Below are 72,089 nucleotides of genomic sequence, written 5' to 3' on the forward strand. Positions count from 1 at the left end.
ACTGTAATTTAAGGTAGCTCATTAAACCTTAGCTCAAGGAGTGCAGCAGGATTGCTTAATGAGTCATCATGGAAGTCACTTTACCAATTGGATTAGCCAAGCACAGTAGGAAAGAACATGTATCTAAATTAATTCTGTGAGAGGTTTATTTGCACAATGTCCAATGTTGATTAGTATTGTTGAAATCTTGGCATTTCCTCCCTTACCATTCTAGCCTACCTACCCACATTGTCAATTAGTGTGGTAGAGAAAGGAGTTTCCTCTTCCTAATTAAATCTTTTGTTGGGTTTGCCTCCTGTCTATAGAAGGCATATTTTATCCCTATGAAATTGTGTTATTCTTTTTGGCAGGGTTTACCGCTATATTTAATGGCAATGAAATTATGTAATCGGCTTTTCAGTGGCAAAATAAGGGAGGCCAAGAGGAAGGAAATAAATGAACTCACCCAAAGCAAGGTTAGAACACCGCCCTCACAGGTAAACACAACGGTGTCTCAAGTCTAACAAACTTATGTAAACTTGAACTTTGGAAAGATTGTTCTATGTCTGAAAAAGACGGGTTCTTCTATTTTAAAGGTCCATGTGCTTCACAGACTACCCTCCTCTGTAGGAATGGTTATATAGCCCAAGTCTGAAAACAACAGGAGCACTAAAGTTGCCTATCAACAGCACTCAGACAGCAAACAAAATAGAAAAACATGTCATCTGATCACACATCCCTAATGTGGTACTTTTCAGTTACAGGAATTAGTTCCAAATTGGTTTTACATACATTCAAATTATGCCAATAGACATTTCTATACCAGTGGGATACTGATACATTCCTTTTCTTTGGCCATGTGTAAATAGCCCCCTTAATTTAAGAGTCCAATATAGCAACTGCTGGCAAGACGGAACACCGTTTTATGACTTTCATATTAAGACTGATCTTAGGCCTGTGATGGAATTAAAGGAAGAAGGCCTAGAGCTTCTTATTGCAGAGGCCAAGCTCCGTGTACAGTTTTTCTTGGTATATTTGAGTGGAAGACTCTCAATGAGAATAAATACCACAATCAATGTACAGAGAGAGCTTACTAATTAGAGATAATGTACTTTAATTCAAATTGGGCAAAATACTGAAATCTGGTAAAAGTTTTAAAAGTTGAAATGATTTATCAAGCGTGGGTACTTAGCATATTTTGTTGCCTTGCTGTGATTTTGGCAACTGTGAGGTATGACATTGTTAGGACCAAACAGTAAAATATCAAGTGTTGAGCAAGGCTACACATCAAATGGCAGATATAGCCTAATTCTAAATGTCCCTTTAGTTAATATAGTGCCACATATCTGGTTCCCACAAGTCCCAGACCTGCTGATTGGGTGTATCTTGATATTGTACATGTCACTACTTAATGCAGAATATGTGTTGTGGTCTATGCACACATAAGCCTCACACTTACGACATACCCATCCCTTTCAGAAAATGTATTGATCACATAGGCAAAATACTTTTGCACACAAATCTTGGAAATATTGGGAAAGAGACCACATGTGGATTCCAAGCTCTCAGAAGGTTACTTAATTTGTGACAAGCAACATCAACTGAAATTCTCTTTTTCTGCACAACCATTAAAGGTGCAACCCTATTTTCCTATAAGAACTGGACTGCAGTAACCTACTGGTAGTCTGATTTCATTGTACTGCAAAGGATATTTATTGTACATCCTAAATGGTTTGCATTTGAGGATGAATAAGGACGTTAATACTATTTACTCAGATGACTCTGTGAACCCATCCGGAGCAGTTACATTAATTTGCAGCTTGTTCAGGCTACAGGGTTTGTATCTGGGGATGAATCACAATGTCCTTTCGTATGTCTGTCCTATTTTTAAAATCCCAGGACTGAATATATTTACTTGGAAATGAATCCCACTGGATACAAACAGGATTTACAACTGGGCAAGTATGTTTAGGAATCCATCCTTCTAAATATGGAGGTTATTTAACAATCCATTCACCATAATCTTCATACAGTATCTAACTGACTCTGCTCTATGGGTATGCTGAAAGAGTTGAGAAAGTTTTTGTTTATGCTGTGAAATACACTCCAGACAGTTGCAGTGGAAATATGCAGTTTTGTCTCTTACTGGACATCCGTTGCACAAGAACAGCAATACCTTTATCAGGTTGTACAGTTCATAATAACAAAAGCTCATCGTTGCTGTAGAAATACCCTGGCATTTAAACATTGTCAGGAAGAGCACTTGAACATCCAGTTCAATTATACTTTCTGTTTATGTTCCACAACCTACTAATACAAATGTTCCTAATAACTGTGAACAGCTTGGAGGTAGCTATTTCAGAAGCACCAACACAATGGGACCTGTCATAGCCTATCTTTTAGTCCCAACCTGCAAATGCTTAACCCTGTGTTTCTCAAATTATAATAGTTCTGTTATATACCCCCTTTTCCATGTGCTAATAAATTAAAATGGGGGTACATTTCCACCAAATAATTTAGCAATTTCTGAGTTGGTTGAAGACAACCAGCATCAACATGATCTGTACTTTCAAGGTTTGAAAAATATCTATGCCATGATAAAAAATACTTTTAAAGTGATACAACTTTTTAAAGTCTTACCAATTTAGAATGTGTTACTTTGCCTTATGTGTGGGGCTTTGGTAGTTGGTTCTACAAAAAGGATGGTGAGGACTGGCTCACATTGTTAGGGTTAGGGAGTGCACCATTTGAATGATGGTGATTTGAACCCTGGGCATCCTGCATCTTACTAAGAAATTGCCAACTGTTTCTTTGGAGCTCTTGTATTGGACAGAAAGATGTATATTTAAACCAGCTGCAATTCTGTAAACATTAAATGTGTACAAAAAGGAAATGGAGTTTGGAACAAGATATCACTCACTAAACCAATCTATCTATGCACATAATAAATGTGAAAATCTGTATGTGTATATGTGGCACGGGTGTCGGCTCACACAGGCAGCCTCTGGCATCCACAAATTGGCTATAGTTCACAGTGCTGAGAACCACCAAGTCACTCCCTCCCAGGACATTGCAGGTTACAGTGAGCACATCCCACTGTTCCTTTATCTCTCTATTTGTCTGGCCCTGCCCACTGCTTCTCCCTTAACCCTTTCCTACCCTTTCCAATGGCACACAACAAACAGAGGAATTGATCACCAACTGAATATACTAGAGAGAGAGAGATTTGAGGAGAATTCACCATGATTTATAGGAGTTGTAGGTACTGGGATGTATAGTTCACCTACAGTCTAAGAGCACTCTGAACCCCACCAATGATGGATCTGGAACTAACTTGGCACACAGACCCAACATGGCCACATTTGCATACTGGCAAGTTTGGGGGTGATTGACCTTGACATCCAGGAATCATAGTTCAGAGAACACTGAACCCATCTGGTGATGGATCAGGACCAAACTTGGCACACAAATTCAATATGGCCAACTGGGAACACTGGTGGACTTAGGGGGTGATTGACCTTTATCTCTGGGAGTTACAATTCACCTGTATTTCATAAGCCCTCTGAACCCCACCAATGATGGATCTGGACCAAACTTGGCACACAGACCCAATGCTGCCAACTTGGGGTGATTGCCATTGGCATCAGAGAGTTATAGTTCACCCATATTCAGAGAACACTGAACCCAACAAGTGATGAATCTGGACCAAACTTGGCACACAGATCCAACACGGCCAACTTTGTATACTGGTGGGATTTGCGGCTAATTGAATTTAGCATCCGGGAGTTGTAGTTCACCCATATCCAGAGAACACTGAACCCAGCCAACGTCAGATCTGGACCAAACTAGGCACACAGACTCAACATGGTCAACTGTGAATACTGGCACAGTTTCGGAGTGATTTCCCTAGGAATCTGGGAATTGTAGTTGACCCTTATCCAGAGAACACTGAACCCAGCAGATGATGGATCTGGACCAAACCTGGCGCACAGACCCAACATGGCCAAATGTGAATATTGGGGGAGTTTGGGGAGGATTGACCCAAGATTTTTAGGAATTGTAGATCACACATATCCTTATGCATTCCCTAATGGGAGCATTCATAAAAAACAAAAGCAAAGACAGTTTTTTCTAAGACACAGCGTAACATATGACCAAACTGATATGACCTAACACCCGAAAACAAACAAGGCCCTTCTCCAATAACCCGGGCATTGCCGGGTACCCAAGCTAGTATAATAATATAGTAAGCCCTGTTCAGGCCACAGAGACACTACCCTTTCCTGAGCTTGAATGCAGAGGATGCTTGGCTTCACCCCTTCTACCATTACTTACTTCATGGAAAAGAATCCATCTGGAGAATGTCCTTAAAAATAGGGACCCTTTAGTAATACTTACATGGGGGTATTCTGAAAACATTCCGAGTAATGCCTGAACAGACCTATAACCTAAATTGTATTTGCATTGCATAATTACATACATTTTAATTCTAAGAAATCTCATTTTTCACAAATGAGAGAGGTATTTAAATTTCTCTGCTAGATAAATTTAAATGCCTTAACTTACATTTCCAAGTGTGCCCTGTATACTGGTCTACATTCCTGAATTTAACTGATTTAATCCTCAGTCGTCCTCTTTTCAGAAACATTGATAGTTGTTATATACCTCACTCCACTTCAATTCCAGGTTGCTTTAGGGATAGAGGTTTGACGTCAGAGTGGTATGAATTAGATTTAACTCTGTAGTGCAAATACACTACAGTTGTAGATGGATGTGATCAGGTTTAAAATAATTTAATTTCTTGATTTCCCATTATGTTTCCAAGCTCTAAATAGGTAACTCCCACTTGATAAATAATTGAAGCTGCTTTCTGTTCCCAGACTTAACTCCCATTATCTGGCCTCAGTTGACTTGTGGATTAGATGGGAATTAGCTTAATAATATGATGTGGCATTGATAGTTTGCCTTGTAGTCAGACAAGTACGTTAGTCATCCAATATCACACAGGTTTATGGAAGGCAACAAAGTCAAGTGTCAATATTTGCTACAAATGATTGTGTTCCAGAACACAAGGGGCAGTTTCACAGCTACAGTTGACTAATATCAAATGCAATGATCTTGCAGTCTTTTACCAATTCCGAAAAAGAAGAAAATTGTCAAGGTTAGCTTATGAATATTATTTTCATTAAAGACAAGACATATGTTACTGTCTTCCACTTAATGCATATATATATGCCTTCAGAGTGCTAGTCAATTTAAAGCAACTCTTTGAATTCTGCTGATCACTAGTACATGTTTGTAAGAATCTTCATATTGAAGAATGATCAGATGATAATGGCTGGGAAAAAATAATTTGTCCCCCTATGCAATTGCCTACAAGTAGGGGAAATTCTTAAGTACCTACTGACAGTACTGAGCTCCTCACCTTAAGTTCTTGGTTCCCTGGATTTTATGAGGCACTTTCTACACTGTCATATAATTCAGATTATCAAGCAGACAATCGACATTATCTGCTTTAAACTAGATTATATGAGTCTACACAGTTATATAATCCTCTTCGAAGCAGATAATCTGGTTTTTATATGGCAGTGTAGAAGCCTTGAATGCTGGCTGCTATGTAGAACAAGAAGTGCTAGCAATCATTATGGTAGCTACTAGAGTTGGGCTTCATAAGCGGAGTCTCGGTACTCTGAAGTTTCCTCAGATGTTTTTATTTCCGAGAGGATTTCCAGTGCAAAGATATGTGTCGGAAATACACTTCCAATTTTGAACCATTTACTTCCATTGCTCGGAAGTAATTGGAACTGTTCTGACAAGCATGGGTGGGCTGATTTGATTGAGATCAGTGCTGTCCTCATGTGGTCAAGACCATTCAAGACATGAATCTTATTCTTGCTGCAGGCTAACGCAACACAGGGCTTTGTTGTTGGGGGGGGGGGGTAGTGGTCACCTGTCTTTCATTTTGATCTGGCTCACCAGCATGAGCTTATTTCAGTCAGTCAAGACTGCATCAAGGTGATTTTAGCTGTCTTTGTGATGCCACAGCCACTCAGGACGTGAATCTTGTTCTTGCTGAAGACTAAATTAAAACTGCCATGTCAGGCATTATAATAATTTTCATAAGAGATCTGAGAGTTTAATGATTCTGGAATGAATCTTTTGGTTTGGTGAAAGGTAAACCCAAACCCATGAAATCAGCAATCAGCATGAAAACTCTAAAGCAGAGAATTTTGTGTTCCTCACCAAACTAAAAACCCCAGGATTCTATAGGAGAGAGTCATCATAGCGAAAGTGGTCTCAAATTTTTATCACTGTGTATAATGTAAACATGCTCTTTAACACCTATATGCACACATGCATAGTGTAAAGAAAGATCACACCCAGATTAGGAATTCACTTGACACAAAGCAGGACCAAAGACTTACCCTATGTCTTCAATATTCAAATGATGAAAAGCAGAACCTGTGGCTTTACAACATCAGAGTGTGGTCAACTGGCAAATTTTAATGTGGAAGAAGACACAAATTAGGGGATGCAGCAATTTGCTGTTGCCTGAGCTTATTGGGAAAGGCATGGTTCCACTCCCCTCCACCTCTCCTCTTTGCAGAGTTGTGTGCAAAATATTTTTGCACTTTGAACTCAGTTTACAGCAACTGAAGTAAACTTGGGACAAAAGAGAAAAGTGAGAAGGAGATGGATAAAAACAGAATATTTTAAAAGCAGCTGAAAACTGGGGGGGGGGGGGGTATTTTTTAATTAGGATAATCCTTGCAAAATCAAGGAAGTTGTTTTTTCCCTTACAAGAATGCTTGCTCAATCCAAGACTATTTGGTAGAGAGCTCAATTCACATTGAATTGAAGCCACGGGCATGGGGTATTCTACATGTGCTCCATTTCAATCAGTGCATATGTGAAGGTAGCTTGTTTCCATTTTAAACATAACCAAAACACATGACATTAGTAAGTGTTGAAGTAGACAGTAGAACCTGCCTGGTCAGATACCTGATCAAACAATGAAGATGAACTATAACAAAGTTAATGGCCCTCACAGTAGGAAGAGACCAAAACAGTTTAACATAGTATGCTCATATTGAACCACCAGTCTGTCGGTTTGCTTTGATTAATTCCTCTTTAAGCATACATCCGGTGATCATGATGAAATAGTAGATTACTTGAGTTGGCTCATTTTTCCCTGGATGTCAGGCAAATGTGCACATTAGTTACACAATTGATTCTTGCTCATTCTGGTTTATGTTCACCAGCGTGGCTTAAATGGCACTTCTTCCCTGCTCTTAAGGTCAGGTGATTTGATTTGATATCAACAAGAGCAGAAATTGCTTTGATCCAGAACCTGTTTACATTAGATGTTTTTCATGTTGGAATGCAATCTGAGACATCTGTAGTGCACATCTATCCGATTAAATTGAAAAGCAGCATAGCTCTTTTAGGTGACCCACACAAGTGTACAATCTGTTGGACCAGAATCCTGAATGGCTTATTTAGCAGTTAGATACCTTGCCTTCAGTATCTTAACAGAATTAAGAGCCCAAGGAGTCAAGTGATTATCCATCTTCTCATTGAAGAAGAATTAACAGAATGGGTTTGAGGTGTTCCCTAGTAGTAATTAGAATGTAGATTTAAGATGATGAATACAGTGTTCCCTCACTTATCACGGGGGTTACGTTCCAGGACCACCCGCAATAAGTTAAAATCCGTGAAGTAGGGACACTATATTTATTTTGATATTTATACACTATTTTAGTAGTTATTCACTAATTTAAGTCTTTACCAACCAATTGTGTGTTGATAAATAGCCTCCTTCTCCTCCCATTGCCGCTTGGGCTCCTTTTCTCTCCCTTCAGGCTGTAAATTGTAAATTTTTATGATTTATGATATTATTTTAGAGTTTATTGAAAAACCGCGAAACAGTGAATCCGTGAAAAGTGAACCGCGAAGTAGTGAGGAAATACTGTAATCCATTTGCACACCGTTTCCTTGAGTCTAGTCGAGGAGGAGATCCATACCCATGCAGACTCAGCTAGCAGTAACAGCAAATGGGAAAAGTACCAGCTTATACATATAGTATGATCCCTTCATCCAATGGGGATATGTTCTAAGACACCTTGTGGATACCTGAATCCATGGATAACAGTGAACCTTGTCTTATTGCTATATTGAGATCAAAACCATATCAGAGAATCACACAGGAGTACCTAGAGAAGCCGACAAACGCTTTGGGGGGTTGAAATGTGGGTAAGTGAAACTGTGGATAAGGGGATTATAGTGGACTTCATTTTGCATCTGTATTTGTTAGTGATGTGTGCCTACAAGTCATTTCCTACTTATGTCCACCCTAAGTTAAATCTAGCAGAGGGGGTTTCCTGGCCAAATTTGTTCAGAGAAAGGTTTACCATTGGCATCGCCTGAAGCTGGGAAAATGTGACTTGCCCAAGATCACTCAGTGGGTTTCCATGGCTGATCAGGGATTCAAGGACTTGTCCTTCAGAATCTTAGTCCAACACTCAAACCACTAATCCACAACGGCCCTACTTTTTGTACTGTATATGTATTAAGTAACTGGAATTGGTTTGAAAAGTAAAACATGAGATATTTTGTGGTTTCATTTTTATAATCAAAGTCAAAAAGGAGAAGCATTCTTGCTTATTCATTTTGTGTTCTCAGGTCAGCATACATGCTAGGAAAAACAATGGTTCAACCCTAGCATGAAACACATTCATACCATATGAAGCATGTTTCTGCCACCATGCTGTTAAAATGGTTCGTGCAATTCATCCACCCACAAACTAGACAGCTCACCTCCTGCTTGTCATGAATAGGCTCTGGTGACTGAGTCACTAGTGTTCCCTTTTGGCAAATCTTTTTAAAGCTCTTGCTAAAGCTTCTGATGAACATGCTTTTTTTTCTCTTGTAATAATTACAGACTTAGCATTCCTCCAGGGAAGTTCCAAAAACCCCATCAAAATCATCACATATTGCTCACATAATGAAAACAGTAGATTTTTCCATGCCATAAATAACCAGTGAGAGCTATTCTTTTCTTTTCCAAAAGGTTCTCCCTCTCAGTTTTAACTAAGGTGCAGATGGAAATAAAATTTCTATTTTGAAGTGCTCTGGTTATCCTGATAGGAGCCCCGATGGCAAAGTGCGTTAAAGCGCTGAGCTGCTGAACTTGCAGACCGAAAGGTCCCAGGTTCAAATCCTGGGAGCAGCTTGAGCGCCCGCTGTTAGCTCCAGCTCCTGCCAACCTAGCAGTTCAAAAACATGCAAATGTGAGTAGATCAATAGGTACCGCTCCGGTGGGAAGGTAACGGCGCTCAATGCAGTCATGAACTTGGAGGTGTCTACAGACAACGCCGGCTCTTCGGCTTAGAAATGGAGATGAGCACCAACCCCCAGAGTCAGACATGACTGGACTTAACGTCAGGGGAAGCCTTTACCTTTACCTTACCTGGTTATCCTGACACAGTGAAGTCCTGGCATTAAATAATGTTTGACTGAAGTACCCAATTGATTTGTGAGTAATTGAAAAAGTACTTCTGTGTCTTAGTGGTCCCATTCTTTGTGTCATAGAATGAGCATGATACCTCAGGAGGCAGCCAATCCCTTCAGCTCATGGAAAAGTGACCACGAACAACTTGGTAATGTAGGTTCATCACTGACATTTCCAGGTTCAGCAACCCCAGATCAAATATAAGGGTTTTAATCCATATTGCCAGCCCACAACACAATGGACTCACTTTGGATAGCATAGGGAAGGGTTAATGTCCCTGTGGTGTTTGTTTTGCTGTCTTTGTCCCTGTTCAGAAGTTTTTGCCCCCCTTTTTTGTCCCTGTGATTATTGGATTTTGCTTGTTGTGGAAACAACAATTGGTAATAAAGCTTCAATTGGGACACATTTTCCCCATGATAATCTTTCCAGAAGTGAATTTCCCTTCCTAGAGATAGATTTCTCTCACTTCCAGGTTGTTCACCCCTGTTCTTAATTATGAATTGTTTTTTAAGTTGAATGTTTGTAACTCGGGGACTGCCAGTAGTTTCTTCATCGCTGGTCTTGCAAGTTCTAACCTTCCGATTTCTTGACTGCAGCTTCCATGCTGATTAATTATTGAGTTAAGGTATGGAAAATCTTTGACTATTTTGGAGTTCTCATCGCCCATTTTAAAATATTGTAAATCATCTGTGGTTATTATTTTTGCTTTCTTAATGGTACACTATAATCCTGTTTTGTCACTGACTTTTATCAGCAATCATTTCAAGGTTTTGGTTTTTCTGCTAGTAACTGTGACTCCTGCATATCTTATTCCTTATTCCAGTTTTCATGCCTCCTCCCTCCAAGGCTAATTCAGATTTCCATATATGTTCTGTGAATATTTTGAACCTTGTCAAACTCCTTACCAATTGGAAGCCACTCTATTCATATTAGAGTAGAGTCCCACTTATTCAAACTAAACGGGCCGGCAGAAGCTTGGATAAGCAAATATTTTGGATAATAAGGAGGGATTAAGGAAAAGCCTATTAAACATCAAATTAAGTTATGATTTTACAAATTAAGCACCAAAACATCATATTATACAACAAATTTGACAGAAAAAGTAGTTCAATACGCAGTAATGTTATGTTGTAATTACTGTATTTACAAATTTAGCACCAAAATATCACGATATATAGAAACATTGACTACAAAAATGGCTTGGATTATCCAGAGGCTTGGATAAGTGAGGCTTGGATAAGTGAGACTCTACTGTATCTACTCTACTTACAGTGTTGCTTGTCTTGATGTTACGCGGCAGTATAACCTAATGTTGTGATGCACTGAAAATGCCCTGAAGAGAACATAATAATAAAATCTGTAAATAATCAAATCCTCAAAAGTAAAATCCACAAATGTGGAGGCCATCTCCATATGGAAAGGAGAGGATTTTCCATGTTCAGTTGAGATATTTTGTACTTTGCAAACTTGCAGTGTCTTCTAGGGCTGTGCAAAGCTTCAGACTTCCATTTCGTAATTCGGAGATTTGTATGATTTCTTAATACAAACCTTTAAATTACTAATCAGAATGGGATCCCTCTGAAGCATCACAAATGAAAACACATGCCTCTGAAACTTTCAGAGAGATCTATAAACATTTGTTTTACCTCTTAATAGGGTTTTAGTGGATTTAAATTTTTACCTTGTTTAACTTTATATTATGTGATTATGTCTGTTAGGATTATTTAGTTTTTTGTTGTTTAATTTATATTTGATATTAAGTTTATAGTAATGGCTGCTCTGGGATTGCTGAACCTGGAAATGTCAGTGATTTTCTGTGATGTAATTTGTTATATGTTTCTTTGTTGGCATTGTATGTTTGCCATATGTGTTGGAAACCATCCTGAGTCCCTCCGGGGAAATAGGGCAGTCTATAAATAAATTGTTGTTGTTGTTGTTGTTGTTGTTTCAAAGGTTTTTCAATGTAACATACTCTGTCATCCGTAATTGTCTGGGGTGGGAGCTGATGTGATTGAAGAGGGCATCTGCATGCTGTTTTTTTCCCTTGTCAGCCAATCAGAAGAAAAAAGGCAATCACAGCTGTCTGCAAAGCTGATCTCCTCCCCTCAGCTTCTTTCTCTGTGTTTTTATTATGTTTTTAGGAGAGAGATAAAGACATGTGTTTGGATGTCTATTCTGGTTCTGTGTGTCTCTTAAAACTTAAACTTACAATAGCTTTTTGATAATTCTGCTTGCTTCTGTCCCTTCTTATCCAGTCTATATCCTTCCTCTGTGGAAATTATCCAACTCCAAAACACAGCTCTGTTCTTCTAGCGTAAGCAGAATTCTGGGAAATGTAGTTTGGGAAAGTGAGGATCTCTGGAATAGAGTATTCAAAAGGGAAACTACATTTCCCAGAATTCTGCTTGCATTAAAAGAACGAGGCCATCCTCATTAAAGCCCCAGTGTAGTTTAATCACATGTGCCTAAATTGGAAAAATCCTTAAAAATCTGTGGATAGACTGATTGTTCTGAAACTAAGCAGGTTTACTGCCCTGCTCATGTTGTCTACTGTGCCACAATCTGAGGTGATACCTCTTGTAGTTTTTAATAAAAACTTTTTAGTGAAAACTTTTTTAGTAAAAACTTTTAACAAAAAACTTAAAATTTATGGAGGACCAAAATGTTTAGAAACTTGACAGGCTTAAAGTCATAAATGTTGCCTACAAGTATGCCAAGTTTCATCCTAATTACCATAAAAATGACAGAGAATCAAGCCTTGAAAATTTCCCCATTGCAGCTAATGGAGCAAATCTTAACAAAACAATCATGAAGCTTTGGAGATTCAGATTATGAATCAAAACAGAACCCTTCCAAACCTTTATGAAATGAAGCAGGAGGCATCCGAATCATCAACATGAATTACTAATCACATTTCAACCATTTTGCATACCTCTAGTGTCTTCAGATTTCTTGAAACCTTCCTCCTTTGCTAAATCACTATGTGCACATTTTCACTGATGTAAGAAAAAAAAGGGGGAAATAGATTTTTACACCATTTGGTTAATGCAGTGCTACAGCCCATGTCATTGCTTTCTTTTTAATTTCTCTGCATGTTTTTTGTTCTTGTTTATCATTTTGATGATTTTTATCATGCCTTTATTGTACCCTTTATTTGTCTGATAATACCATATGTAAGAGCTGCCCCGACTGGATCAGAATAACAGTTTATCTGGGCCAACATTCTGTTTTCAGCAGCAGCCAGCCTGTCAGAAGCCTTTGGGATACTCACAAGTGGAGCATGAAACCTCAATTTCATTACTGCCTTTAGTGCCATTGAATTGGCATTTATGCATTCATGTCCTTTTGGCCCTAAGGGCTCACTGGTTTGCGATTTTTGATTTATTTCTCAACCATATACATAGCTAAAACCTTATGCTACTGGTTAAGGCCTTAAGTAAGAGCAACAGCTACAACAGCTGGAGCACTAGGAATTTAATTTTCTGCAATGTAGAGCCAGTGTAATTCGGAGTTTGGTACAGGACTAGGCAACCTAGCACTATTTTGATGTTTGGGCTGTACAGTTCCTGTCTTATGCATCAGTCGGAAAGGTTCATATTCACTGGTGACTATGGGAGTTATAGTCAGGTGAACAGCAATCAACCTTAATATAATATTTCTTCATTTTTTTCAAGTGCTTTCAGAGAGAGAATATTTTCTTTAGCACAACCAAATAGAAGCTTTTGTAATATTATTTTCATAGCTGATAGCTCTGCACCTATATCACTTGTGGCTTCACAGCCCATAACAGTATGTACCTTGAAGCACTTTCTGAATGGTTGCTGTTATGTGTTTAACCATTTTATTGGAATTTTTTTTTTTGCAAAACTCTGTTCAATATGTACAAGTTATATTTAATAAACAACTGAAACTTATTGAAGAGTATTCCTAATCTCAAAGCAAATTATCATTGTATCCATTTATGATTTTTAGAAAATCTCAATTGCATTTAAGATTGCCAAGTCTCTGGCTCTTGGCTAAAGTCTCATAATTATTGCCTTTCTTCACTTTCCAGGTGGAGAGAAAAACATTCAGAGCAAACTGTGCTGGAAAAGGAGGAAGTCTGGTTTTATCATGTGCTTTGAAACCTGGGTAGCCACCTGTACCTTTTGCCAGCTAGCACCAGAGTTCTGTGTGTCACACCTGTGTAACAATGATGCATCAAAAAAACAAAACATACAAGAGAAAACCAGAGAAAAGATTATCAGCAATGGCTGCCATTCCTCCTAGGACTTCTACCCTGCACAATCTTAAATATAGCACACATACTTTGCTATTGCTACATGTGAGACTTCATGTAGCAATAGCATAGCATGTGTGCCATATTTATAACTGCACAGAAAATCACCATAATCCCCTCACAATGAACTAGAAGACATGAGAGGAACTTACAATAGAGTTGAATCAGAACTCCTGGGTTCCTTTTCCTGTTTCTTATTTATATTATTGGAGCTATCAGTGAGAACGATATGTCCCAAGCCGTCACTTTTGCAATACCTACTTAAATGGACAACACCTTCAAGCACCTATTGCGTACTCTGAACTACTGTAACTCAATTGTGTCCACTGGAGCCAAGGTTTTCCTTGACATTAAGTCCAGTCATGTTTGACTTTGGGGGGTTGGTGCTCATCTCCATTTCTAAGCCGAAGAGCCGGCATTGTCTGTAGACACTTCCAAGGTCATGTGGCTGGCATGACTGCATGGAACGGCGTTACCTTCCCGCCGGAGCGGTACCTATTGATCTACTCACATTAGCATGTTTTCGAACTACTGGGTTGGCAGGAGCTGGAGCTAACAGCAGCCACTCACTCCGCTCCCAGGGTTTGAACCTGGGACCTTTCGGTCTCCAGCTCAGTGCTTTAACGCACTTCGCCACCAGGGCTCCTTACTGGAGCCAAACCATTAAGCCAATCATAGCCCATTGGCAATTTCTACACCACATTCCTTCCCAATGGCACTGTCTCAGGAGCAGATCGAAAAAACGGACAGACACTTCAACTGCTCCAGTGACAGTTTATTAAATTTCCCATCACCGTGAAAAGCCAATAATAATAATAATAATAATAATAATAACAACTTTATTCTTATATCCCGCCCCATCTCCCCAAAGGGACTCGGGGCGGCTTACATGGGGCCTTGCCCAACACAACAATATAACAACAACAGCAAAACAATAAAAAAAAAATCCCAACAATAAAACATCAGCATCAATAAAACAGTCATAAAAATCAACATACAGAATAAAATGTTAAAAACAGGAGACGAATACACGGATCTGGGCCAAAGTGCAGAATATTTCAAAATTGGGGAGAGGTAGTTTCACAGCTAAAATAGTCAAGTGCTAATATAGTACTGACAAGGCATCACCGGTGGGGCTATTGTTGAGTAGGCAGATAAATCGAACCTACAATCAGCAATGACGTTCTAAAGAGTTCTGAGCCACTCAGGATGTGGATCCTAACTTGACTGTTTCAAGACAGCAGCAACTTTTGAACATATTGTATGAATCAGCTTATGATCACAAAGCTCTGGACATCTCACATGCTTTTATTTATATGTGAAATGGCATAGAGAGCCACCAGAATCCTTAGAGACTCCATAGACTAATGGTCAGGGAGTTGAATAGGACTCCTAACACACTACTTTCCTGTTGTGGCCAACTGTTCTAGCCTTCTCAGAAACACAAAAGAAAATCTAGGGTAGTTGTTCCTGGAAATTTTAATAAACCTGGCCTGGATCATAATAAGTATTACTGAACACCACCGAAGGGTCCAGCAGAAGCCTCCCACCATCCAACTCCTGATGTGGATCATCCAGCTTTTTCTTTGTTTCTTTCCCATCTAATTCAGAAGGTCAGCCTCTGGACTGCCATACCTGTGATGTAAGGTTTGGCGGTGGTAGATAAGTACCTCCATAATCTTTAAGATGCATTGGAAATATTGCTAACTCTAAAAAAACCTGTCTTTTTCATAATAAGTTATTTAGTGACGTTTAATGGTGAAGGATACAGTCTTTACACCCACTTTATTATTTCACTTCAACGGGCTTTTCTAAATTAGGACCAAGGCAAGGTTGCAAACAGTGGCAGTTAGTGGCTCCCACATCGGCATGGTGGCAAAGTTCCTCTAGATTTGAGTCTGAACTTCAAAGGAACTATCCAAAGTGCTCAATCTGTTTGAGAAATAAAGTTGTGCACCTAAGGCTCCATCTACACTGAACATTTAATGCCCTTTCAAGCTAGCTTCAACTCATGGCAGCCAGATGACAATTCCACCAAAGCACATGAAAAAAAAGCCATTGATGTGCATCAGTGTTTTGTGTAGTTATCATCCAGGACTCAAATTGTTTCCAGGATTTCCTACATAGTACTTTTACACAGCAAAAGTATTATCCTTAATACTGGTTAAAAACTGCATTTAATGGTCAATGTAGATAGGGCCTGAGAAAGCTTCTTTAAAATCTGGACTAAAATCCAGAGTGGATTCACAATCTCACTGACATGGAAACCATCAGGCTCCAGATGTCACAGATGGATGAGAGAGACATAATGGTGTAATAAAAAGAAGGGTTTAAGATACAGAAGAGGAACCAACAGATATTATTTCTTACTTGTACTTCTTGTACTTCTAAAGTGAGATAGCTGCATATAGCAAAGCAGTGTTAGCCGCAAAGTTTTAAAACTTACAAAAAAACTCAACACTTCAAGTTTCTTTGTCTAAATCCTGTTAGAAATATTGTTGTTGTTGTGTGCCTTCAAGTTATTTCCAACTTAAGGCAACTATCAGGAGATATTCTTGAAATGATTTGTTTAGAAGGAGTTTGCTTTTGACTTCCTCTAAGGCATTGGTTCTCACCCTGGGGTCCCCAGATGTTTTTGGCCTTCAACTCCCAGAAATCCTAACAGCTGGTAAAGTGGCTGGGATTTCTAGGAGTTGTAGGCCAAAACACCTGGGGACCCACAGGTTGAGAACCACTTCTGTAACGGCCTTTCCACACAACCATATAATCCAGGATATCAAGGCAGAATAATCCACAATATCTGCTTTAAACTGGAATAACTGAATCCACGCTGCCATATATCCCACTTCAAAGCAGATAATGTGGAATTTTGTTCAGCCTTGTGGAAGGGGTCTAAGGCTCAAAAAGTATGACTAACCCAAGATGACCCAGTGAGTTTCTTCCACAAATTAAAAACTGCACAGAATTGTTCTTATCAGCCCCCACATCCATTTCCCAATGATTTTTTTGTCAAGAAATATTTGTGAATAAGACTAGTGTTCTTGCAATTCCTAGACGTTTGTCTATTGCTGGATTGATAAGAAAAGTTTTTACTTATTACATTTGGTATTTGTTAAATTTTTAGTTGATTCAATATAATTCAGGTCAGGGCAGCAGAAAACTGGCTATGGGATTTTCTACCTCATGTGCCAAAAATAATGTGGCTTTGGATGCTGTGCTCCTTGATATGAGAGAAGAGGGGTGCCATTTGCTGCTCTTTTCCAACCTAAGTCTCTGATAAAGTACCAAGCACAGTTCAATTTGTTAGATAATATGGCCAGTAGTTTTCCAAGAATCAAATTGTACCTCTGCCAAATGCTGTCTTTTATTAACTAGCCTTTTCATTCTCTGGTATTGATAAAAACCAACCCATCCCTCTTATTTGCATGTGGTTTCTCTTTTCCTGTTGTCCTTTGAATAGCTGGTTCTAAGAGAATTTTTTATACTGGAAGCGGACTAGATAACCATGCAAATCATGAACATCACCAACATTGTTCAAACTTTGTTAAACAAAATAATAATTTTCTTGTCTATCTATGGGTTCCTGGTTACAAAACTCTGTGTATGTATGTTTTCCAAAGGGGAAACACATTTGAGCCACTTCACATTCTGCTGCTTAAAAAAAATAAGGATGTGCTTCCATGGACAGAGAAGGATGTTAATCAGAAACAGACTGGAACCACCTATTGACACAAACAAAAATCAGTTTGAAAGTGTAGAGCCAAACTATGCGTTTCTGGTTTTGTTTTGTTTTGTTTAAATTTGGCTCTTGCATGTGAAATTATGGACCTGATCTCTCATAGAGATGCAGCTCTCAACTAGCCATATAAATGTGTGAACTATCTCAATTTTAAAAGCATTTCTGGAAAGCACTGTTGTAGGTGGTTTGCAAGCTTGTTTCAGAGTGCTAGAAAGTTACTTTTCTGGACATCAGCATCCATCTTTCTGTACAGCCAGTTGTCATGCAGTAGGTATTCTGGGGGTTGTACTCCATAAAGCTCTTTATTTTCTGGGCTCTGGATCTGTATGTAGTGCTTGATCCATGACAGCTGATTCATCCAGCCAATTCATAACTGTTACTGCAGCCCTGCATGTTTGAGCCAGCGCCTAATATAAAGTTAAGGCACAAACCTTCTCAAAACCCATTCATAGAATCATTGAGAGTGACTTCAATGGTTTAGCCCAATGTTTTCACGACACCAGAAATCAACAGCTACAGCATCGCAGATGGCTGCCTACTGTATGCACAAACATTCTTTTGTACATCTGATGAATGGTTTTGTTATGAGTATTGTTATGTTTAGAGAACTAAACATAAGAAAACAGGCTTGCCCAAGTTCAAGCTTTCTTGTTTTGTATTTCCTCCCATTTTGGGACAACTGTTCCAGCCTTTCCAAACAACAAAAAACCTGGAGTGACTTGGTCCTAGATATTCAAATGAACCTGACTGGATCAAGAAATAGATCTAGTAGAAATACTAAAAGAAGCAATAATTGAATGTGCACAAGCAGTAATAGTATTAGGGTGGAAAGATAAATAAAAATGGACAGTAAATAAATGGTACCAATATATGGTGGAGCAAATGGAATTTGAAATTATGAATGTGAAATTAAATGTTTTAAAAACTAATGAAAATAGAACAAGAGAAATGGAAGAAAGATGGACAAGTGTAAAGACCTATATCATGAATCAATCCAGATATCAAGCCATAAGAAATAAGATACAAATATTATATAGTATATAGAATGGAAATGTATAAAGATAAAGATATAAAGATTGTCTCAAAAAGAAATGAATGTGTAAATGAAAACAATCCTTATGTTGGTGGTGGGAATTGTAAATGTTTTGTATGTGTACAGTATGTATTTTTTGTGTTTTAAAAAATAAAAATTTGTTTTAAAAAAAGAAATAGATCTACTGTAAATGTTACAGGTCTGAACCAGGAACACAGCTGTAAGCTAGAGCAATGGAAAGATATCTTCTTGCATGTACCTCAGTTACACAAGTAATTAAAAATCCAGAGAGTTATTAGGTTAGGTTTATTCATCCGTAATAAGAGAAAATTGAAAATGTGTGGTGTTTTCTAATACACAAGATGAGCTCCTGAGAATCAAATTATCCCATGCAGTACTTATCCCAAGGGACTTGGCACGTGACCATGTAAAGTTCAGGTACAGCCAGAGCCGGCCCTAGATATTTTTCAAGTGTAGGCAAACAGAATTTTGGTGCCCCCCCCCCACCCAAAAAAAACAATCACTGAAAAATAAAAGTGTTGGATAAGCGAAAATGTTGGATAATGAGGGATTAAGGAAAAGCTTATTAAACATCAAATTACATTAAGATTTTACAAATTAAGCACCAAAACATAATGTTTTACAACAAATCAACAGAAAAAGCAGTCTCGACTGCGCCCCCGTATGTTTGACACCTGAAGTGACCGCTTAATTCGCCTCATTGTTGGACTGGCTCTGGGTACAGCACAGTCTAAAGAGAGAAAAATAAGAGGGGAATACAGAGTGGAATACAGTACAGAGACAGAGGAGAAAAATACACAAAGAGCAATACAATAAATAAAGGAAAAAGAACAGCTAAGAGAGAAACAAGAGAAGGTGGAAATCAAGACAAGAAAACTTTGAAGAGACAGCAATGTAGGAAACAAGCTCTAGTAAGACTCACAGAAGAGGCCAGCAAGAACTATCAGTGGGAGTGGAAAAAAATTAACCCCATTGACAGTAGCATTTTGGTTGTAATTTGTTGTTGTTTATAGTAGTTGCTCTTGTTTAGAGAGCTAAGAAGGATCACCATGGTGAACCTTCCTACTTTGGAACTCTGTAAACAAAAGTTAGATGTGTATCTTTCAGGGATGCCAGGAGCTGTGTATTCCTTCATCGTAGAGGGTCAGACTAGATTGCCCTTGTCATCCTTTCCAAGATTCTATAATTCTATGATTTTAACATGATGGCTGAAGACTGGAGACCTCAGTACACTCCTTCTATACCTGGGACGTTGTCCTCTTCCACCGAGTGCACAACTTCAGGAGGGACGCACATGGAGTGGTGAGGGAGGGAGGGGACACCTGCCTAGCCAGCCAGATCTGCTCAACAGTGATTAAAATATGGCAGTCAATGACTAATACCATAAGCTAGTACAAGTCAAGATTTGAACTAGCAGGAAATTGGGATTGCAGTCTTTTAATTATAATATGGATGTTGTTCTCTCCTCTGTTTAATTGGACTTCCCTTCCCTGTGCCTCATGAGCACCCCAATTCCCTCCTTTCAGACCCCCCTTTCTTTTAATTCCACGAATTGTGTTGGATTTTGATATAATCCTGTATATTGTCTTGTCTAACATGACAGATATGAAGACAGGGCCATGCACAATACTACCATTATTTCATACTGTATTTTCTTCCCATGGTTACCATCATGCATGCACCAAAACATGGCTGAATAGTGAGAAACATGGTTGAATAGATACATAAATAGCAGTATATAAAAGAGAAATATTTATGGTTAAAAACTGTGCTGGCAGATGTCTTCCCAATAGCTCAGAAAGCTCCTGAGTCCCTCTGCTGTTTTGTGTGTGTTTATCATTACATGTAATCAAATGACTTTCACATGTGGTCCTAGTTTATATATTTGTACCTGGTTTTAGTCCAAATCCCTGCTGTGGTCTAAAGTGAGATGTCCTTGCCATTATGTAAACCCTCGAGAAACAAATTGAGGCTTAAAGGGGGCTAGAGGGGTGGGGGAGAAAAATGATGAGAACATTCAGACCACATTCCCCAATTGCAGATAAGGATGCATCCTGTAATGTTCTGATTTCTGTCTCCATATTTGGCCTTCTTGGACACAACATAAAATTTGTCAAAACAAGGAAAAATGTTCATATACTGCATACATCTCCATCTGCTTTTCTACCCCATGAGTTAGGTTGTGGGCAGGCCCGTAGCCAGGATCTTGATTCGGGGGGGGGGGGGGAGGGGGGGGCCTGGATTTTGGTTTGGGGGGGGGAGTCCGAATGAGAGAGGATCTACCTTAGCAAACCTTTTGTATCATTATCGCAATACCCCCATGCATATGGGATATATTGAGCATGGTGATCAGATCATGATAGGAATAAACATAACAGTTTAAATAATAAATGTAAGGCCTTCTCGCAGACCACCCTGAGAATTTGGGGGGGGGGGGCTGAAGCCCCTCAATCCTCCCCCCCCCCCGGCTACATGCCTGGTTGTGGGTAAAGAAACTTTGGCCTTCTGGGTATTTTAGACTTCAGATCTAAGAACCCCTAGCCAGAATGGTCAATACTAATGTATTATGAATATTATAGTTCAAAACATCTGGAAGGTCAAAGGACTCTTTCATCTATTTGAAGAGCTATTCACAAAAAGAATATTTTTACTGTGTGATCCTATGCATGTCTACTTAGGAGCAAGTCCCTCTGCTCTTCTTGGGGCATTACCTCTTGTAAGCATGTTTAGAATGCCACTTCATTCACTCTGGTTATGCTTGCCAGTTAGTTAATCAATTAACTAACTTCATCTAAATAAAGGATTTGATTATCAACCTATCATCACTATTAGTGCCTTTGTGTAGTAGATCAACTACTTCGGGAGTGGGTGGTTTCACTGAAGATGGGGATGAGTTTTGCCATGGAAACCTGTCTGCTGATTTGGATGTGACATGATGTCATTTCTGGTTTCTGGTTTGATGAATAATAGGGAAAGACTGGGTGACTTTCTGGTGATTTTTCACGTTTTTGATGTTTGGGAGATCCGGGAATATTGGGAAGAGGGATAAATCTTGTTAACTCAGACGTTTGCTAACTAGATGCTGCTAAGCTGTTGCAGAATATTGATGAACTTGTAAGTGTTGTAAATTTTAAAAAATAACTTGCCAGCATATTAGGTCTAGAGACAGATGAAGCTGTAAGCTGAAAGGAATTCAGGGATGTGAGGAGGTGGTGATGGAGAAGGAAGAGGAGGAGGTGGTGGAGGAGGTGGTGGTGGTGGTGGTGGTGGAGGAGGAGGAGGAGGCGGAATCATCCTCCTATGAGTCAACTGTTCAACATTGTGAGAAGGTATACTTGGGAGGGATTCATGAGAACAGCCATGAGTCACATGGACATTATGTGTGACAAGTGAAATGTGAATGCCTCCATGCTAAAGAACAGACCTAGAGAAGGTACTGTAGACCCTTGTGCCCTTATGCTCATGTATTTTGATGTTTTTTTTAAAAAAAATCCTGATATGATAACACATTAGAATTTATATTTCTTACAAAAACAGTAATCACTTGATGATGTTATATTTTTTCAAAAAATGTAGGGCAACCCAGACATCATCTCTTTCTTTGTCCTAGCAGTTCTAATGAATGTGGAAAACAGCCCCAACCTATTGGAAGAGCAAGGGAATCCCATGCTTATTTCTCCAGAAATAAATCCAACTAATTTAAAAATACTTATTATAAAGAAGGCTACAATGCAGGCTATTGCAACATACATTCCACCTCCCTCCTCCCGCCCCATCTTAAAAGTCTGCCTAATACAGATGTTGGGCTCATGCAGATGAGTCAATGGTTCTGGCAAATGTTGAGCTATTCTGTTTCTAAAGATTACACCTTATAAAATCCCATAACAATTCCCACTTCTGCATCCAGTTTTACATTTATCAGTGTTTTATCCACCCTTTCTGGCCAGCTTGAGATGTAGTATACTGTGGTGAGGGCAGGAACTTATTTCCTCTCAATCACCTCCTACATATAGTCAACATCTCTCTTTTAAAAAAAAATCTGTGTGTGTTTGTGCTTCAGGCTGCATTGGGGTACCTGCTATAAACTCTTTGGTTTCCCTCCCCGCTTCCAACCAGAGAAGATATTATCTCTTTATAGTTCTTCTATAAATAGCATGTTCTGAGCAACTTTGGTTGATGCTTAATATGTCGTATTGGCATCACTATCGCCCACCCATAACATTGCTTCATAAAAATCAATCCCATAATCTCAGGCTTTGACTGAAATTTCAGTGCTTGGACTGTGCATGATCTAGTAACCATAATTAAGACTTTAGGGAATGTGCATCGTATTAGGAAAATCTCCAAAATAGCAGAGTATTTAAAAATACAAAACAGAATACTTAACTGAGCAGTTAGCTCACAGCAAGCAGAAAGTGTAGTGTTGTGGCTATAAAAGAATTCTTCAGCTAAGGAGGAAAAGATGCAGAGTTCAGTCCTTTAAAATTTGAAAGGTTTATTAAAAAATATAAGAACTACATTTCTTGATAGAAAAGGATTATGTCTAAGCTTGAGCAGTGTGTGGTTAAATTCCAACACATTGAAGTATCCAGGTTGTGAAAGATTCCACAGTTCTGTGGGTATGACAGAGTGCTGAGATAGATCCTTGTTCATTTTAAATAAGACTACAGTGTGGGAGCACAGAACCCAGAAAGGTGTTTTTTTAAAAAAAAAAAAAAAAGATAAAATCTGTATTCACAAAATGGTAGAGATAGGAGGGATACTCATCAGTAATGGCATTGGGCCTAGAGCTTGGAGAAATTACACCCAGAATCCCCTAATCCACAGAGCCCTGAAATTGAGGTACTGTACACTCATCTCCTTAGGACACTTCACACAATTATAAATAAGCCAACAAGAGGGAAAAGATTTTTCCCTTGAGAATAAAAGGCTGCATCATTGAGCACTGGAAAAATACTACAAGATGCTCATAAGATTACCTTATGCCTCAGGCAACGATACTTAGAAATTCCAAAACAAACTGAATAATAATGTGTATTCCTGGCATTAGAAAAGTGTCAAGTGGAAAGATGGGAGAGGAATCTAAATTCAGTTGTTAGTCCCAGTTACAGTGGAACCATTGATTCAATTCCCAGATGATAAGTCAACATTTATATAAATATGATTCATTCTACTCTAGTTGCTGCAACCAACTTTATGTGGAATCAATTGCCAATAACTATGGTAAACAAGCAGTGAATAGATTGTTTCCAGACAGCAAGTTCAAATAGGATTAAAACAGATGCAAAGCTCTGCTTGCTTATAGAACAGGATGAGGAATCCCTTTCACACAAGCAGTCTTTAATAGCACAAAGAAATCTTGGTTTCCTTCTCACCTGGAAATAAAGATCCTAGACACAAATTATAGGTTAAACTGGGGCCTGTTTATTAAAACCATTTAAACCTCCTCAATTGTAGTGAGGTCTCATAAATATGGAATGCAGTAGAGTCCAGAATTTTTTCTATCCTTTGAACATGGATGAGCATCTGAGATCCAAAACCTTCATGTATGTCTACTGGCTGGTATTGGCCATTCATTCATTCTAACTAGGAAATTCCTCCCTGGACAAGCCTCCCCAAAGCCCCACAACCTGTAACGTCACTCTAGGCTGGAACCAAAAATTTTATTCTGCTTCCCACAAATGGGCCCCATGTTAATCCTAGTGCAAGTCAAATAAAACATTTCCATCAAAAAGTCCTAAAATGGATGCCTGCTGATATCTGCTTCCTGCCTTAATCACTTATAACTGAAGTCTGAATTAAAACCACCACCCCAGCCAATTCTCCCAGTGTCAATGAGACCCTCACTGCAGGACAGGTAGAAAATTCCCCATCACATTTCTCTGAATTTGGAGCGCAGGTGAGATGAGCTAAAAATACCTACCTGGAGCCAAAGTGATCAGCCAGAACCTTCAATGAAATTTAGCATGTGGGGTGAGTATGAAAGGACTGGCACTGGGAAAATATGGCTCTACAGTACTCCTCTAGGGACCTTATTACATTAGCCACTGGATTCGCCATGGCCCAGCATGAGGAATCTGTCACCTCGTGCCCCAGGCTTCCCTCTTACTCCATCCCATGGGTGGAATTGTCCACCACCCTGCTTCCCCATTGCTGCTAATGCAACACGGAAAACATCCTATGTTGCCTCCATGATGGCGTATGTCGGTTCCTTGTCACTTCTGCCACAGAGCCCCACCAGTAGTAGACATACATCATGGGATGGGAGCCGGCGGACTCTGTGGCAAAAGTGAAGAGGTACTGGCATATGCTGCCAAATTTGTCCCGTCTGATGAGGTCATAAATCATATACAGTATTTCCCACACAAATATTTGCTGGCTGTGATGCTAAGCATCACCAAGCACAGTGTCTACTCTCTTTCCAGAGGATTTGGCAAACCCATATTACCCCAGAGATCCAGAACCAGTCATGGATATGGAGGACCTTATCGCATTGGGAAATACTCCGTTTCTGAGACTGAGAACGATTTCAAATGAGTCCCATCAAATGGCATTTGCATAATCCCATGATTATTCCATTGGAATCTGTCTATAAAGCGTCATAGAACTAGATTATTTGCAGACGGAATTCTAATCATTTTTTGAAATATTATGGACTCTTCTGTTGCTGAAGTGCTGTTTTTGTGTGTGATAGGAAAATCTGTATGCATCCCATCAGCAACTATACTTTTTAAAAGGTTGCATAGAATGATATAGGGAGTGTTTTGAATGGATTGGGTGGTGTGTTGAGTCAAAGCACAGTATTTTCAAAACATCAGAATCGTAATAATCAGGTGTGATGAGGAGAGTATGCATCCCGTCTCAATACAGTATGCATCCAGTCCTAAAACAAATATGGGGTGTATACAGATATAAACTGATTATCTCCCAATGTGATAAGGTCCAAAGTTGTGAATGTGCCTTTATCAGTTGCACATACCAAAATGCTTTCACTTCATAGGTGCAGTAAACCTGGTGGATTCCAGGTGAATGGGACAATACATTAACTCCATGTTTAAAGTCAATTCCTTTAGAAGTATTCAAAATATTGGACCCATAGGAATGGTAAGATTCAGCACCTTGAATGGCTCTTTTAAAATTGAAACTACTATCCTGGAGTGGATTCATGGCTCCATTGACCTGGAAGCGACAAGATGCTATTTCATAGAATTTGGCAGAATCAAAGAATAGACTGCATTAGATTGGACCATTTAAAGAAGAAAGAGAGAGAAAAACAAGTGATTAAAAGATAACAGAGAGGCAGGGAGAAATCTGTATCTTGCCATTTCATCCACATGCTAACAGGATACATTCAAAAAGGGTAGCAGGAGGACAAATGAGTGACTGTTTTCAGATAAACATTATCATCCAATGCCACCAAATGCCAGTTTGTTTCAGGAAATCATCAGTGTGAGTCATACTCAGTGTATATGCTAGTAAAATGTCTTGATTAGAAACACTTTAAGAGTATATGGCAATTGCAGGGAGGGAATACATATTTTTTTTCCTTTGAATGTGTCATCCGCCTTAATGTTTTGCAGGGAAATGAAGTCAGAAGGCTCGACTGGTTTATGATACCTTGATAGAGGAAAAGTCAGGCAGAAATGAGCTCTACATCTTCCACTCTACAGCTTGTCAGATCCAGGTAGATGAGGAGCATACTTTCCTTCCCTTTTCACAAATAGAACCAGCTTCTCTTGTGTCATAGGTGAGAGAAAGCAATTCTAGTTGAAAGATTCGTGGGGAGAAAGACTCATTCTTAAGCCTTGTGTCAAGGTTGAAGGGAAACTATCATCCCCACCCACATTTCCATACATATTTTTTACTAATGTATGTACCAGCCATTGTTTCGGTACCAGAGTTACTGCTGCCCCCTACTTTCCCTTCTTTCTCTTACCCTCCTCTCATACCTTTTCCCCTATCCTCTCTTCCTTACTCCCTTCCTTTTCTTCCCTCCTTTTCTTTCTTCTCCCAACTTCCTTCCTTCCTCTTCCTCATAAGGTAGGTAAAGGTTTTCCCCTGATGTTAAGTCCAGTCGTGACCGACTCTGGGGGTTGGTGCTCATCTCCATTTCTAAGCCAAAGAGCCGGCTTTGTCCATAGACATCTCCAAGGTCATGTGGCCGGCATGACTGCATGGAGTGCCGTTACCTTCCTGTCGGAGCAGTACCTATTGATCTACTCACATTTGCATGTTTTCGAACTGCTAGGTTGGCAGGAGCTAGGGCTAACAGCGGGCGCTCATTCCACTCCCAGGATTTGAACCTGGGACCTTTTGGTCCGCAAGTTCAGCAGCTCAGCATTTTAACACACTGTGCCACCAGGGGCCCTTCATCTGGCAACACCCAAACCAGGGAGACCACAAAGGGCCCATCCAGTAACATCACAGAGCATGACAGAAAGACAGACTTTGATTTTTTTATAACTAGGACTTTATCACATTAGGAAACACTGTTTCTGAGAGTGTTTGAGAATGATTTCAAAGGAGTTCCATCACGTGACATTGGCCCCATCCCATCATTATTCCATCGGAATCTGTCTACAAAGCGTTGTAAAAATGAATTATTTGCAGACGGATTTCTAATCACGTTTTTTGAAATACTACAGACTCTTCTGTTGCTGAAGTGCTGTTTTTGTGTGTGATAGGAAAATCTGTATGCATCCCATCAGCAACTATACTTTTTAAAAGGTCATGGTGTAGGGGGTGTTTTGAATGAATTGGGAGGAGTCGGCCTTCCATGGTGTGATGAGTCAAAGCACAATATTTTCAAATCTTAAGAATCATAACAATCAGGTGTGATGAGGAGAGTATGCATCCCATCTCAATACAGTATGCTTCCAGTCCTAAAAACTATGGGATGCATACTGATATAAACGGATTATATCCCAATGTGATCCTCAGATGGGAACTAGGTGTCTTTGGACATCTAATGTCCCAGGCAAACATCTGTAAAGTATCTTGGATTATGTCAGTACCCCAGTCAAGTATTTGATAGTAGTGGATTATTAGTAGGCAATCTTTACAATTAGACATGAATTGACAGGTGTTATACAGTCTTACTCAACCTTATCTCACCAAGGTTTCACACAAAACTGATTCCTACCAAACATCTGATATCTTTCAAAAAAAACCCCAAAGTTAAAGTATATACACAAGTAAGGATGTTTAGGGAGAAGTCTGGGGAATTAAGCCACTCCATCATTTGGACTGCTACCCATCTGCGCTTCCTTGGTCTAACCACTTATTTTGAGCCAAACCAGTTGCTAGTTTGGATAAAAACTGGAATTGGAAGTCCACATTTATCATTAAATTGATTATGCAGAAGTCTGTGTCAAAAGATGCCCCTCTCCGGTCTTCTCTTTCCAAATTCATCCCTAGCCTAGTTCTAATATTAGAAGTATATTAAGTCAGCTTGCTAGTGGGCATAGCCTTCAGGCAGAAGAGAAAACTGCCTTATTTGATTCTGTTGCATGTATTGGTCAGTTCTACTAAATGGTTAATCAAATTTCTATTATCTAGTAATAAGAGGGAGGGGATTCTAGAATGTACCACTTCAGACACCAGAGGGGATTTACATGTCTGAATTCTGTCCATGAAAGGTGGACCGGGGGGGGGGGGGCTATATGTAACAGAAAGCTAACATTTCAGAGAGAAGTCTATGATATTATTTACTCTGACACCCTAATTTTATACATGCAAGAAACCAGTTAATTCTGCAAGAGTACCTCCCAAAGACTTATACAGTATGTTTCAGACAGACATATAGTCACAAGCTGCAGTGATGATCTTTATCACGTACTTCAACTGACTAAGTAAACTGGTCTTGGTCACATTGATTCCAATGTGGCTTCAGACATTTAGCACATTGGGAAAATAAGAAATAATTCTGGGATATGATGTGTAACAACAACTTTCACATACTAGAAAGCAATTCCAGTGAAATGATTTTATCCTGGGATCTGGCAAATGTTTAGATGTGGATTACCTAGGCAAAACCATGAAATCGCAAACAGGAAGCATTTTATCCCAGACAGATTAAGCATGTCCTTTGACTCATTCCTTGATGGTATTCAACACATTGTGATCCAACGTGTTTTTCCAGAGACAAAAACAGGACAATTGCAATACGTTTCTGAATGGGCTTGATTTACAAACAACAGCCACCTCGTATATTGGTTGGCTTAGCTGCCGATGGCGTAAAAAGGGAGAAGGATGTTTTCTTTGACTGTAACCCCAAGAATAATCTCATGCAGCTGTTTGCAATGGACTCCATGTCCTTTGGATTTTATGGCACTAATTGTTCAACCTTTCTGGCATATGAAGGTGTGTTTGTGAATTAGGAGAATCGACTATGCCACACAGGCTTATTTGAGGAACTCTCTGGATCTCTCAGCATACTGTCATGGGCTCCCTATGTCTCATGCAATGTAAATTTTCACAGGGCTGTGCTAGAATTTTATTGCCCTTTAGGACAAGAAAGAGAGAGAGAGAGAGAGAGAGAGAGAGAGAGAGAGAGAGAGAGAGAGAGAGCGAGCGAGCACAGGAGACATTATCTTTTTTGACACTGCTTTTGCAAATTTTAATGTATTGGCAGCAAACACATCTATGGCTTCCCTGTCAGTGGGCTGATGAATCCACTCCAGATTTTAGTCTGAACTTTAAATGAGTGATCCAAGGCACAGGGTCTATTTAAAGGACCTTGGATAGGTCCTTTAAATTTTGGATTCTTTTGAATTGACTTCACTATAGGCATGGAAACTACCAAATGCCACAGACCTTAGTCCTTGACAGACAGAATTTATTCTTAACAACTTCAGATTTCACACAAATACACACACACACCAGCAAGTAACATGTGTCTGTACATCTTCCATAGTACTTTCTTCTTGCCAGCATACCACCATTTCTATTATACACTCTTTCGAAGAAGATAACTGTGGCCAAGCAACATCAAAACATTGATCAAGTTGCCTAAAATTATTAATGAGGAAGAACACAACATAGGAAAGGCTATCATCCCATTCTTTCAACTATTTTTAAAATGTGCTAGTTTTTCTCTACTCCTTCTATTCACCCTCTTTGTCCTTAAGTGTTGCAAACTGAGTTGGAATTTAAAAGAAGAGAGGCAGTGGAACTCTCTGCCTCGGTGGTGGAGGCTCCTTCTTTGGAGGCTTTTAAGCAGAGGCTGGATGGCCATCTGTCAGGGGTGATTTGAATGAGATTTTCCTGCTTCTTGCTAGGGGTTGCACTGGATGGCCAGTGAGGTTTCTTCCAACTTCTATGAGAAGGCAACAAAAATGTTGCTTTATCCAGTAGGATGAGGCATAAGCAATCTGCTCCAGATTTTCCCAGCTTGTGTGGTTTTTCCTCATTAATAAGATTTGCCATCCTTACCACATTCTGCTGTGTCTCAGTTTTCATTTGAGAAATGCTGGGGGGTATGTTCTGCTTTTACCTAATTTGGTGGTTTGCATTTCTGGGAGGTATACTGCCTTCAGTAAAAGCAATGGCAGTTATGCAATTTGTTGCATAATTACAGTATGCTTTTATCAGAGGCACAGTATATCTCTAAATGCCAGTTGCTGGGAAACATGAACAGAGGGTGCTTCTCCACTCGCAACCTGCTTGCGTTATGCGTCTCTGAGGTCACTGTTTGGTCACTGGAGGAATAGAATGATAGATTGAAGGGAACTTTGGTTTGAGGCAATAGGCTTTCTCTGATGTCCTGATGTCCTGATGTTACACGGCCGTGTTTCATTTTTCATGGTTTTCTCCGAATCAGCGCCCTGCCTCACACAACTGGTTTCAGTTTTGTGTTTTTATTCTGCTTGTTCCAGCTTTATTTCATATTTTTACATTGTTTATGCTAGGCTGCCTTAGAAGAGCTCTGCTCCAAAAGGAATTATACAAATGTTGGAAATAAATAAATATCAACATTGGCAAGATGATACAAAGTGTTTATATGCACTTCATGATGAGCTATTTTTACTTGCTTGTATCCATCTCAATTGGAAACTGAAGTGGGTGGGGGAATACTTTTCTGCACTGATGCTGCTACAGGAATAAGGAACTCAAGAGCAGACCAAGGATGCCCACTATCATCTTGTATTTTGTATGAGCACCTAAGGAAGTTGCACAAATTTCTAAATAAATAAATAAATAAATAAATAAATAATAATAATAATTTGTGGCTCTGGCTCACAAATGGGACACTGAAGAAGGAGACAGAAGGCCTGATCCTTGCAACCCAGGAGCAAGCCATCAGAACAAATGCAATTAAGGCCAAGATCGAAAAATCAGCTGATGACCCAAAGTGCAGACTGTGCAAGGAAACCAACGAAACCATTGATCATATCCTCAGCTGCTGTAAGAAAATCGCACAGACTACAAACAGAGGCACAACTATGTGGCCCAAATGATTCATTGGAACTTATGCCTCAAGTACCACCTCCCAGCAGTAAAGAACTGGTGGGATCACAAACCTGCAAAAGTATTGGAGAATGAGCACGCAAAGATACTGTGGGACTTCTGAATCAACAAACAACAGGAAAAACTCAGCCGCTATCAGGACCTCAAGATTGAATTTCAAAGACTCTGGCAGAAACCAGTGCAGGTGATTGGCACATTGGGTGCCATGCCAAAAGATCTCAGCCGGCATTTGGAAACAATAGACATTGACAAAATCAAGATCTGCCAACTGCAAAAGGCCACCCTACTGGGATCTGCACGCATCATCCAAAAATACATCACACAGTCCTAGACACTTGGGAAGCATTCGACTTGTGATTTTGTGATACGAAATCCAGCATATCTATCTAGTTTGCTGTGTCATAATAAAATAATAATAATAATAATAATAATAACTTTATTTTTATACCCTGCTTCTATCTCCCCAAAGGGGACTCAGGGTGGCTTACATGGGGCCAAGCCCGAATAAAAACAATAGCAATATAAAACACAACAATAGACAAGAGACATGCACTATTATAAAAATATTTAAACATTACCCAATAAAAACAAATGACAAAAACTGATAAAATATGGATTAAAATGGAGAGGTTGTAAAAGTAGACTGGGTAAGGTGCACCATATAAATATTGTAAACACGAGGTGACTGATAAAGTGCTGCAAATTCTTGGAAGTGCAAATTGGGATGGGAGTAGACCCTGTGTCTATATCAAGTTGACATATGTAGAATATATGTAGAAGAGATGTGGCTGGAAATCCATTTCTATTTTTGAAGAATAAAAAAACAGAGTTTTAAATGTTAAACAGTGTGTGGGAGCCCTTCTACAGGCTTCCAAAAGCATACACTGTCAATGCCAACTTGGCAGCAACAATCCCAATCAATCCTCTGTCCCGGTTTTTCAACTGCTTTTCTCTCCTCCCCCTACTATCCCTCTTTGTCTTCAGCTTTCTTCCATTGCTGCAAAGTAATTTCCATCCAATTAACAAGAGGGAATAGAAGAGGAAGGGTGGGATCTCGCCCTTCCCAGTCATCTCAGTCAAAAGCAAACTGCTGCAGCCTCTCCTAGTTTGTGTGCTCTTCCTCCTTCAAAACTTTTGCCATCTTGACCACAATCTAATGTTGTTCAGCCACACATATCCTACATTTCACTAGTAAATTTTTAAGGAGCATACAAAATGGCCATTCGATCCGTATTTGAGCAACTCGTAAAATGCAAAGGGGTCAAAGCCCTCTCTCAGCTCTTCCTTAGATTCAAGCTCATTTAGACTAGCACCTTGTGTAACTTTCCTATTTTAGAATACGATTCCTATAATAAAGCCTTCAGTTTGTTTTTCCAAGCCATTGGTGTCTCTTATCCTTTATCGGGATTAAAAATCCCTGCACTCACTATCAAGGCTCTACACACTCAGTATTCTGTGATGAAGACAATACAGGCACATTTGCCTTGTTCATAACAGCAGAAGAAGTAGCTCAGCAACAGTTCAGATAAAATTAATCACTTTTAGGAAACTGCTGTGGGTGGAATTTTTTTAAAGCGGTTTTCAAATGGAATCAAAATAACACAGCCCAACCTAAAAAAAATGGTATCTTCATTTTTAGGCTTGTTCCTTGGACTATTTGGGGCACTGATTCAGAAAATTGCATTGGAGAGATCACATACGCTCTAGTTTCTGAGATATGGTTATCATAATTTTCTATATGCAAGCAGATAAAAACTGGTATATGGCATTTGCTCTGTATCTCAAAACCTAGAGCTGATAAGAAGAATCTGGTGCCATTTTTGAATTCAGCAGGTCAAATATACCCAGAAACAGGTCTAATATTTGAGGCATCAAGACAGCTGTGCTATCCTTGCCAAGTGAACCCAGATCTTAATCCTATTATTGAGCACACATTTGCACACAAACCTACGTATATTATTAAATCTTTAGTTCAATCTCTTTCTAGCTTTAGTTGTCCAGTTGTTTTGAACTCCAGCTTCCAGAAATTTCCAACCTGCAAATCCAGAGTTAAAGGATTCTGGAAGCTGGTGTCTAAAACCACAAGAGAGTCAATGGTAAAGATTAACTGCTTTGGTAAAACAGTGCTCAGTGATTACAGGATGCATATGAGTACAAAATAAGGTTCTCTGATTTTAAGCCAGGGCTTGGGTTATTTATTTCTTTGATTGATTTATGCTTCACTTTTTTGCCCAAAGAAGAGGGCTCAAATGGCTGACAGTTGTCAAAAGATGAACAAAAATTAACATTGTGATTAAAATATGAAATGAACCAATACATAAACAATTAAAATGTAATTGGGAGTAAATAGTGTTTACTCAAGTTTTTGAATATCCTTCATTTGCAGACTGCTTGACATGCCAAAAGGACTTCTTTTTTCTTTTCTTTTTTTTAGTAACTGGCAGCCAATGGGAGAACCAACACAGTTAACTATAGCAATGACTCTTTCTTCATTCAGAAGAGGAATTGATGTTGCTAATCACTCCAGAAGTGTTGACAGGTGTTTGGTGCATCTGCAGAACATTAGCACACACTAATGCATTTGTGCATGCACCCATTTAAAAATAGATTCAGAACCCTGGAAAACATATTTATAGCCTACAGCCCCAAAGCCTCAAGCCTAACTACACATCTAGATAGTTCTGTAAGATATCCAAAAGTCAAAGGACCAACATTAAAGAGTTTAATTCCCGCATATATTCCCAAATATATTCCTGCATATATTTGGTAAAAAACCAAGAGCTACTATCAGATTCAGATTCTGAAGTGCATCAAGTGTTTTAAATAATTTTCAGTTTAAAAATAGAATCCAGTTGGCTTCTGTCATCATTCATTTGTTAAGCCACTGAGTGCCATGTGATGTTTTGTTGAGGTTACAACTGAATAAGGGCTCTTCCAAAATGTTCAAGTGCCCCTGAAAGTTGTGTGACTTACTGCTGCATTTACCACTACTTTGGCTGGTCCTACACTGGCATATAATGCAGTTTGAATTGCATCATGTAACAGTACAGAATTATAGCACTGTGATTCCACTTTCACTGCCATAGCAACATTTCATGGCAAGCTGAAGCTTGTAGTTTGGTAAGGCCCTAGAACTCCTTGGGTGAGAATTCCTTTGTGGAGAAGTTTGATTTTGTGTTTGATTTTAACTGTTGGAGTATGTATTTGTGTTTAGTTGACACAGTAGCTGAAACAGAAGCCATCTTGTTTCAATCCACAGTAGTGCTGTTACCAAGGAGACGGAGCTGGCTAGCTCACCAGAGGGAGAGGTGGGCAGAGCCAAGAAAAGAAAAAAGTGGGAGTTTTAAAAGAAGCCAGGAGTGCGTGGCTGGAGTCAAGAAGGGCTGAAGAGACAGGCCTGGCCAAAAATCTTTAGTCAAGGCAGACTAAAGGGAGCCTAGTCAAGATCTCTAGTTGGGAAGGACTAGTGATCAGGAATTTGATCGATAGTAGATCAAATTAAAGGCTTTTATTGTAGTTGGGACATTGTTCACTAAGGAGCTCAGCTGAGGTTAGAGTTCACTACAATTTATATCATCAGTAGGAGAGTGAGAGTGGAATTACACCAGAGACTACTGGTGCGGTGGTTATAAGAGTTATTAAACCACTTGTTTATCTAAAGTTCCATACGTAAATCAATCAACCTGCAACCATAAGCTCTGTACGCAATAAACTTGTTGTTCTTTGTTAACAACTGACTCATTTCATCTCATCTGCATCTGTGGAGCCAAATTTCATCGGTGATAATTCAAAAGCCTCACGTTGGTGGCAGTTACCTTAATAAATCACCTAATTGGGGAAGAGTAATAGTCACAGTTACCTCAGAAAGGGAACAACAACACAGAAATCCCTAACTACAGAAACAGAGGCTGGGATCTTGAAATAAAGATCACCCCCTGCAATCCTTCCCCTCATATAAAGGTGATATATATATAATCTAGAGGGATTAAAAGATTCAAAAATCCCCTCAGCAGTGGAAACAGCATTTACAATTTGCTTTGACACCATTACAATTGGCTTGAGTCTTCCCAATTGGCTTTAGCACCAGCGCAATTGGTGCCAGCGTCGGGATTGAGTCTTCGTAATTAGATTAAACCATCCCAATTGAAGTAACGTCTGCGCATCCTTAAACTACCAATTATATATATATATATATATATATATATATATATATATATATATAAATTGCTGTTGTTATTGTAATTTGTATTCCACCTTTTCTGAAAATGGGGAACCATTGGCATACAATTAGAAAAAGCTTAAAGCATGAAAAGTGAACATTAAAATAAAATTAAACTATTCACAGTATCAAAACATTTCATACTTCCAACTAAAATAATAAAACCCAACAGAAAGGGAAAACACAATTAAAAACAGTTGAATGTTTTTGAACAGTTCAGTTTAAAGTAACACAGTATCTCCTAGCCCATTTTAACAAAAGAAATTGGAGTTTTAAAGCCTGTTGGAGTACAAAGAGTTTTGCCTGATAACAAAAGGACATGATGATTTCAGATGTGCACCAAATTTTCAGAGGAAAGGATCACTGTCTGCATACATATTATGAAGTATTTCTGCAAAGCTACACTGGTCTAAACTGCTTGGATGGCAAACTACCTGAGGACTATTTCAAAATTACTAGAGCTCTCCATTATAACATATGCTATAGCAATTTATAAAAGGAGCCCCGGTGGCAAAGTACGTTAAAGCACTGAGCTGGAGACCAAAAGGTCCCAGATTCAAACCCCGGGAGATCCCAGATTCAAACCTTTACCTTTACCTATAGCAATTTATATTACATGCTATATATAGAAAGACTAGCTGTGCCAGGCCACGCGTTGCTGTGGTGAAGTATGGTGGTATGGGAAATAAACTATTGAGGAATTAGTGGTAGTTAAGGTAAAGGGTAAAGGTTTTCCCCTGACATTAAGTCCATTATAAATGGGTTATATAGCTGTGTGGAAGGGCCTTGAGTCTACACTGCCATATAATCAAGTGCAAATTAGATAATCTGTGGAAGAGGCCTAAGAGAGGCCTAAGTCTGCCTGTCCCCTGGGCTGAGTTGGTTGCTAGGAGACCAAGTGGGCAGGGATTAGTCCTCTAACTGGCAGCAATTGGATAAAAACAATTATTCATTTCCCTCTAATTAGGACTTTATTTTTCTTTTCTTTTTGTTGTATCAACCTAGAGGCATGGATGATGGATTGTGTTGTCAAATTTCGAGGTTGGGGGGCCTGTAGTTTTGTTGTTTTGTTGGTCGCTGTGATGCCATCACTCATTTATATATATAGATTGATAAATGCAACCTTGTGTTGGTTTTTCATACTCTTACAGAGATGAAGAACGTGTGGTCATCTTGACATTGTTGGAATAAAATTCCCATTAACCCAGCCAGCATAGTGAATTATGAGAAATATTGGGGATTGGAATCTAATCACAACTGGAATACCACAAGTTTCTCATCCTTGCTTCAACATGGCAGAGAGAGAGAAAAAAAACCCAGGGTGGAACTAGTAGAAAGGTTACTGTAGGCTTCATTCCCATTTACTACTTTGTGAGTGTCTTCTACACCAGAGAGTTGAGCCCCCATCCCAGTTGCACCCTCAACTTTATCCCTACCTAGCATGAGCACTGGATTCCTTGTAAACTTGTGAGTCCTAATCCCACTTCTGCCAGAAACTAGCTGGACTAGTCATGTGGTCTTAAGGAGGTCACTGGGATAGGGACCCACAATGCAGCAATACATGACCTCTTTACACTTACCTTTTTTCAGCAGCAGTGATGGGAATTTACAGCTTCAGCCATGAAGCCCGATGGCTCCCATCACACCCCGGAGAACTACTTCCAGGGCGGCTTTGTGGCTGAAGTTGAAACTCCCATTGTCACTGCTAAAAAAAAAAATGGCAGTGGATAACAGCGGCATCTTTCCATAGGGTTAAACCACCAAAAAGAAGGCTTTCCCTATGTGATGAGGTGGGAGGAAACCATGATGGAGCAGGGCATAGGCTGACAGGTCCCTAAGCCCCCTGTGTGACTGCCATCGGGACTCAACAAGATACTTTTGTTCTGGCAGCATATCTGACCAGGTCCATATAGTCTCACCATCGCATTTCATATTATAGGTACATTAATAATATCTGTTCTTGATGACAATTGCCATTCTATGCTTTGAAGCATGGAGAGAACCCCATGTAATAAGGTAAGAGTCCCTGTGGTTGTTAAAGAGTCTTCATTGACTATGATATTGAGAAAAGTAGTTCACAGAACACATATACAACGGCCCTATAATTATCCATGATTCTCAGAGGGTTACTAATACTTCCTGGAAACTGATTATCTGGAAATTAAGCACTACGAAAGAAGAAACCAACTGGCATGGAGGGAGTTGAGGTGAAAGGAAAAATGTTGTTCCGTCTCTCCTATTCAAGGATGTTCCCGCTCCCTTCAGCTCCAATTTACTAAAATGTTTTGTCATTTTCAGATCGCAGTAATATCACCCATAAATCCTCTTAAGCCAATGCAAGCAGATGAGGACTGATGCTAAGACCCATTCCTTCAGGTGGCAGAACAACAAAGAAAGGCACTCAAAGGTCACTGCAAATGGAAATCCAGGAAGAACAACAAGGAACAGTTGAAGCTCAGAATGGATAATCATATAGACAGAGTGGAAAATGCTGATGAAATGCAAACATAAGTCATAGGCACACCCCTAAGTACAGTCCAAAATGCAAGCAGTTGTGTTTTTCCACCTCAACAAGCCTATTCTAGCATTTTTATTTCCATCAAAAGTAGGTATTTTGTTGGTCTTTATTGTACATTTAAGACCAAGGCCTGAAAATATTTACATATGCTTAGTAACAAATTGCATGCAATATTTTGTGACTAAAAAAAATCTGTCCCATATCACTACTTGTGTTACTTGATTGTGGTGCTACATGATGTCCTCCTCTTCCTCCTCTTCTCCTTCTTCCTGAAATGCCTACAACTCCAAACCTGAACTTTGGCTCCACTATGCAAATAGTCAGGAATAGACATCAACACAACATAGTATTACATATGTGTATGTCCTTTTAAGAGAACCACCATGGTGTTGAGGTTTGAATGTTAAACTAGGACTCCAAGAGGTAAAGAGTTCACAGCCATGAAAACTACTTGGTGTCACTGGGCAGTTCAAATACTCACAGCCTCAGTGAAAGGAAATGGCAAACCTCTCTGAAAAAATTTGGGCAAGAAAAAGAAAACATGATATATTTGCCTTTGACCTGCTATAAATTAGAAGTAACTTGAAGGCACACAACAAAAATGTTTTTTTTTCAAACAATTGCACAAGAAGGGTTGTTGTATGTCTTTCGAGCTGTGTGGCCATGTTCCAGAAGTATTCTCTCCTGACGTTTCGCCCACATCTATGGGAGGCATCCTCCGAGGTTGTGAGACACGGATAAACTAGGCAAGGAAGGTAAATATATATCTGTGGAGAGTCCAGAGTGTGACAAGAGTCCTTTGTCAGTGGAAGCCAGCATTAATGTTGCAATTAATCACCCTAATTAGCATTGGAAAGGTTTGTCTCTTGCCTGGGGGGCATCCTTTGTTCAGAGTCATTAGCTGTGCTTGGGGCTCCTCTGCCCTCAGAGTGTTGCTTCCCATCTACTGTTCTGATTTTTGAGTTTTTTAATACTGGCAGCCAGATTTTGTTCATTTTCATGGTTTCCTCCTTTCTGTTGAAGTTGTCCACATGCTTGTGGATTTCAATGGCTTCTCTGTGTAGTCTGACATGATAGTTGTTGGAGTGGTCAAGCATTTCTGTGTTCTCAAATAATATACTGTGTCCAGGTTGGTTCATCAAGTGCTCTGCTATGGCTGATTTCTCTAGATGAGTGAGTCTGCAGTGCCTTTCATGTTTGGGTGCTACGTTTGGTGGTCCCTATGTAGACTTGTCCACAGCTGCATGGTATCCGGTAGACTCCTGCAGAGGAGAGAGGATCCCTCTTGTCTTTCGCTGACCATAGCATTTGTTGGATTTTCTTTGTGGGTCTGTAGATAGTTTGTAGGTTGTGCTTCTTCATCAGTTTGCCTATGCTTCCTTGGCAACTGAGTGACCTAGCCATAAGGGAAGTCATATCATCACTGAAGGAGGGTACAAGGTGCCTGGACAGTCTATGGGAGAAGCCAGGAGCAAAAAGAAACCATCTATTTTCCCAATTGCTTGCCTTCTTACTGAAGATCTGGAAGGGAGGGAAGCAGCTGTTGTCTGTTCCCAGCTACAGATGTACAGCCAATTACTGCCCAGGTACATTTCCTTTGCAGGTACCCACCTATTAAACCATCAATAGAGCCCATGGATGCCCTTAGTAACTGACATGCGACCTCATCAGAAAGGGCTTAATTTGGCAGCATATGCCAGTTTAGCCGAGGTCATCCATGGAGCCCACCAGCTCCCATCAAACAATGCTGATGGGCTCCATGGGTGTAGGGTGGAACTGGCACATGCTGCTCCCATGACAACACAAGAGGCTTCTTGTGTTGCCATTAAAAGCAATGGGGGAAGCCCCACGGTCTACGAGACCCCCTTGAGATCAACTTTCACAAGAGCCGGGCAATGCGGGGCGATTCTGATGACGTGGAGGGATCCCGGTGGCTGTGTGACAAGGTTGCAGAGCTCATGAAGATAGCCATAACCATGTCAGAACTGTCCTAATGATTTATGGCTAAAACTTTACAATGGGCCCAGAAATGTACAGCTGCTGATAGTTTGCAGTATGACCGCTGTGCACCCAACACTTGGGAGGTTGAGTTGTGCATCAGTTGATGCCTCTGAACTGTCTACAAAGGGAGGCACATAGAGAGAGCATTACAGCAGTGTTGTCAGGATGTCATGAGTATTGTACATGGTTAATCAAAGTACAATATGTCCTTTTCAAATAGGTCCTGTGTTTGCTTGGTTAGTAAACAGTCATGTCACAGTGGCTTATTAGTTTATTTAAAGTAGTCTGTCAAATCTTTTTATGAGACTTGTTTAGCTTGTATTAATATTTCAAAAATTGTATTTTGTGTGGCTATTCCCAAACTTGTTTCAACTTCCATATATCTTACAAACAACCTGAAATAGAAGCAAAGGTGTATCATAATACCATATTTCTTTGATTCTGAGACACCATGGATTGTGAAAAAAACATGTTTCAAATGTGATTCTAAGATGCATCCTGTTTTTAGAGATATTTATAATGGGGGGAGGGAAGGGTGCATCATAGAATAGAAGAAATACGGTATTTTTAAGAGCTCTGAATATAGATTAAAGATTGTCTGTAATCTTTCATAAGCAGTTTAAGTCCTTTTTGACAAATTAAAAAGGCATTTCTAGTTAATCAAGAAAATGTGTTTTTAATGTAAGTTTATATGAAAATTGTAGAGGGCTAACCCTAACTTTGGAGGCATTCTACCACTCTCACCTAGTGAGAGATTTACCGTATCTAAAGACATGGGAATTATTGTCTTCTTCTTCAAGTCTATTTAGTAATGAGAAGTTTAAAACATTTAATGGACAAATGTGATTGAGTAAGATTTATTAAACAGAGTAGTAAGTCTAATATGTATTCTGTATGTTAGTAGAGCTGTTCTGTAGGATGATTTCAATTTTCTTAGACATCTGGACAGCAGTGCCACTATCTTCTTCTGGCCAATTCCATCATGTATAAGTGCACATGCTTCTGCCACTTTCTTGGCCTTTATGGAAAATATTTTTGCTAAGCTGTGGAACTGATTATTGGTGTAATTGAAACATAGTTATTGGGGTTCTGACCTTATAATAAATGTATTTTCCTCAGGAAACTTACTTGTTTTTGTGGGTTTGCAAGCCAACTCTTACCCTATTATAGTGTTTGGGACTGTGGGTTTGTTTTTTATTTGTTTGTGTTTTTTACAAGGTTTATTCTGAGTAGGTTTGCCCTTGCCTTAGGCTGAGAGCTTTGAATGCAGTTTTCCTGCTTCTTGGTAGTGGGTTGGACTGGATGGTCCATGAGGTCTCTTCCAACTCTATGATTCTATGAGCATACCAATATAAAACTGTGTACTTATTTAGAGGGTATATGGTCCAGCTTATTGGAAACAAGACCTTTGGTTAGTGCAGGATTAGATAGATGGTAGATACATCCAATGAAGGGAGATCTATAATGCCATATTTTATATTTATACATAAAAAAGCCAGGTGGAATAAAAAATGTCCAACAGCAAAAGAAATCCCATGCATCTTCCAAAAAAAAGTTGATGTTAAAAATAGCCATAAAATCTATTTAAAGGTTGAATTTCTACATCTGGGGGCATTCAGGAAAGTCAATTCACTGACATGTCCTCCAAGAAAAGTTGGTGCAGGGAGCACTCTGCACTACAGTTGCCAGGATTTCTTGTAATTTGGAACAAATCTCTGGGTTCAGAATTCTTCATTTCTAAATGGGTGTTTTCTCTGTTAGCTGATTCTTGCAGTCCTAGTAGAAAACCAAACAGATTTCATATGCTTGAAGTTTGCTTGCCTCAAGTTTAAGTTATCACATTCTGAACTCACAGCATCTCCATCTTGTTTGAATTAAATTTTAGCTTATTTCCTAACATTCATTTCCAAAATTATTTCTACCCATAGCAACTGAAACAAGTGACACATAAAACAAAAAACATACACATATGACTCTGTGTGCATCTCCGGAGGGAAATGATCTCAACTACACATCCTGGTGATCAAGTTCTAGATGCTAAATACTTTCACAAAGCGGAAGGAAGTGCTCTAGATATGTAGCAAAATCCTAACTCAGAAAATGAGATAACAGCTTTTTAAAAGGAAATTACTTCAGCAATAACCATTTTTTTTAAAAAGCCAATCTTCATCTAATAGAGTGAGGATCCTAGTAGATTCATTGTTTTTTTAATTGATGGATTTTATTTTCAGTCAAATGAACCAGTAATCATTTGGCTTCAGACTTGCAATTTATTTATCCATCCTTCAGTTCATCCATTTACCCAACCACCTACCATCTAGCTAGCTAGCTAGCTAGCTAGCCGCTTACAACTGCTGCAGTCAAATGAGGGTCCTTCCACACAGCCGTATAACCCAGAATATCAAAGTAGATAATCCACAATATTTTCTTTGAACTGGCTTATCAGTCCACACTGCCATATAAACCAGTTCTGTGTGGATTTTATACAGCTATGCAGAAGAGACCTGAGAGACTCAAATATGGATAGTAATGAGCGCCCACTGTTAGCCCCAGCTCCTGCCAACCTAGCAGTTCGAAAACATGCAAATGTGAGTAGATCAATAGGTACCGCTCCGGCGGGAAGGTAACGGTGCTCCATGCAGTCATGCCAGCCACATGAATTTGGAGGTATCTACGGACAATGCCGGCTCTTCGACTTAGAAATGGAAATGAGCACCAACCCCCAGAGTCGATCACGACTGGACTTAATGTCAGGGGAAAACCTTTACCTACCTTAATGTTTGAAAAATATGTGGATAGACTTTAAAAAAAATAATTAGCTCAGGTAAGTCACAATAGTAATTTTTAATAGTTAAATTTTTGAACAGAAATTGTCTCAACATTCATAACAGAACAAGTATGAAAACTATTTGATATTTACAGTCTCAGGGATAAAATCTACATTAGTCTTTGTCACTTCACAGAAAGTGGGTCCTTGTGAAGTCACAGAGATAATGGTCTTAAGTTGGGCACTCTTAAGTAGGGATTCCACTGTACAAGCATACACACATACACATAGCAGCTTTCATTTTGTCATTTTGAGAAAAAGATTCATTAATAAATCAGTGCATGCAGTTTTTGGGTAAATGTTGGGGAAGATGCATAAATCGCCACTCTAGCTCATTATGATTTATGACCCTTACAAATAAAACTCATGAAAGTTGACATCATCCTAAAACAATTATATTAGGAAACCTATGTGTCACACGTTCCCTGTATCATCTGAGAGGTGTTTGCTGCTTTCCCCTCTCCCCTCCTTAGTAAAGTCTAATCATACTTTTTTTGAAAACTTATATTTGAACAATTCCCAAAAGTAAGGATGATCTTGAACCTGATCTTCTATTCCCATTGAACCAGTAAGTAGTTTTAAACTAGGCATGGACAACCAAAAGCCCTGGGGCTACTTTCTTCATGGTCACCAAGTCACCAGGGCGCCGTAATTTTCTCCCACTTCCAAAATTGCCAACATCAAGTAATCCCATTTTTGATCTCACTTTTAACTCATCCTAATGGGACATGTGTACATGGACACATATGTGATCTGACAATATACATAGGCTTCAGTACCCAAAAAACTGTGGATTCCAAATTAAATCATTGTTGTATTTGTTCTTATGAGACCTAATGGCAACTCAGCATGCATCTGCACTGTAAAATTAATGCTGTTTGACACCACTTGAGCTGTCAATGCTATGAAATCCTGGAAGTTGTAGTTTTACAAGTCTTCACCCTTCTCTGGCAAAGAATTCTGGGGCCTCATCAGACTTGAAATTCTATTAATCCATAGCATTGAGCCATGGCAATTAAAGAGGTATTAAACTGTATTAATTCTACAATGCAGATACACAGTCAGCCTAAGCCAAATAAAAACCCACCCTCAAAAATCTACTGCCTGAGAGCCCTTCCAGACAGGCCCTATATCCCAGGATCTGATCCCAGGTTTTCTGTTTATCCCAGATTATCTGGCAGTGCGGACTCATATAATCCAGTTTAAAGCAGAAACAACTATTTTATTGAAGGCGGAAGATGCCCCCCCCTTTTATTTTAAATATTAAAGTTGACCAGCATTATGCTGCAGCAAGGTGTTCTTTGAGTTAATGCTGCTGGAGTCTGCCATCGGGATGAATTGCAAGGATGGAAGGTATCCAACAGCAGCCATCAGGGCCCAGGAAGTTCCTGAACCTCCCCCCCCCCCCACACACACACACACATACTCCCAATATTTATCCCTGAATAAGGAGATTAACTTTATCTTGATTGCATCCAGTTCTTACCCTGCCACTCTGATTCTTGTGCAACCCACTCTGCATTCCAGTTTCTCCTCTGTGCTACAGCCCCTAGCCCCACTGGAGAGCCCCCAACAATGGTTCCCTCTTTGACATCCACCCCACGATACATCCACACACCGCAGACCCCACTCGAGCCCCTGTGGACTCGAGAAGGGCACTTTTTCCCATGGGAGCCTCTGCCAGTGATTTGATTTACCCTTAGGTAAACCTGATCTTGACCCAGTTCCCATGCATGCCATTTCTATTAATATAGAAACTTGCTGTTTTCTTGCCTTCTACTGACTCCCCATATTTGACCAGCAGGTCTAGGGGGGGCTTACACACATACCCCCATGATCTACTCCTAGATCCCCTCCCCTTACTAACCCCTCTTGCCAAACTATATATCCCATAGCCCTATCCTTTCCTCAGCCTAGGGTCCCATGCAGAACCGACCCGAGGTAATTCCAAGTAGTAGGTGAACCTACTACTTGGCGCCCCCCCCCATTTTGGTGCCCAACCCCCCCCCCCCCCCACACACACACACACAAACCAGAGGCCGCACGCTCTCCTGGGCCCGCCTTCCGGGTGACGTGAGAGCATGCCTTACGTCACTGCGCGAGCAGCCCCACGCGCATGTGCAGTGGGTCCCTCACTCATGCGGACGAGCGGCTTGAGTGCCTTACCCGTGCCGCGCAAGTGAGGGACCCACTGCGCATGCATGGAAGGGTCCCATCACCCAAAATAGGCGATGGGACCTTCTGTGCATGCACAGGTATTCTGCTATGGAAAAATGAGGTAGAGGTGGCGGTGGGCGATGGCGGAGCCGCAGCGCCACCACGTTTTAACGGGGGCACCTCGAATGTACCCCCTGTTGGTGTGCGCCAACAGTGTCCGCCTACTTGGCCTCGCCATTGGACCGCCTCTGATCCCATGCTATATGTCATCCAGGAGCCCCAGCAGGCTCCTGAAGACCCTCTTTTCCTGACCTTCTGCCCTTTTCTGCCGCTATTACTTCCCCATAGGGGAATCAGAGGGATGTAGGGACACCTTGAGAAAACCCCTGTGTGTTCCTTCTGTCCGGGTCCAGGTTGGGGCTCCCGCAGAAGGAGTCCCCCGCAATTCATGGGGATTCCACATGTCTGTATATGTATAATTCTTTGCTTATGTCTTTATATAAAAAACATTGCTGATGCCAACCACCAAAGGGGACCCTTTGCCTACATTTTTCCTGCCCTGGCAAGTCAAAGTCACAGCCATTTTGGGCTTCATTTGCATTTTGACCAAGGACTCAATCACCCACATATGACTCATAGACCAAGCTGAAAAGAGAGTCACCGGTCCTGGAGGGTCCGCAGACTCCCTGAATAAGTCACATGAACATGCAAAGTTGTCTTTACAACTTTGTCAGTTGTAAGTCAGTTATGCCCCACTTCCAAGGACAATGCCATTTCCCCCTTCATCGTTTCCCCAGCCATGGACTCATTTATGAACAATATTTTCCTGCTATGGACAAGCCAGGAAAACCACAACAGAGGCATTGGGAAAGCAATCACCTACATAATTATGCCAATAAAGGTTCTTTTGCGGCTTTGTAAGGTCCTTTGTTGTCCCAACCTAGGACTCTCATAAGCCTATCGACCCTAATCACAGGGACATTTCCAGCACCTTTGTTTCCTGGACCACTGGCCCTTATCCTGTCATTGGGCAGAGGGAAATTTATATCAAGAGCAAGGTGCGCTCTATCATTGGCCAGCAGGGGCTGAGCTCCCACCTTTGCGGGAGCCTCCGCTGATGTCATCAGGGGCTCAGCCAATCACGGCAAAGCTGGGCAAGGGTGGGAAATTTGAATGTGCTATGTATAAAAATGCCTGTTTTGTACTGCACTGTGTCTCAGCTTGCTTTGGCGAGTTATCGAGGGCTGGCATCATTTTCAGCTGAAATTGAATAAAATACCTCGATGGCTTCTCTTCACCTGGTAGGCTTTATTGCAGGCTTCTTAGCTTGCCAAGCACACAGATCCATATGCATCCTGGATGTCACTATTCGTGGCTGCTCAAAATTGCTCTTTTTCAACTATTTTCCCTTGTACTAAACGCTTAAGACTTAGAGACAGGAAAATTATGTTAGCTCAAAATGCATCTTTGATCACTTTTCTCCAGTGGCATGGGACATGTAAGGTGAATTGGTCATTATGAAACAATCACACAAATGTTGTTCTAACAACACAGCTGGGTCCTGATATGCTAAGCCTCCATTTTCGTCACACTATCTGATCATATTACTTGGTCTTCAATGTGCTGGGGTATTACTATCAGGAGGGGTGGAAACCTAATCCTGATGAAATATTTTATATCTAGTCCATCACAAATGAGGATGAAACTGAATGAAGGAGACCCTATGATCTTTTTCTCCTACCTATCCACATTTAGCTCTAAAGAAGGGAAAAGCCGCCTTGAGGCATCCCAGGTGATATTTACACTGTGGAGCATTTGTTAAGAAAACCCGGTGGTTAAAAATACACTTGTCCCCACTGAGCTGCTTTGTTTGCTCTATTGACAAAAGGTGTCAACCAGAAGAGAATGTCCTGTCCTTTAAAATACAAAAATGCTTTCATGGACCTTGTTTCAATTCCCCTTTCTTAGGCAGAGAAGGGAACAGGGCCAGATGTTACATAACAATCCGGAACATTACCCAGAATGCTTAAGTGGAAACAGGCTGTTCTCATTTGCACCCTTATTTTATTAAAGTTTTTGACTATAAAAATTAAAACAAAAGCAGTCCAAATGTCACAGGAGAAAGAAAGGAGAGAGAAAAAAATAAGGGGAAACAGACTGAATAACAATTGGTTGCATCAACCCACATTATTTTTACAATTCCTCTAGAACAAACAGGGAAAGGGATATGCTTCTGAGATCTTCTTTATATGGACACACAGTGCATTCTTTATCTACATCTTTAAGGTACATTTGAGCTATTTTTGGAGCTTTATAAACCAACATGGGTGCTTATAAAAACAAGGGAGAACAATAAAGGGCAGGAAGTCAATGTCCATTTATTGTGACGAATAATACAAACCAAGGGATTTCATTATCAACAGGAAAGAGATCCTTTCTTTTATCTTGAGGTTCTCCTTGCCCCCTCCCCTTTGTCTGGCTCTCATTAAAAGAGGAACCATCCATTTAATGACTTTAGTTCTTTGCTTTGCTAAATTTAACCAGAGCAGCCTTTTGTTGAAACGAATTTGAATTGTATAATATTTCCTCTTCTAAACACCAAGGCTATTGTTGGATCACAACCCAAAATATTCTTTGCCAAAAAATGCTGTGCCAAGTGAAGTCACACAACACTTTTTGGACAAATTTGCCCTAGGAGTGAAAGGTGAATTCTTACTAATCTGGCATTCTTGCTAAACACATATGAGGGAATTCTATTTTCCCATTTTTAATCTGTTGTTGTGTGCCTTCAAGTTGTTTCCAACTTATGGAAACCCTGAAGAAAACCTCTCACAGGATATTCTTGGAGGAGATTTGTTCAGAGGGGATTTGCCTTTACCTTCCTCTGAGGCTGAGACAAAATCACCCAGTAGGTTTCCATGACTGAGAAGTAATCCAATCCCTCCTTCCCTCCCCCACCCCTCTCTCGATATGTGACATGCGCAAATTAAAAGGACTAAGATATAATATAGCAAAATCTGAAGTATCATTGTCCCATTGCTCTCAGTTGAGGAATTAAGAATGCACTTGAATTTCTCTTGTTAAAATCAAATAGACCGTAATATAAAATGGATTAGGATTACTGCATACTGCCTCTTTAAGAGGCTAGTTTAGAGTGCCTTTGTAATAGTAGCCCACAATCACTTTCAGTTTGGGTTAAAACAGTGGTTCTCAACTTATGGGTCCCCAGATGTTTTGGCCTTCAACTCCCAGAAATCCTAACAGCTGGTAAACCGGCTGGGATTTCTGGGAGTTGTAGGCCAAAACTGGGTTAAAAGATCAGTTGTAACATTTATTATATTCTTTGAAGGCAATATAATCCTAGGCCTATATGCATTGGCAAATTAGAGGCACTTCCAAGGCAGTGCCAAAATCTGCATTTTAAATGGGGGGAAAATTCCCAGGACTGGAAAACAGGTGGCCATACAGATCTATCAGTCCGGAAATTAGGTACCCTGCCATCCTCACAGGCATTCTCTGTATCGGAACAAGATAGAGGGCAGACGGGAAACATCTGGCAGAAGGGTTTTTAAAAAATCACTCCATTATGCGCTGGACTGTTTATGCACACATGTGAATATCTTGATATAAATATAAGCAGATTTGCATATGTGCATATGAGGACCAGCACATAATGGAGTGAACGTTTTTTAAAAAATCTGTCGGATCTCTATCTTCCCCAATTGTTAATTCAAGCTCTGTTTAATATCATAATGCTTAAAAGAAAGAGTTTCAGAGAATTCTAACTGCTTTCCACTTGTGCTTCCCTTGAGCCACCTGTATGACTGTTTGATAGCCCAGTTTTAAAAAGCCCTCATGCACTGAAGCAGTCTACACATGGGAAAGGGAAGGAAAACATGTGTTTTCATGAGTGCAGGGATACACAGTGATGTGAATATGCGAAATTGGGATATATGCGCACCTTTTTAACACTTTTTTATCCATTGCTGCAAATCAGCGCAGATTTACTGCTAGTATCATTTAGTCATCTCTCGCCTTTTTAACCTGGTAACTTCTGCATTTTAGAGTCAGTGCAGAAGGGCTCTAGATTAGCAAAATAATGGTTCCACTTTCAAGTTTTGCCTGAAATTTAAAGGACCTATCCAAAGTACTGAACCTTGTTTGATTATTTGGGCTTTTAGAATAGGTCTATTAAAGTCTGGACTAAAGCCCAGCGTAGACTGATCCACTAACATGGAAGTCCCAGGCCACCAGTGCCTATATAGCTATATATACACCCAAGAAAAACTTGTTCCATCAAGGTGTATGTCTTTTAAAGTCAGATGGACCTCGGTTTTAGTTGGTTGAAATCATCTGTATGTAGTGCTAGTTTCCACATTCTGAAGTAAAACTCTGAGAGAGCACATTTTTTATCTTGAAAGCGGACCTTTGGAATACAACTCCCAGAATTCCCTATCCAGGAGCAAGATGTCAGGATCATCAATTTACAGGTTCTTGAAAAACACCCCTGTCTCATTCATCTATTTTAAAAAAAAACATCTGCAGATATGTGGTCAAAGAGTAGGCTTTCCAGTGAAAAGGAGAAAAGCTATGCATGGTGAGTCTGTGCTGCACACAACAAGTTCCGCTCTTCACCCCCCCCCCCCCCCCCATTGCAGCCCAGCTGCTCCTGTAGCTTTGGACTACAGTTCCCGTCAATCCCATCAGCATAGTGAATGATTGCAGATTAGAGACATTATAAACCCAAACATCTGGTGGAGATCCAGGTTGGAGAACGCTGCCATAGTGCATTGTGCGGGTAGATGAATAATGGAAGATGAATCATTGATTGAAGTAACATATGCCCTTTTAAAGCATTCATCTGAATGTCTGGAGCTCTAAATGAGAAAAGATGATGTGGGCACACACATAGGCCCCATTCCAGTAGCATCTGAGATTTTTCATGTGTCACCATATACTTGGTTGACCAGAGTTATAAGCTTCCACCATTAAATGTAGCTACAAATCTTCTGTAGAACTTCATGCTCAAGACACAGAGGTCTATTTCACTTCCAGTGCAGGGGAATGTGTGAATGTGGGACTTACATGTCCATGTTCCCACCACATATTTAGTTCCCTCTGTGTTCCATTGGATGCCTAAACAGGACTATACTGTTTGGGGAGAAAATGATCTCATTATGAGAGGAGGCTAACTTGTGACCTAGCACTTAGACAAGTTACTTTTATAAACCACAATTCCCTGAATCTGCCCAGCTAGCATGACTGGTAGCCAGAGCCGGCCCTAGGTATTTTTCAAGTGTAGGCGAACAGAATTTTGGCGCCCCCCCCCAAACCAATCACTGAAAAATAAAAGCGTTGGATAAGCGAAAATGTTGGATAATAAGGAAGTATAAAGGAAAAGCCTATAAAACATCAAATTACATTATGATTTTAAAAATTAAGCACCAAAACACCATGTTTTACAACAAATCAATAGAAAAGGCAGTTCAATACATGGTAATGTTATGTAGGAATTACTATATTTGCAAATTTAGCACTAAACATTGAACAGGGATATAGGGCAGTGTGGACTTAGATAACCCAGATAGCCCTCAGTATTAAAAAAAAAACCCTAAAATCAGGACAATAAATAAAGAACAACACTCTGAAAACAGAAGAAATCCAGACAGTAAACAATCAGGGACAGCTAACTCCTCCCAAAAAAAGATTCTCCCAGGCAAGAAGAAGCCAGGCCTTGAAGCCACAGGGCCATTAAAAGCTAATCAAGGTGATTAATTACAACATTCACAGCTGCTTCAAAGAAAAGTTCTTTCTCCCACCCTGGACCTTCTACAGATATATAAACCCCACATACCTAGCTTCCAAGTTCCTACAGACCTCACAATCTCTGAAGGCCCCAAAGGTGGGCTTGCGTGGTGCGAAGGTGGGTCTGCGCTGGCCGGAAGGCCCAGCGCGGCCGCTGGAAGGCCCGAAAGAGAAGGAGGTGGAGAGTGGTGCCCTCCTCCCAGGACGATGGTGCCCCCGGGACGATGGCGCCACAGGCAAATGCCTATTTCGCCTTATGGTTGGACCTCCTCTGCTGGTAGCAGCTGATTTTTGAAGTCATGAAAGGGAAACACATTGTTAATTCTTTACTTTGTTGTTATTGTATTCTTGCTCAGCAGGATGTGAGGAAATGCTCATGAGATTTTCTACCTGTTGTGCCAAAATGATTTGTCTGGCTTTGATTAATTGAGGTGGCTTTGGGTGCTATTTATTTAGGCAACAGGATGGATGAGCATTGGTTGGCTGTAATTTCCTACTATACTCAAACAATCTTAAGCCAATTCTGAGCAGGTTCCTTGAGCATTGATTGCCTTGGGTCTATGACTGCACAAGGCTGCATTGTGTGAAAAAAGATGGAGAAAGAAAAGGTCCTCTAGAGCCAAGGAAATCATAACCAATCGTGAAAACTTCAGCAACACATTCCTTACATGTAGGAGCGTTTCAATTTCTGAGATTAAATTGTTTTCATTGATATTTTATCTTGTGCCTCCTTGCATAGTTACTTTTATGTTCCTTGGGTCCCACAGTGGGAGAAAAGTGTGGAAATAATTATTTCATTCACTGACCAGAGTTAGAACACTCCCCTGTTCTAACATCAATGAAAAGCCATGCCAGCTTCCACATTCAGTCTCAGTAACTGAATCCTTTGTCCCAGTCCCAGAGATTATCTCAAACAAGCTTCAAAGATTTGAGGAATCAAGAAAAAAAAGGAAACGGCTATCTTTTAAATACTGGGATAAGATCATTGTGGTTATTTTCAGTGCTTACCTCATTGAGTGAAGAATTTTCTAATCTCCACCCTGGATCTCAACTAAACTGTCCATTGGTGATACAGGCTATACTTGACATCAATCACACTTCTACTGGTGGAAAAAGTGAGGAGTCTTTAAGAAAAATACACAGCAGACTAGGGTGTTAATACCCAGTTACCAAAAAAATTGCTTAATAAAGGTCTTGTCTTATTCTCCTAGAAATCACTGGATGTGCTGGAGCCAGAAAAAACATTTTGAATCTTGACCCAAGATGCCTCCCCACTATCCATTGCTGAAACTCAAGAGGGATTCAGGGTAGACTAAGGATTGTTCCTACCATTCATCAATGGGAATTTGTCATCTCAGGTGGCACATGATGGGTGGGAACCAACTCCATGACTATCTCCTTAAACTGGAGGCCAGAGCTGTGCTAAGATATTCAATAGCTCCCAGATAAAATGGAGGACACTGTCCAATCACTAGTGTTAAATATAATCCATAGATGTGAAGGCAGCCGAGACTATCTCGCCTCTCACTGCAAGCAAAAGAAAATGTTCGGTCAAATCTATTTGGACTCTGAAATGCAGAACATAGAAATGTCTCTTTCAATCAAGCATATAAGGCCAGGCTTAGCCAATACAGTGTTTGTTACTTGCCAGTGTCAATTCTCCTGTGCCATGGAAGATTTTTGAAACATACAATCAAGGTGGTTCACTAAATTAAGTTCCAGCCTTAGGCCATGAGCGTCCTGGTTCAAACTCAAGTAGGTTAGATACACTTAGCCAAGTTCTTCAGCCATACAGTGATTTTTTGCATTCTGTCTCATGAAACTGTTCAGGAATACTTTTATCCAGAGCACTTCATAAATAACATTGATTTTGTTTTAAGATGTCGAGTTCTGTGATAGAGATTAAATGGCATACCAATGAATGATTTTGTTTGCAGGCTACTCTGTCCAGAGATGAAATATCAACATTTCATAGAAAGAAACCAGAAAAAAAAATATGGCCAGGCAGCATCACACTATGATTAAAAATCGTGTAGTTAGGCAGAGGAGGGCAAATGTTCTTAATAAACCACTATGTTAAGCAACGAAATCCTGAAGTGTATGTACAGGCAGTCTCCAAGTTACAAATAAAATAGTTCTGTAGGTTTATTCTTAAGTTGAATTTGTTTGTACATCAGAACTAACTCCAGTCAAGTATATATACAGTAGAGTCTCACTTATCCAACACTCACTTATCCAACATTCTGGATTATCCAACACATTTTTGTAATCAATGTTTTCAATACATCGTGATATTTTGGTGCTAAATTCATAAATACAGTAATTACTACTTAGCATTACTGCATATTGAACTACCTTTTCTGTCAAATTTGTTGTAAAACATGATGTTTTGGTGCTTAATTTGTAAAATCATAACCTAATTTGGTGTTTAATAGGCTTCTCCTTAATCTCTCCTTATTATCCAACATATTTGCTTATCCAACGTTTTGCCGGCCCGTTTATGTTGGATAAGTGAGACTCTACTGTATTATTTAGCTTTGGATAGCATAGGGAAGAGCTAACACCTCTGTGGTGTTTGCTTTGCTGTCTGTGCCCCTGTTCAGAAAATTTCACCTTACTGTCTGTCCTGTAATAATTGGATTTTGAAAAAAGATGGCTTGCTGTGGAAACAAGGATTGGTAATAAAGCTTCAGTTGAAACACCTTTTCCTCATGATAATAACTTTTTCGGAGTAAATTTCCCTTCCTAGGGGTAAATTTCTCTCACTTCCTGTTGTCTCACCCCTGTTCTTAATTTGTTTGGGAAATCTTGAATAAAAGAAAAAAAAATCATAATGAGAATGGCAAGATTCCATTCCATCTCTCCTCTCCCCTTCTCCCCAATTTTCCTCTACCTCTTGCTGAGTAAACTGAGCACAAAGTACATTTTTAAATTCAGTTTTCAGCAATTGCAGTAATCTGAGGACAATTGCAGGAAGAGCAATTATAAACCAGGACATTTTTAAAGCAGCTAGCAAAGTGTGCCAATTGCAGCCAGATCAGGATGGTCAGAGACTGTGAAAAGAGCTGTCATATTCTTGCACTGATTTTGTCCTTTGGTGAGGTCTTCACATCAGGCATGCAGAACTCGCAATCCAGGAGCCATTATCGGTAAATCCTCCTATTTTTCCTCTCCAAAGTGAAAAATGATGTTCCTTAACTTTTAAGGTGAGTTTTCTTTACTGCTGGCAGTTGTATTGTGAATACAACAGATTGGTTCGTCCAAAGCACACTTGGTTCTAGGTGAGAGGAAAACAGTCGCTAATATCGAGCAATCATTGTCCAGACAGGGTGCAAGATAGGAGGAGGTTGTGAGGGTTTTGTGCACACGTTTCCTTCTTATTCTCCCTTTCTGCCTGCATGTATACAAAGTAGTATTCTGCTAGCAGCTGGCTACAAAAGATATTTGATGAACGAATGAAAACAACTTTGGTAACATCATCTGAATATTTCCTGAATACAAACTTAAAAGAAAAAGCCACATCCTATACCAGGGGTCCCCAAACTAAGGCCCACCGGCCGAATGCAACGCTCCATTTACCTGGCCAAAACTTTAGATTTAGGGTTGCCCTAAGTCTGAAATGTCTTGAAGGCACACAACAACAACAATCCTGATTAACTTGACTATCTCATCAGCCAAAAGTAGGCCCACACTTTTTATTAAAATATTGTTACGTTTATGTTGCCTAAAATTGTTCTTCGCTTTAAATATTGTATTGTTCTTTGGTTTTTATACAACAAATAAGATATTTGCAGTATGCATAGGAACCGGCCCTTGACTGTCAGGACCATGGGCCAAGAGGAGGATAAGGATGAGGGGATTTGCCTCCCAGCAGCCTATACTGAGCCCGTGAGAAAGGAACAGCATGACATGACTGAGAGCGATACTGCTGCGTGGGAGCCGGACCCTGTAGAAGCAGCTGAGTATGAGCAGGATAAAGCCCTTCAGGAGATGGGCAGGACTTAACGCTCCCTGCCTGGTTTAATCTTGGAGTGGACACGATTCAGCTGTGCAGGTCAAAGAAATTGGCCCAAAAGAGGAAGGATCAGCTGTACGACTTTTGCAGAGGCGGCATAAAAGATGGGCATTGGCAACAGTACCTTGCTGAAAGCAAAAATTATGTTGGATGTTTCAGCTGGTGACTTTGACCCTTGGACCTTATATTTCATGTCAGAGAAATTGGTGAGCTGCTTCTGTGTTTGACCTTCGGACCGAACTCTCAAAATACTCCTTATGCCCACTACTTTATTTGAACCGCCTTTGTGAATGACCCTGGACTTTAGACAAGCTGGTGAGCCTTGTGTGTACGTGACCGTTGGGCCGGATTTTGGAATTCTCTTAGGATTGAACCTCTATTAAGTGCTATCTCTGCATCAACTGTAGATTGCCTTGACTACTCTTGCTAAGCTCTGGCTGCAGCGTCTTGACATAGACCTGAGAAGTTTGAGGACCACTGTACTATACTTTTGAATATCTTATTAAGCAGGCCCTGCTTCCTGTACCAGGAATTGAATGTTCCCACCGGCAGGGCAAGCCCAGTAAGGTCCATGGACTGTATTATTATACCTGTTGAGCTCTGAGTGTACCAACATTTACACAATTTATGTTATCTCCTAATATATTTTTTACAAGGAAAACAGTTAAACCACTTTATAGATGGATGTATTCAATAAAGGAAGCAACAGTCCTGTGTGTTAGATATAGGCAGGAGAGGAGATGATCAGGGCCCCTGGAGGTCTCTATTTCGGAGGGGTTGTCACAAGTCCAAGGTCACTTAATGTGAAGTAAAAATATCATTTTATGCTCTCTGACCATTTACAGCATCTCTCAAAAGTGCTAAAACCACACCTGGCAAGGATTACTGTTCCCTAGTTGTCTACAAACAGGGCATGACTGTCTGAATAGTTAATACATAAAAGGCTAGACCAGTAGAGGGGGTTGTTGAGTAAGACTAGAATTAAGAGTTCAAGGTTACTTCAAAAAACGAAATACTGCAGACTTCTAGTTGTATGATGTCTTTTCTGTGGAGGGATAACACTTAAACAGGATCTAAAGAAGAAGAAGATTCTGACCTGCATGAAAAAAAGGAATCTATTCAGCACAACTTATTTCAATTAAGACATTTGTCAAGTATAGTGCAAAACACTGTAAAACACTATATAAGAAAGTGTCTGGTGAAAATGCAGCTTCATGCCTAAAATTATTCTTCACTTTAAATATTGCACAGGAATCATACGGAAGATTTTCACTGAATAGATAATAATGTATTGCTTATCAGGATGTCTTTTTCCTTTATTTCCCATGACCTATCTCAGAAAGACTAATATCATTCATATGCATATATATTTCAGCAAGAAAATGTCTCCCACAGTTAACATAAAATATTTTTTATCAGGAGTGGTAAACCAGGACAGAGCTGGTTTTCTGGAGAGAAAAAGTGGGATATAAATAAACATAATAATAATTTGGAAAGCCACTTTAAACCTGTAGCACATTTAAAAAATGTATTTACTATAGCAGTGTTTAGATGTAAGCCATCCTGAGAAAAAGTCCATTTAATGCCATGTGTCATACTTATAAGTATATGTGCAAAGTCTTGTAATTTATGGTTAGTCGTGCACTTTCTTTTGCCAAACTATATATCTATATCTATTTAAATTCAGTGTTTGTATGCATGCATGTATGTATGTATGTATGTGGCTGTGTACATGGTAGCTTTCTGATGGGCTGCCACTACCATAGCCCATGCCAGGAATGACGGAAGTGGACCAGACTTGGCACACATAACCCCCATGACCCACTTTCCAGCCTGGTGCAGTTTGGGGGAGAATGGACTACAGATGATGGGATTTGCAATATCTTCACTCATTTCCTGAGATGACTGCAACTGCCAGGAATGACAGAACTGAACCAAACTTGGCACACATATCCCAAATGAGACACTTTACATGCTGCAGCAGTTTGGGGGAGGATGGACCAAGGATAATGGGAATTGCAGTACCTTCACCTGATACGGCTCCCACAGGGCACTATGTCCCCCATGAATGATGGACCTGGACTACATTTGAGACACAGAGCCCTCATGACCCACTCTACATCCTGGTGCAGTTTGGGGGATGACAGACCATGGATGATGGGACTTTCAGTACCTTCACTCACTTCCTAAGACCACTGCAACTGCCACAAATGATAGAACTGAACCAAACTTGGCACACATATCCCAAATAACATGTGTTACATGCTGCATCAGTTTTGGGGAGGATGGACCCAGGATTATGGGATTTGCAGTACCTTCACCCAAATCATCTCCCACAGACCACTGCAAATCACATGAATGATGGAACTGGCCCAAACTTGTCAATGATTCCCAACCTTTGGGCCTCCAGGTGTTTTGGACTTCAACTCCCAGAAGTCCCAGCCAGTGTACCAGCTGTTAGGAACTGTGGGAGCTGAAGTCCAAAACACCTGGAGGCCCAAAGGTTGGGAACCACTGATTTAAAGTAAATCAGTAAATGTTAAAATTCCAGGAAGTCGGACCAATTGGAGTATATGTTGGCCCCTTCTACACTACCATATAATATCCAGATTATCTGCTTTGAAAATCTGGATTATATAGCAGAGTAGAAGAGGCCGTAGATTGCCAAAGTCCAAAATAAAACCATGATAATCTATTTATAACAATAATCTGTTTATATTATTGCCATCTCATTGTAATTTTAAAATGTTCACCGAGCAGCAGCCATATAATTCTATTTTAATCAACACAGCCAGCAGTATTCATGCAGACTTATACAAAAACACCTTTATAATCCTATTTTCAGTGGACGTCACTCTCTGGCATGTGTTTACTTTTTCCTCTGTTCTGAGCTTGTTAAAAAAAAGTGAGAATCTTCTTTCACAGGCACTTCCAATTTTATAGTTAATTGAAAGAAAGCAATAAAAGACTAGCAATAAAAAGACAAGACAAATATATAAGGTAGCATGAGAGTTTCCATTCACCAAAAGATGAATAGGAATATCTTAGTTTTGCATTTGTTTTTCATACAATGATGAAACAGCATTCCCGTAAGGAAGACACGCTCCCAGGAAATTCATGATGTCCAAATTTATCTGTGTTTAATCTGAAATCTTTGAGTGACAATGCTCCAGCATCATAATTCAGCAAGAAGAAAACGTCACTGTGTTTCTTACCATTATCAGTCTTTTAAAAAAAAAATGTCATGTTTGTTTAATTTACCCTGAATGGTATATTGTATCATGCTCCATGGCAACCAAGGTGACACACGGTGACCTCTCAAGAACCCTATGAGTAAGTTAGAGGCAGAGCATGAAAAGTTACACTAAAGGAGAATGAACATGATGACACATTTTCCAGTGCCCTTTGTGAAATCACTACCTATTTACTTTCAAGGAAAAAAATGAAACTTCATGAGACACATTGAAGTCACCCATAATGGAGTTGATGGAGGAATACTGTTCTGATAGTGCTAACTCTAAAATTTGGGTTGAACAAGTAGAGTATAACATAGTCACATTTCCTCATGAGGAAGTTTAGATGGTAACATAGACGGTGTATGTAGTATATATATTTTTCATATGTAATCACCCCCGTCCCCTACTTGTATTCATCCCATTTCTAGTATTTTCCCCCTCCCTCCCTCTCTCTCCGGGAACTGTCATACATTTCCATTATCATTCATTCTGTTCCTCGGATCGTAAAGGTAGTCTGATTCAATTCCTCGTATTTTCTTTGCACTCTGCAAAGAAGGCTAAAGATTCTGTACAACTCCCAGGACTACATAGCATTGAGCCATGGCAGTTAAAGTGGTGTCAAACTGCATTCTTCACTGTAGATGCACCCTGAGAGTAGACAGGAGGCACTGTGACAGGCTGAAAGAGTGGCTAAATCAAGCCATTTGCAGCTGCTAAAAATGCCAGGGCAAGGTATAGCAGGGCAAATATAGGGACATAGCTACTGATAACATTTCTAAAGACGGACAGGAACAACATATTATTCCTCAGCCCTGCTTAGTTCTTTAGCACAAATCTATAGTCTTCCCTGTCATTAGGATTCGGCATAGGTTAGTCACATTTTCTGACTCATTTTCTGTAACAGCAAACCCATTGTGGGCTGTGTCAAAAATAAAGAAATCTTCAGGGATACTCAAACAAAGATAGCCTTGAGAAATGCAGGAAGGTAGAAAGCAACTATTGATTGCAGCAATGTCAAAACTCTGTCAGGCTAAGAGGAAGTTGGGATGATAGGGAATTGTGTTTCATTACGTGCAGGTATCCAAACCTCTCCATTTGTTCTATTTAAGGTGAGCTTCAGGCTAGGTTTCAGGCTCTATTTTTAAACCAAACTGGTTTGTCAGCTCTAAATCAGTGAGCGATTATTTTCTCACAACCAAGTTTTGTTACATCATGCCATTGAGACACATTGGTGAGGTTGCTCAACTTTTACAGAAAGATGACATTCAAAACAATCTCCAGAGCTCTCAAAACTTTGGTTCTTAACCCTCTGGGAGGCCTTGCTCTGGGTACAAGGCACCCACAGTGTGCAAATCATCTTCATAAACTCATTTGAATCCGTCTACGTCCCGTACTTATGGATATTTTATTGGCAAATGTAATGTGCAAGTCTAGAGATCAAATATGGATCTGAATACCAGGGGATGTAAAGTCCTGAAATCCCCACGCTACTTGCTAGTGCCCAAATTTAAATGTGCTTATTTTATAATAATTCAGGAAACAGATTGGGATTTGGCTTCAGCACATTAGTGTTCATTATCAACAATAAACATTCCTATGCATTTCCTCCTTTTCATGTACCCTTTTAAGTCCTCACAGGACAGACATGTGCTAAAGCCAGGAAAGAGACTGTGAAACAGTCCCAGATCAAACCCTACTGGTCACAGATCCTCATGGCAGGAAATAATCTAGGAATAATGAGTAGACAGGAAGCACAAAGAAAAATAAAATAAGAGACTTTGGGGTTATATATAGACAGAAGGAGGGATTCTACTGAATAATCCTAAGAGTAGACCTATTAAATCAAATGTGGAAGGTCAACACGGAGGTAAATGTTATTGATTTAATGGGCCAACTCTAGAATTTAAAATACTCAACTCATCTGGTTTTTAAGCAGGAAAACTCCAGGAGTTTATTAGCTGATGAATGCACAAAGTTTGGGAGACCACTGGGACACAGTTAGAAGGGCTTTTAAAAAATGGAAGGATAAATTATGCCTATGGGGTGCATCTACATTGTAGAATTGATGCAGTTTGAATCTGCTTTAACTGCAATGACTCAATGCTATGGAATCCTGGAAGGTGTAGTTTGGTGAGACACCTGCACACTTTGGCTGAGAAGGCTAAAGACCTTGCAGAACTACAACTCACACTACAACGCACATAATTCCACAGCAGGTGGAAGCAACAGGGAATTGCAGTGTGGTAGGGGATCAACTATTATTATCATCATCACCATCATTATCATTGATATTATATTCATTCCTTACTTCTCATGGTTTGGGGAGGGGCACAACACAGATAAATCATATTACCATAAAATGCTTACATAAAAACACAGCACCACAAAATACATACATTAAAAACATTATTGCATGCCTGCTTTCCTAAAGAGAAAGGCATGAACAGTGCACTCTTGTAGACTAGATCTACACTACCAGATAATGCAATTTCAAAATGTGGATTAACTGGATTGAACTGGATTATATGGCAGTGTAGATCCAGCCTCAGGTGCTTCTGCCCTGATGTGTTACTGGGTTTGGTGGAATCCCCCCCCCCTCAATAAGTGTATACAGGATCACAGCCCAGTCCAGCTGCATTCAATGGAGCTGATTCAATTTCATCATGATTTTGCTAATGTGGTTTTGGGAGGTAAAATATTCCTTTGAGAATCTGCTAAGCACAAGGCATCCCCTTCCAAAACCACAGGAAGGGATGGATTTTTAAATTTTATTTTTTCCTAGCTAATAGATAACACTTTCCACAACCCCATCCATTGATTTCTTTGTGGTGATTTAAAATTCAAGGATTGCTTGTGTGCGCATCACTGAAAACCTATCGCTGCAATGCAGCCCTTCTGCCGTTCACCAGGAAAGCAGCATCTTGTTCAGATGTGATCCACACCATATATGGTATTTGCTGTGACTCCATCTGCAAACAAAAAAGGTACCCGAAGTTTTAAAAAACATGCAGAGAGAGAGAGAGATGCAGAACTCTATATTCATATATGTATGAATATAAAACTATTTGAACAGCTCACAAGATACCAAGAGGAGTTGACTGCAGAACTGTCATAGGTTAACTGTGTATTAACTGTGTTAATATATACCTGCAGAACTCTGTATTAATTTATGTGTGTATATGTGTCTGCAAATATATATGCATGCGTGTATATGTTTGTGCATGTGTGTATATGCATATTATGTGTGCAAATATGTAAATAATATGTGCATGTGTATAGGTGTGCATGTGTGTATACATATGTACTGTGTACATGTATGTATATGTCTGTATATATGTGTGTAAATTTATATGCATGTGCATGTGTGTGTGTAAATATAAATGCATGTGTATATACACTATATGTCTCTGTGTGTATATATGTATATTATGTGTGCATGTGGAGCTCCTGGTGGCGCAGCTGCTGAACTTGCTGACCGAAAGTTCAGCGGTTCGAATCCAGGGAATGGGGTAAGTTCCTGCTTTTAGCCCCAACTTTTGCCAACCTAGCAGTTGGAAAACATGCAAATGTGAGTAGATCAATAGGTACCACTCCAATGGGAAGGTAACGGAGCTCCATGCAGTCATGCCGGCCACATGACCTTGGAGGTGTCTATGGTTCTTTGGTTTAGAAATAAAGATTAGCACTGACCCCGAGTTGGACACGACTTGACTTTATGTCAGGAAAAAACCGATACCTTCACTATGTGTGCATGTGTGTAAGTACAGTAGAGTCTCACTTCTCCAACATTCGCTTATCCAACGTTCTGGATTATCCAACGCATTTTTGTAGTCAATGTTTTCAATACATCGTGATATTTTGGTGCTAAATTCGTAAATACAGTAATTACTACATAGCATTACTGCGTATTGAATTACTTTTTCTGTCAAATTTGTTGTATAACATGATGTTTTGGTGCTTAATGTGTAAAATCATAACCTAATTTGTTGTGTAATAGGCTTTTCCTTGATCCCTCCTTATTATCCAACATATTCGCTTATCCAACGTTCTGCCGGCCCATTTATGTTGGATAATTGAGACTCTACTGTATATATATATACACACACACACACATATATATATATATATATGCACACACGGTACATATGTATACATACACTGGCATATATGCATGCCTATATTTACACAGACATACACACACATATGCACACACAGTACATATGTATACATACACTGGCATATACACATGCATGTATATGCACACAATATACATATATGCACACACATATGCACATATGCATATACACTCATTTACACAGACATATATACACATGCAACTATACAGTAGAGTCTCGCTTATCCAACATAAACGGGCCAGCAGAATGTTGAATAAGCGAATATGTTGGATAATAAGGAGAGATTAAGGAAAAGCCTATTAAACATCAAATCTCTCTTTGTAGAGATAGGTTTGCTCCTTGATTTATTTTCTTTGTCCCAGGGCCCTTCCACACAGCCATATATATATATGGTGCTTCACGCAGTCATGCCGGCCACATGACCTTGGAGGTGTCTACGGACAACGCCGGCTCATCGGCTTAGAAATGGAGATGAGCACCAACCCCCCAGAGTCGGTCACGACTGGACTTAACGTCAGGGGAAACCTTTACCTTTTTATATATTTTTGCACATTTAAAATTATCAATCATGTTCCCAATTTGCAAGCGACTCCTCGTGAGGTCTATTTTTTGTCACAAACGGCAACTCTAACAGAACACCCTTCCTCGCAAGAGCGGGAGAGGCGCGCGCCACCTGCGTCAGCGATGTTCTCTTCAGGACGCGGGGCTCGCGCGCTCCTTGTTTGGGGAAGCCTTTCTCGGCCCAGCCAATCAGCGAGCCGGGAGCGGGCGGTGGGCGTGTCCTCCCAGCCCTCCGCCCTTATAAAAAGGCCTGCTGGGCGAACGGGAGGCTCAAAGCGTGGTCGCGAACTCTGCAGTTTGATTGATTTTTTGTTTTCTTTCCGGGGATTATGCAGAGTGCAATGTTCCTGGCTCTCCAGCACAACTGCAGCACGATGGAGAAAAACGCCAGCCTCTGCCCGAGCAAAGAGGAGAAAAAGGGGAAGATGAAGAAAACCCTGTAAGTGTGCAGGAGACTGGCAGGGGAGGCGGGTAGGGCTCTGGCTTCCACATGCTTCCAAATTATGTCGGTCTGCATTCGATCTATAGTGTAGATGCGACTCAAAAGCGTTCTAACAGGGTTGTGATTGATAGCGGGACAGCCTGTGGTGTTGGGAACAGATTTGGAAAAAACTATTTTTAGATCCACTTGGAAAGGTCAGATTTGTTTTTGCCAAACTCTTTTGCAGAAGAAATAATAGCTCTGGATTTGCTGGGGAGAGATCTAGTTACCTGCATAATATTTGCACCCTCCTGTATTTCACAACTTGGAGTGCTTTCTGTATCCATTCAGAGCAATGAAGGTTGCAACCACCTAAACTTTTTTTAACAGTTTCCTATCAAGCTGAAAGAGGTTATTTGAAGGGAAGGGAGCCTGTTGTGAAATCTTTGCAAACAGTTTTTCTAGAGGTTCCACCTCTTTGTAGAGATAGGTTTGCTCCTTGATTAATTTTCTTTGTCCCAGGGCCCTTCACACAGCCATACCACCCGGTATGTCAAGGCAGAAAATCCCACAATATCTGCTTTGAACTGGGTTATCTGAGTCCACACTGCCATCTATTCCAGTTCAGAACAGAAAATTTGGGATTTTACTGTTTTCCCCATTAGAGAAAATAGGAACCAAGTTCTAGCCCTTTTAAGTTCCAAACATATTTTTATTTTCCAACTATAGCTACGTTCATTGTCTTCTGCAAACAAGTGCTCTTTATTTTTTGTCCCTATGTCATATTTTTGAAAGGCACAGCATTTTCCAGATTTAAATTTAGGGCCCTTCCACAAAGCCATATACAGTAGAGTCTCGCTTATCCAACATTCTGGATTATCCAATGCATTTTTGTAGTCAATGTTTTCAATAAGTCATGATTTTGGTGCTAAATTTGTAAATACAGTACTTACTACATAGCATTACTGCATATTGAACTACTTTTTCTGTCAAATTTATTTTATAACATGATGTTTTGGTGCTTAATTTGTAAAATCATAACCTAATTTGATGTTCAATAGACTTTTCCTTAATCTCCCCCCCCCCCCCCCCCCCATTATTCGCTTATCCAACTTTCTGCCAGCTTCCGGATAAGCGAGACTCTACTGTAGCCCAGAATATCAAGGCATACAATTCCACAATATCTGCTTTGAACTGGGCTATCTGAGTCCACACTGATATATAATCTAGTTCAATGCAGATTTTATACTGCTATGTGAAAGGGGCTTCAGAGGCAAAGACTAATATGGTGATGTTCTAAAGATGCATTGTAGTATTGATAGATTCTTTTTTTTAAGGAAAGGGAATACAGTGTGTTGAGGGATTTAATATTGGGAGTGTTGTACAATGTCCTTGCAAGGAAATACTCAGGCTTTTATTGTTAATCCTGTGTATATATCCTAGGGCCCTTCCACGCAGCCATATCAAAGCAGATAATGAATAATATCTGCTTTGAACTGGGTTGTTTGAGTCCACGCTGCTATATAATCCAGTTCAATGTGGGTTTTATATAGCTGTGTGGAAGGGGCCCCAGTTTTCTGCGCACTGAGGCCCCTTCTACATTGCCATATAACCCAGTTCAAAGCAGATAATTTGGAGTTTATATGGCCAGAGACTTCAGGATGGGAATCTTGCCTTCACAGAGCAAGCATTATATCTGACAGAGGAAGCATGCTCATAAAACTGGATCTCGTTCACAGAATATGCCTTTGTGCCTGCTGAAAAAGAACCTGTCTTCAGTTGTTGCAAAAATGCAAAATGAATAGGGCATAAGTTATAGCCTAAAAGTTCAGAGTTTGAGTTCAGTGCATTGCAAACCATTCTAGCCTTAAGTCTTCCTTGCCTTACAAAAAAGTGTTGTTGTTTTTTTCAAAAATACATGCTTATAGCTGTCAAACTAAACTTAATTTTTCTTTCTCCTTTTTCTCATTCAGCATGAAAGATTGGAAAGCACGGTTGAGTTACTTCTTGCAGAACTCTTCCAGCTCGACAAACGCAAAGGCTAACAAGAAAGGACCGCAGAAAGCATGTTTTAGGTATTACTCCATTTCTTTCACTGCAGTAGAATTTTTAATTATTATTATTTGCTCTTTTCATCTATCACACAGTAAAGCAAGTGCACTTTCTTACAACTTTTTTTTCTGCTCTTCCTTTCTGCAGACCTTCTCCAGAAGAAGCCCAGTTATGGTCAGAAACGTTTGATGAACTGCTAGCGAGCAAATGTAAGTTCCTTTAATCCTTAATGCATTTGCATCTTATTTTATGCTTTTTCTCTTTCAAAAATATACCTTTTAAAGTGAGGCTGACGAAAGCACCAGCATTCTGAATGGCTATTTATGCCTATCATTTGCTAACATTTATGAAAGTATTAGCATTGGGGGCTGTTAGGAACAGCAATCATAGAAAGCACACTGTTTGTGTATAGCTGCAAAGTAGTTCCCATGGCAAGAGCTGGCCGGCAAAACTGTTTTTTTGTTTGTTTTTTTTGCTGCATTCCCTGTCGTTAGCCTGTATTTTTAGCTGGGCTTGCATTCCTTTTGACCTCTGTAAGTTGGAGTGTCTTATTTCTCCTAGCAGAGTTTTCTTGCGGCAAAGCATGCTCAAGTTGTTGCATGTTGTAAAATACATTGAAGAAGGAAGCCCAAAACAGCTTGCATTGTACCTTTCCTGAGCTGCATTCCCTCTTTAGATATCAGCTCAATTATGCAGTCATGTCCTCAATAGTTGGTAGCCAATCCACCCCTTTGTTAGCCTCATATGTGCCTTGTAGCAGTTGTTTGGCTCTAAGCTCCCAGCTGGCCACACTCCATGGGATGCCAACTGTTCTGTCACTTTAGTAGTTCCTGTTCGCTACCTGAAGGGAATCAATAAACTTTACCCAGCTGCTGAAGCATACTTAGAATCATAAAATTACACTGTGGTTTTTCCAACCTTGAAAGGAAGAGAAAGAAACTTTAAAAAACACCATGGAATTTGGATTAATACAAAGTTTTTGGAGAGTCCCTTGCTCCAATTCAGAGTTGTTTCTTTCTATGGAGCTCTGTTCAGTGCACTTCAGCTGAGGCTGTGATGTCAGTTTTGAGTCCGGAAAGTTTCTTGCAAGTTTTGTGACACGCCAGTTCATTTTGCAGTTATGCAAGCAAAATGGTCTACTTGCCAAACAAATTAGGAAGGGGGCGGAGAATCCCATTAAAACACACTGTGGGAGTGGCCATTGAGTCATTCTTTCCATTGCAGTTGTCTTTGCAGAAGTTTATAGCTCTCCCATAAACATTTATTCCAGTCTGAAGGTTAAGACACAGAAGAGAAATTGCATTAATTTATCTCGTCCCCGTTTGCTTGAAGGCATTTTGGCTTATTGGGAAAGAACAGACTTCATTGCAGGATTTGGGTTTTTTTTAATTGTAATAAAACAGCTATTTAGGAAGACTTGCCCCAATTAAAAATGTTCTGGTGCATTTTGTTTCAAACAGTTCAGACAAAATACAAGAAAGAGACGTGGGTTTGAGAAAGGGAGGGAAGTGTGTATATTGACATAGCTCATTCCTCAGATAGTTTGAACTACATGGATTTGGCATTCCTCGAATGGTTTGAACTAATCTTTCCTTCGTTTTTCTTTGCAGATGGTCTGGCAGCTTTCAGGGCATTTCTGAAATCTGAGTTTTGTGAAGAGAACATTGACTTCTGGCTGGCTTGTGAAGATTTCAAGAAAATCAAGTCACCTCAGAAGCTAAACACCAAGGCTAAGAAGATTTACAATGACTTTATTGAAAGGGAAGCTCCAAAAGAGGTGAGCAGAACTCTCCATTTAGTAAAGCATGCTGTTTTCTTATAATTGGTTCACCCATGGCTGGCTATTATTAGTTACAAGGCCACTGGAATTAATCCTAAAAAGGAGATCCACTTTTGGGCACACCAATATATAAAGGGGTAGGGAAGAACAATTTATTTTCCTGCTAAATTCTTAAACAGGGTAAAATTACTGGTGGCAGTGAAAATGCAACTTTCATAATTAAGAGTTCAGAGACAATGTGTCATTGATTATATCCTCAGTAACTTGGGGTCAGTGTACTGTGGCTGGCCACTTTCTGAGCAAGTACAGAACTATTGATTCCATGCAAAAATGTTTTGTGTTCTTGCATATGATGATTACAATTCCTTTATTCTTATTTCAGATCAATATAGACTTCCAAACCAAGAACACTATTGCCCAAAACCTTAATGAAGCTACCCACACTTGCTTCAGTGTAGCCCAGAAGAGAGTCTACAGCTTAATGGAGAACAACTCCTATCCACGATTCCTGGAATCTGAATTCTATCAAGAACTGTGTAAAAAGCCATCAATCAGCAGGGAGCCACAGGCGACATGAACTCCCCAAGTGCAGCAGCAAAGAAGAAACCATTTTGTTCATGAAAGAGATGATGTGTCTCTGAAGGCTTGGTGGACTTGATGAACTAAATGTACAGGAGACTTGCCCAAATGTAATATTTTCCCAGTTGGATGGGCATATTAGCATTGGCAGCTTTGAGCATCTGTAGCAAGCTGCAGTATTAAAGTCTTAAGAGGAAAAACTAAGTCAAACTGCTGGCCAGTTGTGGGAGGTTCATTTTCCATATAGGAAACGATGCATTGGGAAGGAATGTTTTAGGCAGTACTAAATTGGTGACGGTCATCCAAATCCATATGTAACCTGGATGTGGCAAGATCAGATCTAATCCCGATCTGCAAAACAGTAAACAAGATTTGGAGTTGTGTGCAGACTGACATATTCTGGGACTTGAAACATGTTCTGAATAATTGGCTGCTGCTGTCTTTTTCCTTAGCAACGTTCAGCATGTAATACCTCCAGGACTTTCTTGCACAGGTCCTGTTCTCTGCAGATCATGCAAGTGTGCTCGGATCTTGTAGATTTCCTTTATGAACTAACAAATTCCAGTGTCATTATGCAACTTGATGCAGAGATAAGAGGATGGACTCACTGGGAGAACTAAGCATGCTGACCACCTAAGTACGTGGTATCAAAATCTATCTGTTGAGATGCCACTTGTAGCAGAACTTGGCGGAGACTTCAAATGACATATATTGTGTGTGTGTGTGTATGTAGACTCTGGTTGTGTTGTACACTCCTACCAATGCTGAATGTGCTGACTTGAAGATGAAACTTCAGTGAAGTTGTCTTTTTGGAGAGATGTTTTAATAAATTATTTTTATTTTAATAGAACATGCTTGAAGTGTGTCTTCACTGGGACAAAAAAATGAAGTTATAATATATTCATCTGCAAGGCTCTAGTTCACATACCTTACTGAGATGATGAGAACTGCAGTCCCAAACCTTTATGACTAAGAGCTGCTTTATTCAATATGTTACTTAACTGCAGCAAGAATACCTGTGATACAGAATTAGTGAAAATTAACTGGATTTTGTATTGCTGTTCTGCGTTTGCAGAGAAGTATTCATTATAAACAATTGAAGCACATCCTAAAAATCCATGTTGGTACAAGTTGGGATGATAAAATTGTTTTCACAAAATCGGAAATACATTTTCTTATTCCCATACCTACTGTGAGGCAACTGGAACATAAGGTCCCCTACCTGCTTCCATTGGAGTCCCAATCATACCTTCATTCAAGTCTACAACTTGGGTTCAACATAATGGAAAATTGTGCAAAAGAAACGTATAATGGTGCCTTGAAGTAATTTCTGGTTTAGAAATGGCTGTTGTCAAAATTTGCTCAAAGGGGATTTGAGGTTGTGAGTGTGACTTGTTAAAAGCCACTCAGTGGAATTTGATATTTGGAGATTTGAATCTTGTTTTTCAAGAGCACTCAAACCACTGCACCACTCTGGCTCTCATGCAAAAGAATATTCTTCATCTTAGCTCAAACACTGTTCTCTATGTGGGGAAGCTGGTAGTAAGAGTGTCCACCTGCATCTAGAGTCCTTTTAAGATCTACCACACAGAAAACTAGACCTAAGGCAGGTCTACCAGAAAATTGTAATACATTTGACTTGAGATCGCCGCAACAGGTAGTATACTAGAGCCCCTTCCACACAGCTGCATAAAATTCCACATTTTCTGCTTTGAACTGGATTATATAGCAGTGTGGACTCAGATAACCCAATCCAAAGCAGATCTTGTGGGACTTTCTGCCTTGATATTCTGGGTTATATGGCTGTACAGAAGGGCCCTTGGTGTTTTAATCATTTTGTTTGCTGTCAAAATCACCATATTTGAAAGACAGCCTTAAATACTAAATAAATGTTTTGCCATGCAATATTACAATATGGGTAAGAGATTAAACAAAACCCATTTTTCGTTCCTGCCATAATTCTCTGAAACTAACAAGTGTCTGCAACTCCTGTCCATTTTCGTACTAGAAAACTGCTTCTGCTCTGCCAGATTGAACGCAGTTGCTGGCAACCATGGCTGGTTGTATCCAACAGACAGGCCTGATAGTAACACCTTGTACCTGTCTGTTACCACTTAGGATGCAATAAGTCTGTGTCTAAAAAACAGCTGAATTAGATGGAGCAATTACATCCGGGATACTAAGCCAACAAAATTGTCATAAATATCACAACACCCTCCAGAAGGAGGGCAAAACTGTAGGCCTGCATTGTTGACCTGCATTTAAGGAGAATACATCAGCACCAGGAAGTGTTTTTTTATCATGTAAATAGGTCTTCATTTTGCCCTACTGAACTCGAAAAGGAATGGGAGGCATGGAGATGAGCCCATTGCCCTTACTAATCCAAAAGCCCTGGGGGCTTTGATCCTGGGAATCCCAGGGCCCTTCTACACAGTCCTATACCCCAGAATATCAAGGCAGAAAATCCCACATTATCTGAGTGTGGGCGCAGATAACCCAGTTCAAAGCAGATATTGTGGGATTTTCTACCTTGATATTCTGGGATATATGCCTATGTGAAAGGCCCCCCAGTTGTTTCAGAGAGAAATAGCAGAACAGGGCAATCATTCTTCATAACTGTGACCCAATTTTATCAGCATCACTGGGACATATGACTGATTCCACACTAGATCTCTGGATGTAATTCAGCAATTCAGCTCCTATGGCCTCCCCATAGTGATATCGTTATCACAATGATCTCAATGATCAGTTGCAGCTGAAGGCAAATATGACCCCTATGCTGTTTAAAGCAAAACATCAAAGAGCACGCTTGCCATCAAAGTGCATATTACCTAGGGCTGCAAGCCTTCTTTAGGGCAGAAAATCAAAGAAGTAGCTCATTGAAAATGCAATCATTCTAACTCCAATATATTTGCTGCAACTCATGCTACCCTGAACTGCTTCCTATGGCACTTGCCTCCTGGCTAAAGAAGGTGGTAACCATCCTAAATGTAAGCATCTGTTAGTTGGTTTTGTTCTCACAAGCCATCTGGGTGGCCCAGGCAGAAAACCACTGCTGTTTCTACTTTGCCAAATGAAATGTGTTTTCCCTGTAAAATTTGACATTTCCCTCTCTTTTTAACACAATCTGTAGTAAAAGTCTGATGACATGACGATCAAAGTTCAAAAACAGGAGAAGGAATTATGCAGATGTGGGCTGGCCATATATCCCACCATATAGGACTGCTTGATTCCTACCCAATTAAAACTTTTCAGACCAGATTCCTCAAGAAGCCACAACCTATAACGTGAGATCTATACAAAAAAAATTGGAAAACCCTTTTCTTACCCCTTCCTTCTTTCAACTCCAAACCTTATTCAATATGATCCTTATGATGAATAGAAAGAGACTTACATTATGCGTCTTGCATAGTTACCACTCAACTACTCACTCATACATTTGCCTTGCTGATTCTAGTAGAGCTCCTCCTTAAGTGCACAAAAACTGCAACCTTTGCAAAAATATATAATTTAATTTAACATATAATGGCATAAACCACTGAGCTGCAATTTCTCTGAAACTCTTTTCACTCATTTTCATTTTAAGTTCTATAGTAACACGTCTTAGTGGGATGCTGTGTCAAAAGTGTTCAATTTGCCCAACATGACCCAGGTTAGACTTGACAGAGCCAGCTGAGATATTTGCTGCTGTTTATGGACTAGCAGAAATAGTCTTAATTCTGAAAGTCAGCACACCTGTTACACCAATTCTAACTGGTACTTGAAAGACATTTAAAACGTTTTATGGAACACAGCTGAAAGTATCTGAAAAGTCCTCATAAAAGACATTGTTTATCCCTGGCATTTTTTTCAAAAAAAAATCAAGATAAATATCCTGGGCATCCTGACAATCACTCCATTTGGCCCTTTGCCATTGGTCTCCAATAACAATTGAAGTCAGTTTTTTTTTCTTTGTTCCATTTGCTGCTGCTAAAGCTATTGCCAATCTCAATTGCTCTTCTGGAAAGAATTGGTTTGTAAAAAACTGTGCAGAGTAAGGCCTTGAAAGAATATCATCTTCCTAACCATAATATTGAAAATCTTTGGTAGAACAAGTAACAGATTAAGTGTCTCAACACAGAAGAATATGTATGTTTGCAGGATGTTAGCCTGAGGATTGCTATTGCACCGTGCCTTATATTGTGTTCAAAATTGTGTCCAAAATTAGTTGCAGGATGAAATTACCTAAAAGCACAAGTGGGAACATTTGGCCAGTTCAAAGCAGATCATCTGGGATTGGAAACTGGATTATATGGCAGTGTAGAAGGGAGCTCAATGTTTCTTCAGGCAAAGTTGGCATTTTACAGCAGAACATATCACAGGAAAAGATGAGATAACATTTGGCTGACAAAAGATAGAGCCCATCAACAGACACCTACTCACCCGGTGCTGCAATTCACATGGAAACTATCACTTATTTCATTCAGTTCAAGGCAGATATTGTGGATTATCTGCCTTGATATTCTGAGTTATATGGCTGTGTAGAAAGGTCCATAGTGGCCTCTTGGTATCCTCTGGGTTTTGGTTCCAGGACCTTCTGTGGATACCAAAATCTGTGGATGTGCCAGTTCCACTATATACAATGGTGTAGGTAAGTGTCATCCATTATACCAAATTGCATTTGGGATTTTTATTTTAAAAGAATTCAGGATGTGAATGGTTGAATCCTTGGGTATGAAATCTTTGGATACGGAAGGCTCACTGTATTTAAAA

General features: G+C 39.9%; 1 protein-coding gene and 1 long non-coding RNA gene across 2 annotated transcripts; both read left to right on the top strand.

Moving 5' to 3' along the window:
- The first annotated feature begins 21,518 nt into the window (after nt 1-21,518).
- LOC134298994 (uncharacterized) lies at nt 21,519-41,489 on the top strand. The gene is made up of 3 exons (XR_010006149.1): nt 21,519-21,676; nt 26,143-26,246; nt 37,548-41,489. It is a non-coding gene; the product is annotated as an uncharacterized LOC134298994 (long non-coding RNA).
- A 21,270-nt stretch (nt 41,490-62,759) lies between these two features.
- On the top strand, nt 62,760-68,187 carry rgs2 (regulator of G protein signaling 2). The gene is made up of 5 exons (XM_003224818.4): nt 62,760-62,944; nt 64,900-65,001; nt 65,126-65,187; nt 66,589-66,755; nt 67,141-68,187. The coding sequence occupies exons 1-5, from the start codon at nt 62,835-62,837 to the stop codon at nt 67,333-67,335; spliced, it is 636 nt and encodes a 211-aa protein (XP_003224866.1). The 5' UTR covers nt 62,760-62,834; the 3' UTR covers nt 67,336-68,187.
- The last annotated feature ends 3,902 nt before the right edge of the window (nt 68,188-72,089 follow it).

This window comes from Anolis carolinensis, chromosome 4, assembly GCF_035594765.1.
Source record: "Anolis carolinensis isolate JA03-04 chromosome 4, rAnoCar3.1.pri, whole genome shotgun sequence".
NCBI lineage: Eukaryota > Metazoa > Chordata > Lepidosauria > Squamata > Dactyloidae > Anolis > Anolis carolinensis.

Bases quoted from the DNA above. Each gene is read 5' to 3' on its own strand.
- rgs2 (XM_003224818.4), top strand. From the start codon at position 62,835: ATGCAGAGTGCAATGTTCCTGGCTCTCCAGCACAACTGCAGCACGATG. The intron at 65,188-66,588 runs GTAAGTTCCTTT...TTTTCTTTGCAG, and splicing joins TGAACTGCTAGCGAGCAAAT to ATGGTCTGGCAGCTTTCAGG. The intron at 66,756-67,140 runs GTGAGCAGAACT...TTCTTATTTCAG, and splicing joins AAAGGGAAGCTCCAAAAGAG to ATCAATATAGACTTCCAAAC.